General features: G+C 36.4%; 1 protein-coding gene and 1 long non-coding RNA gene across 2 annotated transcripts; both read left to right on the top strand.

Moving 5' to 3' along the window:
- The first annotated feature begins 24,960 nt into the window (after positions 1–24,960).
- On the top strand, positions 24,961–66,837 carry NAF1 (nuclear assembly factor 1 ribonucleoprotein). The gene is made up of 8 exons (XM_060653854.3): positions 24,961–25,445; positions 29,957–30,125; positions 44,963–45,056; positions 48,641–48,723; positions 55,280–55,440; positions 58,839–58,890; positions 62,423–62,525; positions 65,967–66,837. The coding sequence occupies exons 1-8, from the start codon at positions 25,117–25,119 to the stop codon at positions 66,428–66,430; spliced, it is 1,455 nt and encodes a 484-aa protein (XP_060509837.1). The 5' UTR covers positions 24,961–25,116; the 3' UTR covers positions 66,431–66,837.
- On the top strand, positions 36,848–40,806 carry LOC145715446 (uncharacterized). The gene is made up of 2 exons (XR_014137622.1): positions 36,848–38,762; positions 38,812–40,806. It is a non-coding gene; the product is annotated as an uncharacterized LOC145715446 (long non-coding RNA).
- Positions 66,838–72,089: the final 5,252 nt, after the last annotated feature.

Raw genomic sequence — 72,089 nt, 5'->3', positions numbered from 1 at the left:
TAGACAACAGAACATTTTACCACTTCTCTGTCAAAGCAAACAATGACTGATTTCCTTAGAACTGGTGCGATCTACATCAAATCCTTCCTCCAAATCAGTGTCATACCATATCAGCCTAAGCATACCACTCTTTTTCTGAAAACAGTCTCCTCATTGTCTATAGAATAAATCTTAAGGTGGCTCACAAAAGCATCCTTGATGTGACAAATGCCTATTTCTTAAACCCTATTCATTTAGGTCTCCATATCTCAAGTTCTCAGAATTTGCTAAGCAGCCCTATTTTCCTGGAATGCCAAATCTACTTCCTACTCGCTCAGCACCATCTCTAGTAAATCCTACCTGACATCCCTTCCCCTTGGGTTCTCATATACTCATACATAACGTCATCATTGCTTTTATATTTATTCCTCCATTTATAAATTTTTTTAACGTTTATTATTTTTGAGAGAGAGAGAGAGAAAGACAGAGAGCAAGCAGGGGAGGGGCAGAGAGAGAGAGGGAAACACAGAACGGAAGCAGGCTCCAGGCTCTGAGCTGCCAGCACAGAGCCTGATGTGGGGCTTGAACCCACAGACTGGGAGATCATGACCTAAGCCAAAGTCAGTCGCTTAACCAACTGAGCCACCCAGGTGCCCCTATTCATTCATTTATAAAGTACTTATATAGTGTCTATTATGTCATAGTCATTGTACTCAGGGATGGAGATAACAAGAAAGAAAGACAAGAAAGAAAGATGAAGTAAGCAAGGTCCTTCACCTAGGGCTCCTCTGGGTCCAGTGGGAAAAATAGCCAAAGAAATTACAATCATGTGTGATGACTATTACAAGACCGCAAGGTCTTATGATTATTTAATTTTTGTTCTTCTTCCATTGGATGTGCATTCTCTGATTGTGTTTTATTATCTTTTATATCTCTAATGCCCAGCCTACTGTAAGTAAATGCCCTGTAATTGATAAATGCTTGTTGAATGATTTTTTTGCCCAACCATTCCTAAACTGAACTGCTTTGCCTACATTTAGTGCTTCCATTATATCCTCCCTAAAAAGTCCTCTTACTTCTAGATGGGCCCATCTTCTCGTTGCCTTCTCTCTCACTTTTCGTTGATCATGTTACCTTTTGCTCAGAGCCCTCCAATGACTTATAATCACTTTATTTTTTTTAATGTTTATTTTTTTTAATGTTTGTTTATTTATTTATTGTGAAAGAGTGAGAAAGAGAGTGAACAGGGGAGGGGCAGAGAGAGAGGGAGAGAGAGAATCCCAAGCAGGTTCTACAATGTCAACACAGAGCCCATCATGGGGCTTGATCCCACAAACCGAGAGATCATGACCTGAGCCAAAATCCAGAGTCAGATGCTTAACCAACTGAACCACCCAGGCACCCTCAATCACTTTAAAATATAAATTTCTTAGACTGGCTTTAAAAGCTCTTTATTTTCTGGATCATGATGATCTCACAACCTCATTCCCTTCCACTGTCCCCCATTTCTCTAATCAGAGACACCTTCACCTATTACTCAAAAACCTCAAGAACATTCCCATTCAGGGTCTTCACAGTTTTACTCCCTCTGCCTGGAATGCTCTTCCCCCAACATCTTTAGGTCTCTGCTTCTTTTCACTCAGCCTTCTCCTCAAAAGTCATATCATCAGAGAGAACTTTCCTGACCACCCTATATAAAGTAACCCTGTATCCCAATTTTTCTCTATGCCCTTACTCCTTCTTATTCTCTTCCTGACAGGTATCACTACCTGCTATTATTGTATATGTACCATGCATGCTCCAGGCATGACTGGGATACAAGGATGAACAAACAAACAAACAAGTAAAATGACTACTTTCTTGGAGCTCACATGTTAGAAGGGGTAAACGGACATTAAGCTTTTTCAAAAAAGATGAATATCTTGTGTATCAAATGGTTTTAAGTGCTATGTAGAAAAATAAAGCCAGACAAAGAAGAAGGACTAAGACTAGAGAGAGAAATTCTAAATAAGGAATGTTAGGAATGGTGTTTTGATTATCAATATTGCATTTAGATAGTGACAAGCAGAGCTCCTGCCTGGAGTGCCTGGAGATTCTCACACTTTGAATCTCCTTGAGGGGCACCTGGGTGGCTTAATCGGTTAAGGGTCCAACTTTGGCTCAGGTCATGATCTCATGGTTGGTGAGTTTGAGCCCTCCATTAGGGGCTATGCTATCAGCGAATAGGCCACTTCGGATCCTCTTGTCCTTTTCTCTCTCATTCCCTCCCCTGCTCTCTGGCTCTCTCTCTCTCTCTCTCTCTCTAAAAAAAAAAAAAAAAAAAAAAAAAAAAAAAAAAAATTTGTATAGGGCATGACAGGAATAGCTTGCCTCTGTCTGAGGCTTAGTTGGAAGACTTGAAGGCTGAGGGCTAGAATCATCTAAAGACTTGTTCATTCAAATATCTGGCAGTTGATGCTGAAACTCTTACACATAATAAGGCCTCTCCTCATGGCTTGAGCTGCCTCATAAAATAGTAGCTGGGTTCCAAGGACTTGAATCCCAAAAGAGAGAGAGAGAGAGCCAAGCAGAAACCCTTTGTAGCCCAGTCTCAGAGTCACACAGTGCCAATTTTGATTCTTTCTATTTATTGAGATAGTTACAAAGGCATGCCCAGTTTCAAGGCGGCGGGAAATAGATTCCGCCTCTTCGCTGGAAAGTGACAAAGTTCTGGAAAAGCATGTGGGACTGGAAATATTGCTGTGTCATTTTGGAAAAAAATACGATCTGCCACAAAAAGTTGCACTGAAAACATTGCATTTGAACAAAAATTGACACGACATTTGAAAAACCAAGGGAAGCACTTTCCAGACAGAGTGAGGGCACAGCCCTTTAGACTGGAGCACGGCTGACACATTCGAGAAAGACAGAGGGCACTGATGTGATAGAGCACCAGACAGCTATTTCCTCACAAGGCCCCATAACCTCCCTGTTTGAGTTATTCACAAAACACACATTCCTTTGTCCTGTCTCCAGTCTTAGGAAAAGGTTTTCCAGGACCAGCAACTTCTATCTTCTGGCAACTTTGAGCAATTTACATCTTGGAATAGGGGGTGGGAGGAATGCCTCTGAAAGGTAATATTCTTCCTGCCACACAAATACATGCCTCTATTTAGTTTTAAATTTTATTTTCAATGTTTATTTATTTTTGAGGTGGGGGTGGTGGACGGGGGTAAGAGAGGATCTGAAGCAGGCTCCCGTGCGGTCAGCCCAGAGCTCAGTGAGGGGCTCGAACTCCCAAACCTTGAGACCATGACCTGAGCTGAAGTCAGAAGCTTAACTGACTGAGCCACCCAAGAGCCCCTGTTGTTTTTTTTAAATGGCAACCATCATAGTGAGTGTTGTATCACCTTTCAACATGCTATAAGTTATAGGATAAATTTATATTATTTATTATTTTTCCTTTACCTTAAGAAGTTAAGCTTCATGGATGCAGACTTGCTTTTTTTCTTAGTTTTTTACAGTGGTGTATCTAGTGCCTACAGCAGGGCCTGGCACATGGTGGGTGTGAAGGAAATAACTGTTGAATAAATGAATGAGTGAGTGAATTAGGTTAGATTTTATTTTCTTATAGGTATGCATATGTTAACCATAGGAATCTGATGCATTCAGAATTTAAAGATTTGGGAGAAGTAGAGTGCTGTAACTAATATTTTTTATGTTTGGAAGGAAAGTAAACATTAAAGCCTTATATATTAGTAATTTTAATAAGAATTTGGGTTATTAGAATGAAAGTCTTATTACTTCAATTGATTATGTGAAATTTGATCACTTATTTAGAAGGATAATTTTTAAGTTGAAATATTACTACTTGTATGGATAATGTTAGGACATCTGACAGAACATTAGGTTTATCTTATTTAGCTATGTAATTTATTACACTTATAAGAGTTATTGAAATAATCAGACAGGATCTATTTGAAGACAATTAAAGTTCTTGAGAAGAAAATAAAGGACATTAAACTTTTAAAGTTATAAATGCAACTTGAAACATTGAAGGTGTTTGACTATTTAAGCAGTTCTAAATATTATTCCAAGATCTCTTAAAAGTGGTTATTAAAATTGACTAGTCTTACAAGTGAATAGTAACATTATGAGGCAAACTTAAATGCTTAAGAAAGTAACAAGGTTTTTAAATTGTAAATGTATTAGACTGATTTCACACAAGTTTCTTTTCTACATATAAAATGGCTGGAAAGGACACCAAAAGAACTCACATCAACAATGCCAAATATAGTGCTTTTAATGATACTTTTCAAGCAAAACTGTAACTGTTTACATTAAGTGCTGTATGTTCAGGGAATATCTAATTAGATGATTTCTTTTCTGGGGATAGAACCATCATCTGTTGTAATAAAAAGAAAACTATTTATAATACTTTCCATTTTTCTAGGCTAGTTCAACAGTTCATTGCTACTGAATATAATAAAGTAAGAAAAACTGCTTTAAAATAAACTCAACAGAGTTTAAATAAACAGAAACCATCAGCTACTCTAAATATCATTTATCAAAGATGCACATTATCAATTATCCATTATTATTTTCATTACTTTTAAGAAAGCTTTGAAGAGCATAAAGGATGCAATAAATAAAAAGAAAACATACTGGTATAGAAATAATACCAAGCTAATTAAAGAATATCTTTACCATGTTGAAGAAAAATGGTTAGAAGTCATTAAATAATTCCCAAATTTTAATTTTTCCCATTGTAGGCATATTTAGTGCATCATTGCGTTTTCCCATATACTCAGTATATGAAGGTAATAACAGCAATAACTTGTCATTATTTCAGAGAAAGAATAAATTATTATGAAAATATTATATACTTAATTTGGAAGCCATTTTAAATCTTAAAAGCAAATAATTACCTGAACCTCAGCCAATCTAGTTGTTTTTCAACCTGTTACTATATTACTTGTATTCTTAATATTATTTTTAATGTTTCCTTCCAATTAAACTTTCCCAGAATTTCAGAGGTAATTCCTTTGCCCCACTTGATGTTGGGGAGAAGAATACAGATAGAATATTGTGCTCAGTTTGAGGTTTCTCATTTTTAGGAGAACATGGAAAAATCTACAGGATTCCCTCTGTTTTCATTCATTCATTCATTCATTCACTCGTACATGTAGCAAATAATTATTGGGCATTTACATGGTCCAGGAAGTATGAAAGGAACTAGCTATGGTGGGGGAGACATCCTTTTTAGGAGTTTAAAAATCTATGTAAGGCAACTTTGGAAAGCTTGATTTTTTTCCCTTTTGGATGACTGCTAACATATGTCAAATCATTAAGGCTATTATTAAAGTCTGTGTAATCATCAAATGGAACAAACTAGCTACAGAGTTTTTAAGAGAAAATCATCACCTACAAAGCTTGCTTAACCACAGAATTCCCAGAAAGCTGTATTTAACTCCACAGGCTAGTTTGCAGTTGGTATGTGCCATAAAATTTTGTTGCCTTAACCAGAACTGGTGTTACAAGGAAAAACTACAAAAAGAAGCTTTGTGCATACTACATTGACTAGGTATTTCTGGTGAAACTTTAAAGAATATATTATAAAAGATAGCTGTTTTGTATCTGAGTATTCTGCCAAAGAAATAAGCACATTTACCATTTCTGGACCAGACCTTTTTAAAACTTTGTTATGGAACTGAAATTTCAGATTACCAAGATACAGAGACAAAATAAATGTTTTTATTCTCTATGGTCCTATTGAGAAAAAAAAATATTTTCTGTTTTTCTCATCCTAACTAAGAACTAGAAGTTCTGGACAAAAATAAAATAAAACAAAATAAAATCTATTTGAAGGCATAGGAAAGCTGCCAAAATAGCAAAGATTTGTGAGAGCACAAGATCCCAGAGAGAATGGAAGTTCAGAGAAGTGAGTCCAAGATCCGTCAATTCCAGAGTAACTGCTGAGGCTGCAAAACCAAGCAAAGGGTTTGACAGACTCATGAAGTTCCAGTGAGAAAAAACAAAAAAACCCCTAAAAACCTGGGCTTTAGGGACTAGGAGGAAAGAGAAAGCCTTGTAAATGTTACAGGTTTTATGCAGGACCCTGGAGGCCTCCATCCTAGGAATCAAGGGTAAACCAGAAATAAGGCTCAAATTAGAATCATTTCAATTTCTGACTATATGAAGGTGACCTGAAATTTCTGGCACCTTAGTAAAAGAAGAGTAAATTTTCTCTGTCAGAAAGTATCATCTAAAGATCCAAGTTACCTATAATTTTTCACAAATAATGTCTGACATTAAAAGAAAAATCTCTAGACATAACAGAATGAAAAGAGGATAAATAAATCAAAAATATAAGTAAGGAAAACAATGTCCAAACTGAGTATGACAGACAAAAACATAGAAAATACATTAAAAAGTGCAAAAAACGTGTGACATAGTAAAATGGTCTATCATGTGTAAAGTTGGAGACAGAGAGGAGACAGACAACAGGACAACAGCAATATTTGAGGAAATAATGTCTAAGATTTTTTTTCAAAACAGTTCTCATGATGAAGAGCTGAGGAAAATCTCCTGGCTCTGAAAGGGGAAGGAAAGACTATTCGTTGTGAAAAACACTGAGAGCATTCTACGTAACAAGAGCTATTCTTTAAGGGAAAATATTTAGCAGAGCCTTACCCCATGTGGGGAAGAACATTTCATGTCAGTCCACTCTAGTCTTTCTGTCTCACATAAAAGGGGAAACACAGGAAAGGTAGTAGTCCAAGAACTTAGATCCAGTAAGACTGAGAGTTCATCATAAGATTATAGAATGCTTCTCCTTCCCCACACCTTACCAAATGCCAACAGTGCTCCAGTATAATAACAGTGGGTTATTGCTGGAAGGGGTGCAAGATACAGACTCTTTCTAAGGAGAAGTACTTAGGGAAGTCAAAAGTCAACAGGGGAGAAACAAAAGAGGACACTCAAGGGATTGGAAGTCTCAGGTACTTACAGCTACAGAGACATTAAACACAACTGAATTCCTTTTTGGCTTTTGCCAAATGCATTACAAAATGAAAAGAATGTCAGTCCAGTTAAATATTGTGAAGATGGGCAAAAATGTTCTAAATTATCAAGGAAATATGCTTTGAAATATGCTTTCACATCTGCTATTATTCATTCATAACTTAATTCACTCTAAATGTATAACGTATATTGTTTATCTTATGGTTTTGCGATGACTCTTTTTCAGCTATTACAGTAATTAAAATCAAATACCAATATAATTGTAAAAGGCTGTTAAAAACATAATGAAAAATGTGGAAGGTGACTGGATATTTGACATCATTAAGGAATTTTTGTTAGTTTTTCTTTGTTAATGTGATTTATTTTTAAAATGCATATCTTCAAGGAATACATATTCAAATATTTACAGATGAATTTTATGATATCTGGAATTTGTTTCAAAATATTCTAAGTTAGCGGTTGGGGAATTAATACATAAACCAAGACTTCTATGAACTGATAATGATTGAAATGGATGAAGAATACAAAGGGGTTCATTTTAGTATTCACATTATTTTTCTATTAAAAATTTCCTTATTTAAAAGGTAAAAAAAACCCTTAATTTAGAACCTCAGCTTTTCTTTTGAGAGAGAGAGAGAATTCACTAGCATGAGCAGGGGAGGGGCATAGTGAGAGGGAAAGAGGATCCCAGGCAGGGATTATTATTTTCAAATAATAAAGCTTATTCAATAGCATTATGCTAAGTTATTACTAAAACTGATATTTGACAAAAGTAAAACTTTTTGTGCCATTAATTTAAAAGTTTGTATTGCTTTTAAATTTGAATTATTTAACAGTATGCTTTATTTTATCTAAAGTTTTATTTAAAATTCTTCATTTTCTAATTTCTATTTTAATGCACTTAATATTAATATGGTGTATGCATATAGTTTATAAGTAACTAAATATGCATTTTTTGGGCACACATATTCCCAAATCATTTTCTGATGATGTACTGTAGTGTTTCATTTTATTTTGCTTTTTAAAGTCTATTTATTTATTTTGAGAGAGAGAAAGAGAGAGAGCATGAGCTGGGGAGGGCTAGGGAGAAGGAGAGACAGAATCCTGAGTAGGCCCCCCACCAACTTTCAGGGCAGAGCCCGACATGGGGCTCAATTCACCACCATGAGATCATGACCTGAGCCCAGATCAAGAGTTGGACACTTAACCAACCGAGCCACCCAGCCTCCCCTTTGCTGTATTGTAAATATTTGTGATTTTCTGTATATTATGATGTTTTAATATCTTAAAAACAGAACAAAAAAACTTGTGGGGACAGACTGCCCTTTAGGGAGCTAGCCAATTCTTGGAGATAGCAAAGGGCCCAGCCAGAAGCATGTCTTTGTTATGCAAACTAAGCTATCCAAAATCAAATCTCTATCTGGCACATTATACCCTGGAGGCAATATTTTTCTACCTTAATCATCCCATGGTCAAGTGCAAGGCAACTAGGGACTACCACCGCTGGCCCAAACCTGCCAAAATTATTCCAATCAACCAATCCTAAACTGTGCAAACTGTCCTCCTTGACTCCCCAGGGAAACCCCAATAAAGACTGTGGCCTACACCTTCCCATCCTTCCCATCACTCCTGCTTCTGCCTCCTGACCATCCTGGTGGCTTTCCCACATGGTCTTTGTGGCATGCTATGCCTCCTGTCTGCAGAAACTGTGAATATAATAAACGTTGCTATTTCCTCAGCCAGTCTTCTGTGTCTTCTTGTAGTACATCTGTCTGACCATCTCTTAAAAAAGTAGAAAACTGGTGCACCTACAGAAAAAAAGTTTGGAGATCTCTACCCTACAAGTTGTCTAGTTCACGTTCAAGCACAATATAAGACTTTCTTTGAAATATTCCAATATGGTTTTAAATTCACCCCCCTCCCCCGCCCCCTGCCGCAAAGAAGCTGACTACATTGTTGATTTATGCTGTTTGCAACAAACAATCTTTAAATTGGCAATTCACAGGCCAGAGAAGAATAGACAGAGGTAGTAGGGTCACTGCTTTTACCTTTAGGTATGACACAAAAGTGTTAAAAAGTGAGTTAATCATTTCCTGAGAAATACTGAAATGTTTCTGCCTACCACCATCAGTGCACCACAGTGTCTTTGACAAAAGGACCTCAGGACCTTTCAGGCAAAAGCATCTTTTCTTCACTCCATCATTCAAATTTACTTTCCTCATGATATACGCAGTAAATAATCCAGCGATTGCCATCGTCATTTAATTCAAAGAACTGAGCAAGAATGACTCTGACATACTTTAATTTGGAATCTAGAGGAAAATAACGTATTTCCTATAAGAACTTCTTGTCGATCATTAGTAAATCTCAACAAGGCAGTGTGAAAACAATTTTCTCTGATTTCACAGACAAACCACCAAACATCTGTTTTTACTGCTTCTTTCCCAAATTGGAAATAATGGCAGCTGCAGCATTCTAACTGGCTGGCTTGTGAAATCGTTCAACTATTGACTGACCTCTGTTTAACTTTCATGTCGCTTTATTAAAAAGGAAATTTTTTTTGGAAGAGTACAATCAATTTTAGTAACTTCAAGATTGAATTATAGATAACAAATTGAAATATTCAACGTTAGCCTGTGAACTGAAATTTAGAAAAAGAGGAATGCAAACCCTGGCTCAGACAGAACTGAAAATAAACAAAAATGAAATGTAAGAAATTTGTCGAGCGTATTACCTTTACACCCTGCCTGGGTATAGCAGTTCCAAAAATAGTCACAGTTTCTCTTTTCTTATTTCCTAAAATTTCAGCTTTATTTAGGGACAACTAGCATATAAAATTAACTCAAGACTTATGGATGCTGTCTTCTTCTCTTATACTCCTGTGTCTGTATTCCTGCTAACTTGATTCAGATCCTGCTCTTTGTCAAACAGCAAAAATTCAACTGAGTAAATTTGAAGATCTCACTGGCTTTGTTCAGTGACTCAAGAATTAAGCAGCATCCCATCTAACAAGTGGAAGGGAGCTCCTGAGAAGCTGTACAAATAGAAGACTATTACACGTAGAAGAGGGAAGACCAGATTGTTTCATCTTCCTTTTGAGGATGGGAAGAGTCTGTGCGACAGATGACCTTATTAGTGCTGGTCAGGATGTTCCAGACTGACCAGTTAAGACTACATTCCTGGAGAGAAAGTGGAAATTGCAATTAATTTAGATATTAAGTCTTGATTTGGTGACATGGGCTTAGCACAAGTGACTCTATTTTGGGAAACTATTTTCTTTTTAACAGTTTCCCCCTTTTGATCGGATTCTCATCTTAACTGAGGGATGTGATACAAATATGAAGCATTAGCAGCACCTCAGCTACTGCTTGAAATTTTCGTTTGTTCTTTGTGTGCTACCTATAGGTCATGATGTTTTTGCTTAATGCCTGTAATGCTCATAGGTCACAGAGGTTCACAATCTTTAAGTCGGTCATTCTCTTTGTTCCTTTTATGATGTTCCAATCTTAAGGAGATCATTTGACTGCTGGTTAGTGGCTGAAAACGTGCATTAAAAGCTTCTGAGAGGATACAACACACCAGGGACATTATTATGATTATTACAAGCAGAATAATTCCCAATGTTTGAAGCACACTTCAGAGCCATGGTCCCCCAGACCCAAACTAATCAAAATCAAATAAGTCAAAGACAGACCTGCTAAAGGAATTATCCTTGTAAGCCAAATGGCTTGCTCTGTGATTGTATGTAACTGAGTTTTGACTTCCTCAGAAGTGTTAATCCAGATATAACAGGTAGTATTAGCCACAACACAGAGACCTCTTTACTCAGCTAAAAGATAATTGAACAACTTGGAACAGAACAACATGGAGGCAGAATAAGACCTATAAATACAGAGAACAAACGGATAATTGCCAGAGTGAGTAAGGTAATGAGCAAAATGGGTGAAGGGGAGTGGGAGGTGCAGGCTTCCAATTTTGGAATGAAGAGTCATGGGAATAAAAGGTACAGCACAGGGAACATATTTACTGATATTGTAATTGTGTTAAATGGCGATGGATGGTAGCTACACTTGTGTGAGCATAACATATAGAACTGCTGAATCACTACGTTGTACACTTGAAACTAATGTAACATTGTGTGTCAACTATATTCAGATAAAAATAAGATAAATGTTAACATTTGCTTTCAACAAAAACAACAACAGCAACAACAACCGCAACAACACTTTGGCCAGAGAGTCTAAGGATCTTTGCAGAGCAGCAATCACCTTAACAGTAGATTCTGCAATATTTACAAGATTTAAGGAGGTGTTTCTAATCATAAGGTCATTTACATTTATTCCTAACCAGGGAAATAGAACCCTGCCAAAGAAAGTGAATCCTGAATCATGAATGCCTTCTGGTAATTATTTGAGATCATGTGAACGTGAAAAATAGTTGGGTTAATTTTTATAAAGTTTTTGAAGATTTTTATGAATGCTTAATTTATTTTTATTTTTATTTTTTTCAGCATTATATGATTGCTTTCAGACCTTTATTTATTTGTTTATTTTTTAATATATGAAATTTCCTGTCAAATTGGTTTCCATACAACACCCAGTGCTCATCCCAAAAGGTGCCCTCCTCAATACCCATCACCCACCCTGCCCTCCCTCCCACCCCCCATCAACCCTCAGTTTGTTCTCAGTTTTTAACAGTCTCTTATGCTTTGGCTCTCTCCCACTCTAACCTCTTTTTTTTTTTTTTTTTTTTTTTTTTCCTTCCCCTCCCCCATGGGTTTCTGTTATGTTTCTCAGGATCCACATAAGAGTGAAACCATATGGTATCTGTCTTTCTCTGTATGGCTTATTTCACTTAGCATCACACTCTCCAGTTCCATCCATGTTGCTACAAAAGGCCATATTTCATTTTTTCTCATTGCCATGTAGTATTCCATTGTGTATATAAACCACAATTTCTTTATCCATTCATCAGTTGATGGACATTTAGGCTCTTTCCATAATTTGGCTATTGTTGAGAGTGCCGCTATAAACATTGGGGTACAGGTGCCCCTATGCATCAGTACTCCTGTATCCCTTGGGTAAATTCCTAGCAGTGCTATTGCTGGGTCATAGGGTAGGTCTATTTTTAATTTTCTGAGGAACCTCCACACTGCTTTCCAGAGCGGCTGCACCAATTTGCATTCCCACCAACAGTGCAAGAGGGTTCCCGTTTCTCCACATCCTCTCCAGCATCTATAGTCTCCTGATTTCTTCATTTTGGCCACTCTGACTGGCGTGAGGTGATATCTGAGTGTGGTTTTGATTTGTATTTCCCTGATAATGAATGCTTAATTTATATAAGGGTTTGATTTTCTTAAAACTAACTAAAAAGAGTTCTTTTCCAAATTAATTTTGGCAATACCATTCAGAAGTAGAAAATATCACACATCTACAATCTACAACACACACACATATACTATACATATATATGTATATATGTATATGTATATATGTATATGTACATATGTGTATATATGTATTCGTACATACGTATATATATGTATGTATATTAAACTGAGAGACAGACAAGAGAACTTACAGCTTCCATACACACATTTCCCATTAGCCCAAATTCCAAATTACTTTTTTTTCTTTTTTTGATAAGAATTACATCCATGCAGTTTGTATTTTAATATTTATATCTCAAAGTCTCAAGACTTTTAAGAGAAATAGAAGAAGTTTGGGGATTGGTAAGAAAGAATAGGTACATTTTGAACTTCCTCTAGAGTCGCATTTCTAGTTTTTGTAAAGATTTGTAAGATAACGACAGTTGCTCTCAATTCCTCAGGAAATGGGCTTGCAACTTAAATGGCCTGATAGGTTGATCCACCCGTAAATCTTTTCACAGGGGCTTTAGAAAGTTTTTCTTTTCCTCTGAGTATATCGTTTTATTTTAACTTGGGGAGAAGGCCTAACAAAAAATTTTTTTTCTATCAGACTCTATAATTTGACCAATTTTTTGACCACAGAGCTACTTTGTAGTTTTTAGCTGGAACAAACAATAAATATTTCTGGCAGTATTGAACAACCTCTTGCACTGAGGAGGCGTTCTCAAAGATGGTGCAAAAGATATTTTATTTTCCTCTTTCTGCTAGGTACTACAGCAGAGATCCAGGAGAGCTGACTCTGATAAGGATTCTTAGTCTTAACTGGCTTCTGCCAGTTTTCCTAGGATCTCATCTGTAGCTCCAGTATATTTACCAGAATTTGGCAAGGTTTTTCATTATTTTTAGTTTTAGTTTTCCCTTGGCTATTTGAGAGAATAACAGCAATTTATCAGAAAATTCCTCCAAGTCAGGTAAACTTCGGGAGGGACCCATTTAGGGTCCCAGCTTTAAGGGTAGATTTGAAGGCATAAATTGTTGAAAATTTTGCAGAGGCCTTTTGAGCACAATCTTTTTTCCGGAGTCCTCACTGATAACAACTGAGACATTAATCCCTGGGCCAGTATTTTAACAATGGACCCCAGGAGATTGTGATATGGAGGTGGAAGGAAAAGTGTTATTTTATTTTAGGTGTCTGGTCTTGGAGCTGTCATAGCTGTAAAGCTAATGGTTTGGTAAACTTTTGTTTATGCTCTTGTGTCTTTAAATTTTCATTAGTCTTGGGGCGCCTGGGTGGCTCAGTCGGTTAAGCATCCGACTTCGGCTCAGGTCACGATTTTGCGGTCCGTGAGTTCGAGCCCCGCGTCGGGCTCTGGGCTGATGGCTCGGAGCCTGCTTCCGATTCTGTGTCTCCCTCTCTCTCTGCCCCTCCCCCGTTCATGCTCTGTCTCTCTCTGTCTCAAAAATAAATAAACGTTAAAAAAAAAAAATTAAAAAAAATAAATTTTCATTAGTCCTTTACAACTAATTTTTTAATTAAGCTATTTTGGAATCTTGAAGCCTTTGGAAGCTTCCATATACCAATTAAAATAGGTATCCCAGGCGCATCTCGGTGGCTTAGTAGTGAGGGCCAACTCTTGATTTTGGTTCAGGTCACAGTCTCTCATTTCGTGGGTCTGAGCCCTGCATCAGTCTCGGTGCTGGCAGCACAGAACCTGCTTGAGAGTCTCTCTCTCCCCCTCTCTCTGCTTCTCCCCTGCTTGCTCTCTACTTCTCTTTCAAAATAAATAACAACTAAACATTTAAAAAAGTAAGTATCCCATTCTGTTTGTTTGATATGGGGACCCTTACTTTTAAGTATACTTAAGTAAACAATCTTGTCTAATAGGAATATTCCGCATAATGAACATTATAATTCTAGGTTGTCTTTAGTAAAATTTTGTCATTTTGGTGGCTATTTAAAGCTTCCAGGAACACAGTTCTCAGACCTAAAATGAACAGATATGCTAAGAAGATGGTGTGCTTGTTGAACTTTGAGATTACTATATAATTACTGTTATTGTTATTATTTTAGCTAAGCCTTTGGGTCACTCAAGCCAAACTAATACTTACGAGGGATGTGCCATAGGGTTGGGGTTGTGTGGTGTTTCACAGTGCACCTAATTCCACACAAATTATCTTGAGGTTGGTGGGCGACCTAGGGTCAATCTAATCCATTGTGTGACCAACTAATCCTCACATAAGAGTCTTTGAAATAGGTGGCAAGTGCTCTAAAACAGCCTTTAAGTTCTCAACTTGTGCCTGCCATTTTTCGTGGCCTTTTTCCTCTCAAGATTCCCATCAGCAATTAGCCTCTATCTACACAAACCCAGGCAAACAGACACATAAGCCTTAATAGATTAGCAATAACCAAGAGAATGTTACTGCTTCCTGGCCAAGAGAACAGCTTGTGTATACCACCAGCAAATCCCAGCATGGATTAAGCCAGCAGAGTTCAGTAAACGGGGATTGTGCACTAAAACTGGGGAAAGAGATTCCAAACAACTGGGGAGTTTTGGACTGAACCAAGGGCTAGGGACTCAGGTTCCAGTGGAACCATTTGACAAAGCTGATCTGCTAAGCCCTGAAAAGCCAATTAGATCAGGATCTCAATGTAAAGACAGTGGAGCTCAGAACCAATTGGACTTACCCATGGCTCTCATAAAGAGCAAGAAAGACGGTGAATTCAAAGAGGTTCACAGAGCACCATGCCTATGTTTTTCATTGTCCCTGAATGCCATCAGAAGTTTGCTTCAGATCCAGCTGCCACCACCAAATCCATTAAACAATAAAAATTCAATGCAGTAAATTTGAAGGTCTAAACAGCTTTATTCAATGATTCATGAATCATGTAATGTCCCATCTAGCAAGCAGAAAACAGCTCTGAAGACCCGTACGAGATGGAAAGCTGTTATACACAGAAGGGGAAGGGATTAATTCATCTTCCTTTGGGGAATGAAAAAGGGTTTATGTGGCAGATTACCTCATTAGTGCTGACCAGAAAATTCTGGACTGACTGCTTAAGACTACATTCCTGGAGAAGGTTGAAAGTAGAATCAGTTTAGGTATTAAGCCTTGGTTTGATGACATGGGCTGAGCAAAAGTGACTCCATTTTGAGCCTATTATTTATTTTTACACCTTGACGCATAGATAAACTGAATTGCAGGCAGCACTGCTCACAGCAATGTGTCCTTGGGCAAGAGGTTATTTGAGGTTAAGTAGAGGTTCTGAAGCAATATTAGTCCAGGTTGTTTTGAGCTATGTTGGTGGGATAAAGGGACAACATTTAAAAGTGTCAAAAGTGCAATATTAATGAATGCTAAGTCTGATGAGATGGGACTACAAGAAAATTACATAGAATTTACCAGAAGAGTAAAGAGTTAAAGATAGATTTACAGTATGGTTTGTGTTAAGCAGTTCAATGTGTTACAGACACCACCCCTTTTTTTGAAAACTTCTTTAAGGCTTTATTTCTTATTTCTATTTTTAATTGTACGGATATATATTTGGATTTTTAATTTTCTTGGAATAATTTCAAAATCATAGAATAGTTATAAGAATAGTACAAAGAGAGGTGTCTGGATGGTTCAGTCGGTTGAGCACCCAACTCTTGATTTCAGCTCAGGTCATGATCTCATGGTCATGGGATCAAGCCCTACACAGGGCTCTGTGTTGAGCATGGAGCCTTCTTGAGACTCTCTCCCTCTGCCTCTCTCCTCTGCCCCTCTCTCCTGCTCATGCTTGCTCTCTATCTCTCTCTAAAATTAAATAAAGAAATAAATAAAGAAGAATAAAAAAAAATAGTATTAAGAACTCCCACTGACTCATTACCCAGCTTACCTAAAATTAACATTACTGTAATGGCACAATATTCTGATGTAATTTGCTGCCAGAAACACAGCATTGTTTTTGTGATATCCTTGCAAAATAAATATATCATATGAATCAAATAATGAGAAAACATCAGATGAACCCTAGTTAAGAAACATTCTTCAAAATAATTGCCTTGTTCTCCAAAGAAACAATTGATTGTTACGTACAATTGATAATTTTATTGTGTTTATACGTGAAATGTCCTTTTTATAAGAAACACGCACTGAAATATTTGAGGGTAGAGGCATCATTTCTGTCACTGACTTCCAAGTGGGGCATAATGTTGTACACACATGCACAAACAGATGCAGACGTATGTATACACACACATGGGGTGACAATGAGAATATGTACTAAAATGTTAACATTCTGAGACCCTTTTTCACCTAAAGCCCTAAGCTTGCTGTGGAAGCTGCTTTGCCAGGAAAGGCACAATCACTCACTCCTGCACCATAACCACAGGAGTGCAGGGTTTGGAGTGTGCTTGAGGAAGCCTAAGGCCGTAGCTATGCCCCCTCTTGCCCATAATCTAGCCAGTGACTGAAGCTGAGTGTCAGGACAGAGAAGCAAGGCGATATGGAAAAGTAAGGCATAATAAAGAATGAAGAAAAACGAGATTAAGAAAGTGCAAGAGCAAGAAAGTGATGAGAACAAGGACACTAGTTCTCTGGTATGGGTCAGGAACTCAGTCTTTCACTTTGCAGCAATTTGCATCTTTCTTTGCATTACCTTCAGCTCTCAGCAAAGCACGCTTTTCTGGGGGATTTTGAGGGGTGTTTGGCTTTGGTCATAAAGGAGTACAATGTAGTGGGGAATTCTTCTAGGTTTGGAAGGGCAGATGGCTGGGAAAGTCTGGGGGCTAGGACTAGGTAACTGGTATTTTGAACACAATGGACTCGAGCAGTGTAATCCAAAAAATGAACTTTATTTCTTCCACTGTCCCATTAAATCTGCCCAGGGGGGACAATCCTTCTATTTGTGTGAAAACTCAGTCTCTCTGACTTTTCTGGTCACTCTGCAAAAAGAGAAAGTCCTATGATCTTTTAACATGGCAAACATAAAAATAACAATGTGTCTCACATAATAATCAAAATTCTAAATTTTATGTCAACATAAAATCTTCACACTTCTCTCCAACTGAAGACTTCTTTGAGCTGGTTGCTGACTGTAGGAAGCAGGACATGGTTTTCCTTTTGTCTTTTATCCTGTCCTAATATTTCTCCTCCTTTCCAAGGTTGTTATCATGCTAGATTTTTTTGGTCCTTCCTGTGTTGATGAGAAATGGCAGAGAGAAAAGAGGGAAGGTGGATTGAGAGAGGGGGTGAGAATCACAATAATCCATCAACTTTATCCTTCAACAGTTTCTTTTTAATGTTTATTTACATTTGAGAGAGAGAGAGAGAGAGAGAGAGAGCGCGCTTGAGTGAGGAGAGGGGGAGAGAGATGGAGACAGAATCTGAAGCAGGCTCCAGGCTCTGAACTGTCAGCACAGAGCCCGAAGTGGGGTTCAAACCCACGAGCTGCAAGATCATGACCTGAGCTGAAGTAGGATGCTTAACCGAATAAGCCACCCAGGCACACCTCAACTTCTCTTTCAAAACCTCTTCATAAAATCCTGTGTCCGTCCTACTTTTTTATATCTTCATTGTGAATAAGGGAAATTTAAGGTTTTCATGAATGAGCATTGGCTGTTTCCTTTGAAATTCTGCCTTCAAGGAAGTCTAGCACTTTCTCAAAGGTAGCACCACTTGTATTCTGGTGCTTTGTTCAAAAGTTCCAATTTAATATCCTGTTAGAACCATATCATGGAATATTGGTGTCTTAGTCAATTTAGGCTGCTAAAATGAAGTATTGTGGACTTGTTAGCAACAGAAACTTATTTCTCACAGTTCTGGAGGCTTGAAGTATGAGATCAAGGTGCCAGTTTGCTTGGGTTCTGATGATAGTTCCCTTCCTGATTGCAGAATGCTGACTGCTTGTTTTAATCTCACATTGCTAGAAGAGCAAGGAAGTTCTCTCAGGTCTTTAATCCCACTCATGAAGGCAGAGCCCTCATGACCTAATCATCTCCAAAGGCTTCACATCCTAATACCATCACATTGGGGATTAAGTTTCAACATATGAATTCTGGGGGCATACAAACAATTAGTCTATAGCAGCAGGTATATATGAATTCTATCTTCAGGGAAAGAGGTAATCCTATAATCATGCTTAAAAAATTTGTTTCCCTGGAGACATTCTTCAAGGACCTAATTTATATGGTCCATCTGGTTGTTCTCATAGCAAAGGGCAATGGGAATGCATACTTGTCTTGAGAGAGCTTTCAACCCTGAAAGCCTGACATCAACTGGCATTCTGAGTGAGATGCATTAGGGTTTGGAGGACTTTAACAGCCATAAAAACAGGGTCAGAAGATGATCTAATGCAATCAACAGATGATCATTTTTAAGGGTCAACAATAATGTATGTGGAGTCCTCAGGGCAGTCTAAGATAAAGTCTATAGTTCCAGCTCTCAAGACCACTCAAGTATCAGAAGATCACATCCAGTATATTTTGACATATTTGAGAACAGTATGTTGAATGTAGAAATAAAAAACAATGTCTAGCCCAAGAGAAGGAAAACCAGCCCAACTTTCCCTGTCTCCTTGCTTTGCTTAAAATAGTCTCTGACAACACTGTCTTCATTCCCATCACCTATTGGGTGGTTGCTTTGCAATTTTGTTTTCATGTCATATTTAGAAGTTTTCTTTTATCTTAAGGAAATGGTGAATTACGGAAAGATTTTAAGTCAGAAAAATTATATGATCATATTTACATTTCAGACATCTCATTCTGGCAAGAGTGTAGAGCATGGGTTAGAGACAGGTGAGACTAACTACTACATCAACAGTTAAGAGAGAATGGAGGAAAAGCCAAAAGTAAAACCAAGAAAATGAAAATAAAGCAGAAAGGGGGAAAATAGAAGAATGGTACCATAGATGCCACAGGTAGGTGGAGGGAGTGATAAACAGCTTATAATCGTTATGTGACAAATGTTACAAAATCTTATTTCCATTTAACATGCTCCTAACCATACATGTGTCTATTCATGTCTTTTTTTTTAATCTAAATTTTTTAAAATATTTTTTTTCAGAGAGAGAGAGAGAGAGAGAGAGAGAGAGAGAGAGAGAGAATGGGGGAGGGGCAGAGAGAGAGACCAAGATAAAGAATCTGAAGCAGACTCCAGGCCCTGAGCTGTCAGCACAGAACCTGACATGGGGCTCGAATTCATGAGTTGTGAGATCATGAAGTGAGCTGAAGTTGGACGCTTAACCAACTGAGCCACCCAGGCACCCCTATTTACATCTTTTTAAACATTGAAATAAACAGATCAATCACTGTTATATTCTATAAAAATTCCTGAATTCAAAAAATCTGAGAACTAAAAGCAGACTATATGAAATCACAATTCTATAAAAGGTCTTAAATTTCAAGTTGTTCTTTTTTTTTTTCTTTTCTAAATCTTTTCTTCAAATGAAATCTTACTTGAAACCCAACACTTGTAATCCATCTGGAATGCCAATCTCCACATTACTGGCTCCTGATGCACTCTGAGGTCTATCAAGGTCTGTTCTTGTGACCATTCATCATTTAAAACTGAAATTTATATTGTGAGTTCCATGAGCTCTAGGGCCATTTCTGTTGTATTTACCACTTCATTCCCAATACCTAGCACAGCATGTGACACAAAGTGGTGTCTGATGAATATTTATTGAATGAATGAGTGACGAAAGATCAGACAGAGAAAATGACATGACTTGAATTAAGTCACACAGCAAATTGATGAGGCTCAGACTTAGTATATAGCGACTGGGTAGGTACCGGTGGCATTACCAGAATAGGAAATAAAGGAGGAGAAATAGAGTGAAAATGGATGCTGAGGTCAGTTTTGGATATTAGAGTTTGAAGTGCTTTGGGGGCATCCAGGTAGAGGCATCAACAGACAACAAACTGTTAAGTCTATTTAGTTTAGACTCAGTGGTCTAGCTCTTCAACTCCTCTTGCAAACGGCTTTCATTTGTTTCACTTTTAAGCACTGTGTTTGTCCAGGCATGTTTCCCACCATCACATAGCCACCAGAGCAGAGTTGCCTCAACTTTATTGTACATGCAAATCAACGTGAGGAATCTTCTTAAAAAACAGATTCTGACTCAGAAGGTAGAGAGCCTGAGCTTTGGCAGTCTTAACAGGCAGTCTTAGTAAGTTTCCGTGTGATGCCGAGGCTGCTCATCTACATTTTGAGAAGCAAGACCCTGCAAATCAGTGAAAAATGGCACGAAGAGTTGGTTGGCAGTTTGTTTTTTTCGTTCTGTAAAATCTCACAATCTTTATAATAAATAGAGATGGGGAACTTGCAAAGTTTTATTTGCTTTTCAAATGAATTTCTTCTCATAACCTTTTCTTTTGCACTTCAAACAATATGTTTAGGTGTTTTACATGTTTGCTTTATAATATAATGTGACTGTTAATTCATAAATTAATTCAAAACAAATTTTCTTAATTTAGTTTTATTTTTTTGTTATTTTATGTACGTATGTATGTATTTACTTATTTATATTTTATTCTTAGGAGAGAGTATGAGCAGGGAAGGGGCAGAGAGAGAGAGAGAGAGAGAGAGAGAGAGAATCTCAAGCAGGCTCCACACTACCAGCTCAGAGCCCAACGCGGGGCTCGATCCCACCAACTGTGAGATCATGACCTGAGCTGAAATCAAGAGTCCAATGCCCAACCAACTGAGCCACCCAGATGCCCCAATTTTTATTTATTTTGAGAGAAAGATAGAGAGCAAGGGGGGGGGGGGAGGGCAGAGAGAGAGGAAGACAGAATCCCAGGCAGGCTCTGCACCATCAGCCCAGAGTCCGATGCAGGGCTTGAACATACCAAAGCGAGATCGTGACCTGAAGTCAAGAGTGAGAGGCTTAACTGACTGAGCCACCCAGGCGCCCCAGAATTTTCTTAATTTTAATAGTGATCCCATAAACTGCTTATTCTTTCTAGGAGTTTTTTTTAGCTGTTAGCCTCAGGCTAAGATTTCAGGCTAAGTTTAGCAGCTGTTGGAAGTAAAGCTGTTAGAGAGGCAGGCTCTGGAAGTAGGTAAATTCAAGACATTTTGAAACATTCAAGTACTTATAAAAAGTACCAATTGCAAAATAGTAACATAGTTTAAATCTATGCAGAGGTCTAGTTATTCTTATCCTGAAACATGGAGACCATCCCAACTGGAAAACAAAAAGATTTTTATGAGAAACCAGTAGCCTTTCTTAGATATCGTTACATTCATCTAAATTGAATGAATGACTTAGGCATCATCTGTACTTTTATCTGTAAGTCATTTTTCTTTTAACGTGATTGCTATACAAAACTTCATTGTTTTCTTTTTCATTCTTCCATTCAAAAAATCTTTTTATGATTCGTTATGCTTCTGGGCACTGAGAGACAGCTGTTGAGTCAGATAAAGATCTTGAGTTCACAGAATTAGTTTTGTAGGAAAAGAGACAATAAGTAAATAAATGTGATCGTTTCATGTGAAAATATGTACTACTAGAAAAATAAAAAAAAGAACAACCAACTAGAGTGGTTCAAGGGTGGTATTCTTAGATTGGGTGGTCTGGAAAGCCTTATCTAGGGTGTAATATATAAGTAGAGAAATGAGTAAAATGAAGACATGAACCATATTTTTTTTATTTTTTTAACTTTTTTTTTTTGACGTTTATTTATTTTTGAGACAGAGAGAGACAGAGCATATGAACAGGGGAGGGTCAGAGAAAGAGGGAGACACAGAATCAGAAGCAGGCTCCAGGCTCTACGCTGTCAGCACAGAGCCCAATGGCAGGGCTCGAACCCACAAACTGTGAGATCGTGACCTGAGCCGAAGTCGGACGCTCAACTGACTGGGCCACCCAGGCGCCCCAAGACATGAGCCATATTAATAAGAAAAGATAAGAGCAGAGTGGAACTGCCATATACCAAGAGTAAGCTTGGTGTGTGGAAGGGAGATTAAGACCAGTGAGATGACGGGCACAAGGGAGGAAAAAGCAAAAGAAGAATGGAAATGAGAGAGATAAGCAGCAGCCAGATCAAGCAGAGCAGGGAGTATGGATTTTATTCTAAGAGTGACTGCAAATATTTAGAGTTTTTAACAGAAAATTACATGTAATTTCTCTCTTCAGCATTTCCATCTGTACATTCCACTACTATAGTACATGCTTCTATAATACATTTCTTCACTAACATTATTTATCACTTATTTCCAACATGTCTTTTCTACTAAACTGTTAGTTCCTTAAGAGCAGGGACTGTAATGATTTATCCACCTTCTTGTATGCCCAGTTCATAGTGCAGTGCATAATATATGGAAGGGCTAAGTAAATGATTACTGAATGAACAAATGGGTATTTTATTTGTTCATAAATCTCTACTCCTGGTTGTAATCTTTCTATTGAATTCTGGTCTCATACTTGCAAATGCTACTGGCATTTTCAATTAACTGTCCAATTTTTTTTTTTCTCAAGTTCAACTACAAACTCATTATTTCATTCCAACTTCTCCATATTTATTGGTTTATATCAACTTCTTTCTAGTTTCCTCAGTTAGAAATGTTAGAGTACTGGGGCACCTGGGTGGCTCAGTCTGTTTAGGGTCCAACTTCAGCTCAGGTCATGATCTCTCAGCTCGTGGGTTCGACCTTGTTTTGGGCTCTGTGCTGACAGCTCAGAGCCTGGAGTCTGCTTCAGATTCTGTGTCTCTGTCTCTCTCTGCCCCTCCCCTGCTCATGCTCTGTCTCCCTCTCTCTCTGAAAAACAAATAAACACTGAAAAAAATTAGAAATTTTAGAATACTTTGATTCTTCTGATATTGGGAATTTTCTTTACTTCATTGACTCTAGCACTGGTTCAGACTTTCATTATTTAACCTGGAACCATCCAACAGACTTTTATCTGGCTAGGACATTCTGACTTAAATTTCTTCTCTTTTCACATTGACACCACATATCTCTGCAAGATCATTGTCGCTGAAGTGTCATTTTACTCCTAAGTTTGTTCATTGTTCTATTTATCAACCATTTTTCACACTAATGTGTGTTTGATATGTGGCATTTTCTTGTATAAATCCTTAATTAGTGCTCACATGAACTATATGAGATAGTATTTTTATCTCCATTTTATAGGTAAGGAAAATGAGATTTTGATAAGTCAGGCTACCTGCTTAAGGTTACCTTTTTTTTTTTTTAAGTTTATTTATTTATTTTGAATGAGAGAGGAGAGAGCACAAGTGTTAAGGGGCAGAAAGAGAGCAAGAGAGAGAGAGAATCCCAAGCAGGCCCATGCTGACAGTGATGTGGAGCTCAAACTCACAAACTGTGAGATCATAACCTGAGCCAAAATCAACTGAGCCATCCAGGAGCCTCCAGGTTACTATTACACCAATAAGGAAATGGTAGGGCTGAGATTTGAACACAGGTCTATTTAGCTGGGAGAACTAAACTTTAGTTATTGCATTCATGAGTGGTATCTCAAGCTTAAATTCCTGCTTGTCTTTGGAGGTTATCCATGATACAGCCTACCAGTCTTACTGAACTTCTTATGACTGCTGAATTTGCATCCTGTATTTCACATCTCAAATGTTTTTCTAGTTATCTTCTGGGCATTGACCTTTTTACTTCAATTACATTGTAAGCTCCTTAAGATCAGATACGATGTATTACTCTTACGTTTCTGTGAAGGTCTGCTAATGTGGCGTGCACAGGGTATATTCTCAGTAAAAAACTGACAAATCTTTAGCACAGTCCTTGGCACATATGCATGCTTACTAAATGGTAACAATGATTATTATTTATTATTCCTGAAGAGCTGATACATTAAACTGAAGTTCTAAAAAGATAACTATAGAGAAGCCTGGGTGGCTCAGTGTTAAGTGTGCGACTCTTGATTTTGGCTCAGGTCATGATCTCACTGTTTGTGGCTTGGAGCCCCATATCGGGCTCTGAGCAGAGCCTGCTAGAGATTCTCTCTGCCCCTCCCCCACTCACACTCTCAAATAAACATTAAAATTTTTTTTTGAAAAAAGATACCATCGAATTCCGATCTCTGCCTCAATCCTAAGAAATTTTTGCTTACCTTCCTTATGATCTAAACAGTTTTCCATGCTAAGTTTGTTCATTTTAGTCCCATCCTACCCTTTCTATTAAGTGGCATCAACTACAATATAGATCTCACCATAACATCAACAAGCAGCAACATTCCGTCAACTATTACTGCTCTTTTTGAGAGTGCTTTGAAGAAAAACAAGGAATAGTTGGAGTAATTTTTTTCAGATGATTGTTAACGCGCTTGCTATCTATCTATCGATTTAACTTTAATGAAGTTTACTAGAAGTGTCTGTTCCAGACTTCTGGCTCAAGTTTCTTACTTACAGTGACTCGTGCAATCAGGTAACTCCCTTGCCCTACAAGCCCTCCTTCGCATCTCAGCTTGAAGTTGAATTGTCCCAGATGCAATAATTGGAACGTCCAGCCCCCTAACCCCACGGTGCCCGGGGACGCAATGAAACGGAGGGTTTAGGGCCCCGCGGGTCCGCCCCGCCCCCGGTGAGCGCAATCGCGTCCGGTCACGTCGTACGCTCCCCCGGAAGTGCCGCTGAGTAAACGGCGGGGGCGTGTCTCCAGGCAGCTAGGCGTGCAGTTAGCCAGAAACGCGGGAAGTCGGGCCTGGCGCGGTTACAGACGGGAACCCTGTTGTTCTGTCCTTTTTCCGAGGGACCCGCGAGCCTCTCTGAGGGCCCTGAAGGTGAATCCGACTGGGTCTCCGGCGCGACGCCATGGAAGTGGTGGAGGCCGCTGCCGCTCAGTTGGAAACTCTGAAATTTAATGGCACCAGTTTGGGAGATAGCCAGGGTCAGGCGGTGCTGTCTCCGAGCTGTGTACCTGTCCCAGACCCTCGGCCGCCACCACAGTCGAATGAGCGGTCCCCGGACACCGGCCAGGCCGCGGAGGCTCAGCCTGCAGAGGAACAGCCGCCAGAACTCGCGCCGCAATCAAGGCCAGAACCTCCACAGGGAGGGAACTGCGTCACCGGCTCAGGCTCCGCAGAGCAGGCGCGGACCCCAGACTCTCTAGAGACCTCGGACTCGGATTCAGACTCGGACAGGTCCGGTGCCTAGGGGTCCCGGATCTCCGGAGGGTGGGGGGAGGCGCGAGGCCAGGGACTGAGAGGGTTCTCGCGTGGGCCCGGGAGGGAGGGAGGAGCGGTAGCTAAGCTTACTGAGCACGTGTTGACAAGTAGCTCGGACCGCCCATTCCTCTCTCCTGCAAATCGCGTGGTGAATCCGAGATTAATAATCAGATCCCTCTTTCTTAAATGTGGTAGTCTGAAGGGTCCTATGTATAGATCGTAAAAAAAAAACCTGAGGATGATGGATTCGATAACCAGTTTGGCGTGTGTCCCTTTACGTTTATGATTTTGAGTTTTGTCGGATCTTCAAACAAACAAACAGGTTTAGAGTGTGTTTTTTTGAGCCAGATGAGTTAAGGAAGGACCAGTTACAGGATTTCAGACATTTCCCGTTTGGCTCCTGACAATTTTGTTAATTCGTAGAATTCTTGCAGGGAGCACGTGTTCGTGAAATTAGGGAAACGTTGTTATTTAGCATTATTATATGATCTGGATAGATTTTATAAACAGGTTTTTTTTTTTTTTTTATAAATATGACACATGTGGTGAGAGAGGACTTAAGGTTGTAGGATGTTACTAGACCACACTGAACGTTATCTACACGTATTTGAGTGTCATGTGGGATACTGAATAGGTGAATAAAATAGAGAGAGGGACCAAAACTAAAACTAAACACATCAATACATAAATTAGAGGTGGTGAGAATTACAGTGAAGGGACAAGTGAGACATTGAGAAAGTAATAGGAGAGGCCAACCCTGTAGGACCCTGTAGCCATGTTAAAGTTTTCATTCAAAGTGTTAGAGAAGCTTTTGAATTTTAAGCAGAGAAATGGCATTCTCAGGTGTATATTCTAATAAGTTTTGCTCTGTAGAGAAGGAATTGAACTGGATTCAAGAGTGAAAGAAGAGGGGTGCCTGGGTGGCTCAATCAGTTAAGTCTCCCACTCTTGGTTTCAGTTCAGGTCATCATCTCAGGGTTTGTGGGTTTAAGCCCCACATCGGGTTATGTGCTGATAGTTTTGAGCCTGCTTGGGATTCTCTCTCTCTGCCCTTCCTGCACTCGCTCTCTCGCTTTCTCTCTCTCAAATAAAGAGAGCAGAGAAGCAAGAGTGGAACAGTGGTTGGTGTGGAAGTAGTTGGAAAGATGTTGCACGAGTCCATGATGTGACCATTGTTGTCTGGGTTAAATATTTTGAAGTTGCCCTAATAGATGGGGCAGTGAGCTAGACAAAGAGACATTGGTGGTGCTGTTTAGTGAAGTGGGGAGTAACCTATCTGGGATGGGGGCTGGAGACAAATAAGAGTGTTTAATTTGAACAGTTAATTTGAGATTTCTTTGACAGCTAATTGTAGATGTCAGGGAAGCATGGGATAATAAGTTTAGAGTTTGGGGGACAATTCTTGACTGGAGATGTAAAGTTGAACATCAGATTACAAATAGGATTTAGTTTAACTTTTTATTACAGACATTTCAAATTTGTTGAAAGTAGAGAGTAATGTAATGAATGCCCATGTACTCGACACCACACTTAAACAGTTTCCATTATTTCGCTAATCTTGTTTTATCTTTTTTTTTAACCTGAGAGTTTTAAAGGAAATCTAAAATAGCATGTCACCTTACCTATATGTTCTTTACATTTCTGACTGATAAAGTACTTGTTAAGCAACCACCATGTCATTATCAGATGTAGTAAAATTAACCCTAATTCCTTAATATCACCTAATAGCCAGTCTATATTCATATTTTGCTAGTTGTCTTTTAATAGTTGGTTTGTTTGAATTAGAATTCAAACAAGATTCTCAAACAATGCATTTGGATGTTATGTCTGTTTAGTCTCTTTTAAGTGAACGACATTTTTTATTTAATGTTTATTTTTGAGAGAGAGAGAGAGAGAGAGAGAGAGAGAACAAGTGGGGGAGGGGCAGAGAGAGACGGAGACACAGAATCTGAAGCAGGCTGCAGGCTCTGAGTTTTAGCACAGAGCCCAACACGGGGCTTGAACTCACTGGGATCATGACCTGAGCTGAAGTTGGACGCTTTACTGACTGAGCCACCCAGGTGCCCCAAGTGAAGGTCATATGTAAAGCCGTGAAGACAGAAGAAGCCACATGAGGGTGGAATACCCCCTTAACATAGTGGATGCCAAAATATGGAAGTTTTTTGAGGAAGCCAGTGGGAACCATGTCAGATGTTGCTGAGAAGTTAATTAAGATGACAGAAACACGTCCATTGGACTTGACAACATGGGGAATGTTGGTGATCTTGTCAAGGAGTGGTGGTGATGGAAGCCATTTTGGGGTAAAGACTGAATGGGAAGTAAAGGAGCAGAGACAGCATGCGGTAACAACAACCGTGTCAAGAAACTTTAAGGGGAGAAATGAGGCCATAGCTGGAGGAATTCAACAGAGGTAGTGTAGAGTTTTGATATGCTGATGGGAATGATCAGGGATAGAGGGGAAGATTCCTGATAATAGTAATAGTGGGAAGGAGTTCACTGGTAACAGAAGGAAAGACCATACTTGCCAGGACTAATGTCTTAATTTCAAGCACTTAGTAGTCCATTGTTTTTCAATGAATTATGGAATAGTATGGACTGGCTGTACTAGGCAGTTTGAAAAGAAAACGCTGTGCTAGACAAAGAAAGAAATAAGTGTACCTTTGGTGGGTAGGGGGTGGCTTCAGAGGAGGTAATATTTGAGTTGAGCCTATAAAGAAGAATGGAATTTTTCTTCCCTGGGGCATTCCAGTCAAATAGCACAAATAATGGCATGAGGTGTGAAAATAAGGGAATTTGGGAAGTTTTATATGCTTCTGGGCTAGAGAAGTGGCAGGAGATGGGCTTGTAAAGGTTATCAGGAACCTGATTGCAGAGGGCTCTGAAATACACTAGGAGCATGGCCTGTGTCTTGTACCCAGCATAGATTTATGGAGAAAGTTTTAAAGCTTTTCTCTGTTTAGTGTTTTCTTAATAAAGAAATGGAAAGAATGGTACAAACACACAGCTGTCATCTTGATTTAATACTTATTAACATTTCAGAAGTTAGTTTCAGAGCCATTTTATTTTTTTAAATCTTTATTTATTTTGAGAGAGAGAGGAGGAGAGCATCCCGAGCAGGCTCTGCACTGTCAGGGCAGAGCCTAACACAGGGCTCCATTTCACCAACCATGAGATCACGACCTGAGCTGAAATCAAGAGATGCTTAACTGAGTCACCCAAGTGCCCCATTAATGAGCCATTTAAAAGTCATTTATAGGTATTATGACACTTTCTCCCTGAATGTTTCAGCATGCATTCTCTAAGGGGACATTTTCTTACATAATCACAATTACCACACATAACAAAATTAATAATTCCCCAAGATCTAATGTCCAATCATGGATGGTTTTTTTCTTTTTTATTTTAAGCAAGTGTGAACTGATTAGGAGGGAAGGTCATGAAAGCGTGAGGGTTAACAGCAGTAGAAGGAAGGGTTGACTGTAGTGGAAAGAGACTACTAGTGTTAACGCCAGTTATACAGTTATTACAGAAAGATAGGTGAGAAATGAGGACCTCCCCCAAATATGGTCATAGTGACAGTGGAAATGGGAGTGAGAAGTGGAGTAGGAGTGAAGTTTGCCATCTGAAGATAGTATTTTATCACTGTGAGATTGCATTAGCTCAAAATGATTCCAACTTTTCTACCTATGGTGACTGGATTGAAGACTAAGCAATGAAATAAAATAGTAGCTCAAGGAGAGAAGCAGGTTTAATAGGGAGAATTTTTTTTTTTTTAACTTGTTGGTAGTATGAGGTGAGTGTAGGTTATTCATACAGAGTGGCCAGTGTACAGCCAGAGATAAGGGGTGGAGCCTAGAATTTTCAGTATCAAAGCTGATGATTTAGGAGTTATCTATACAGGAGTGATGATTGAAATCATTGGAATGGATGAGGTTATCCATGGGAAGAGGACAAAGAAGAAGAAATGAGGATGGACTTTTAAAAACATAAAATGTGCTGAGGGACATAATCAGCAATTTAAGAAGAGGGTTACTGGTCGCTGTGGAAATCAAGGGCTAAGGGAGTTTTTAGAGAGTAGAGTGGTCAGCATGATTGGTAATTTTCAGGAGTTTCCCAAGTTGCATGAAACTGTGAACATTTTATTGGCAATTAAGTGATCTTCTGGTCATTGAGTAGTAAGAAAGGTCTCTTGTTCAGAGATTTCTTTTGTGAGTGATTTGTCACATGCATAATTACATTAAGACAAATGTGTGATGTATGAGACTATTTTAATAAAAAGGTTTTGGGTTATAGCAGAGGTTTTGCAAATGTTACCAATGGATTAAAGTCTACTTTCCAAAAATCATAGTCAATTTCGAGATGCTAGCTTTTGAATTATATCAGCAACAGTAAATACATAGTAAAGTAGATATTTCCTAGTTGAACACTTGTAATTTAGTACTGTTTTACTACTGCTTTACTAAGTTTTCAACTTTTTCTCCCTACAGTGACACAGATTCAGATAGTTCAAGCTCCTCCTCGTCCTCATCATCTTCCTCATCATCGTCCTCTCGTCTGTCACTTCCTCCACTGCTGTCAGATGGAGAAGATGATTTACAAGTTGAGAAGGAAAATAAGAATTTCCCTCTTAAAACAAAAGATGAATTACTCCTTAACGTAAGTACTTCTGTTTGTTCTTAAACTTAATTTGCATGTTATAAAAGATGTTACGGTACTAATTCTGGTCTCATTTGGCCTGTATCTGCCTCCATAAATTTGAAGACTTCTCAGCCTGTTATTGGGCAGACTTTTGCTATGCCTTGTTTTTTGTTTTGTTTTTGTTTTTTTTTTTAACATAAAAGCAAGGATTGATCTGGTTGCTAAGGTTTCTAAGGTTGCTTCTAACTCTAAAGTTTGAAAATTGTTCATGCTGGGCATTAACTTTAGTTTGCTACTTTTTTAAAATTTTCTTAGAAAAGATTTCATATGTGGATTTACAACCTTGGTGATGTGTGTGTGTGTGTGTGTGTTTGTCCACACGTCAGAAAATTTTGTCCAATAGTAATTGAAATCTTTTTTTTTTTTTTTTTTTAATTTATTTATTTATTCCGAGAGAGAGAGTGAGGGGAGAGGCAGAGAGAGGGAGACGGAAAATCCCAGGCAAGCTCTGCAATGTCAACTTTAAGCTAGCCGGATGTGGGCTCAAACTCCTGAACCATGCGATCATGACCTGATCTTCAGTCTGAGCTGAAGTCAGGCATTTAACCAACTGAGCCACCCAGGTGCCCCATAATTGAAATCTTTTTATTAATTTATTTATTTTTAAATGTTTATTTACTTTTGAGAGAGCAAGAGTGTGCATGCCCAAGTGAGCAAACACAGGTGGGGGGAGGGGCAGAGAGAGCAGGAGAGAGAATCCCAGACAGGCTCCACACTCAGTGCAGAGCCCAATGTGGGGCTCATTCTCACAAACCATGAGATCATAACCTGAGTTGAAATCAAGAGTTGGACACTTAACTGACTGAGCCACCAAGGTACCCTTGAAATCTTTTTAATTGATTGCATTTAGAGGAGTAGAAAGTGCAATTAGATGGGTAGAGTTTCTTAGGACCCCTATTTACTTGAGGTTTGGGAACATTTTATTGTTGCAGATGGAGAAAACTTGTTCATTACAGGATGGTATTTATTGGCACCTGATAGGTTTGGTTTGTAAAGTAGTCTCGTGTGGTTATTTCCTCTTAAACTGTAAACCGTTCCTAGAAGGATGGTGATAGTTTGGTTGAAACCTCATGATCCAATAGAAATATCTCCTCAGAATTTCAGAATATAGGCTATATTGCCCCATGTTTATTCTCTCTATACCCTTATGTACTTTACTTATTGTTAATGTTTTTTAAAAATTTAATGATCACTAATTACAGTTATTATGTAATAACTTAATGAAACATTTTAGTGCAAGGTTTGAAAGCATTTAATTTTTTAATTTTTAATTTTGAAAACATTTTAAAAGCCTGGAGGTAATTGGGCACCTTTTTATGACCTACCAATATTATTTCTTTTTCTCTACTTGTAGTGAGAAATATCCTATTTTATGCTTTATGTATTGAAAACCGCTTGGATTTTTATGCAGCTTCATCAAACTACAGACATTGATATCCCTTCCTGGCCTTTTTATGCACAGGCTCTCCCAACTTATGACTATTTATTTTCTGAAAATATTAGGAGACTTCTTTGGCCTTTCTCTTGTATTTTGGTCACCTTTCTAAGTTTTCTCAGATCAACAAATAAAGGACTGCAGTACTCCTGTATATATATCATTAAAAAAATTTTTTTTTAATTTACTCATTTTTGAGAGACAGACAGAACATGAGTCGGGCAGAGGCAGGCTCACCCTGAAGCAGGCTCCAGGCTCTGAGCTGTCAGCACAGAGCCCAATGTGGGACTCAAACTCGCAGACTGCAAGATCATGACCTGAGCTGAAGTTGGACACTTGACCAACTGAGCCACCCAGGTGCCCCTGTATATCATTTTCTAAATTTATCTTACTAGACCTGGAATTTTACCTTGTGAATCTCTTGAAATTTAATGCAAAATTTTAGTCTATATGTTTAAGTATTTTTCTTGGTATATTGTGCTCATATTTTCATCAGAAAACCAAAAGGGTCCATGTTTACACAGAGGCCAGGAACTACCTTCTGGAAGGCTGAGTTCATATCTCATCTTTGTAGCTTCCATAGTATCAGGTAGGGTGCTTAATAGATAATGAGTTGTCAGTCAAGAGTAATATATGATTGAGAATAAGAATGAGTAAGGGAACTGGCATTTTACATTCATTCATTCTTAAACTATTCTAGCACACCTGTCATATACTAAGTGCTATAAACAAAACCCTCCAGTTTCTGCTTTCATAGTGCTTGGTGGAGAGAGACAGAGAGTAAATAAATCAGAGACAAATATAATTTTGGAAGTGCTATTGAATTGTGAAAGTATGTTTGGTTAGTATCAGAAAATTACATGTTTGCTGGCAAGGTATGTTAGCTTTTGAAACTTGAACAGTGGGCCAGTCTGTTCCCTTTTGTGCCAGTTCTGAGGGATCTTTGGGAAGGATGGAAGAAGCAATTATAGTCTTTACTTTTCAACTTCGGATTCTTGAGTAGCTTTTCACTTTATTTTATATTTACATGATTAGGAAGTCAATTTATTGGAAATTCCTAGTCCTTTAGACTACTGCTACTAGAGTTGAGTGGAGGAATGAGTTCCTTGGTCTGCCATAAATCTTTGACTTAGGGCTGTGAAAGTATATATTAGGACTCCTTCAGGACTTCAGCTCTCAAGTTCAAGGGAGAAGAATGACTTGGCCCTGATGAGCAAGGATGGTATGGTTACACATACTGCGTGTCTTTAGGACTCTGCCTTTTTCTCTGTTGATCAGTAGGTTTTTCTCCATAGACCTGGCAGTTTGGCCATTGATATTCCTATATGCGAGTCTTGTGAAGGGCTTAATACTGGTTTACCTGGGGCCTGGTACACAGCCCTGAACACATCATTGAGGCTAATGGAATGTGTCTTCAGATTGCTTGAGCATTAGTCACAGTCACTCCTGTTTATGTGGGAAAGTATGTAGGAGAGTAAGTGCTTTAGAGAAAGTACATGGGCATGTGTGAAGGTGGGAACATGTACGAGCCAGTTTACAGAAAGGGAGTGTGAATGTGTGTGTATTTTGAGGAGGGTGAGGGTTGTGTGGTTAACACCAAGCCATGCAAACCACAAGGAATGGGTTCTCTGTCATAGGAAAGGGAGGCTTTTATCCATTTCGGAAAAGGATGCTATTTAGTCAGTAATAACAGTTATCGTATTAGAGAATAAAAGGGAAATACTTGGAAGAGGTTATCACACGTGACTTATGTTGGACTCTTGTGGTTGTGAGTAGCAGAGGCTCTCCAATTACCTCGAGAAGGGAGATGTATTGTAAACTTACTTGGCGAGGAAAGCCATTGGGAACTAGGCAGCTATTGAGGATGGCCGTGCTGTTTCTTTTATAGGCCTCTTGGATATTCTCCTAGTTCTCTGAGTGTCATTTTATTCTTTCTTTACTTACTGACTTCTTCTGTTTACCTGTAGATTCATCTTTTTAATTCTAGCTCCCACATAGATTGTGACCCTGGCTCTCTATCTAGTATCTTCTGTCATCTTCCCCTTGACAAACCAGACAGTTAGTGCTATATTTCTTTGCTGACTTTGGGACAGTCCTATTATTTAGCTTATTAGATTTGTTTTTGTGTGTGTGTGATTTTGTTTAAGTAAAAACAAAATAAGTAAAAATAAATAAGTTTATTTATTTATTTTTTTGAAAATGACAGTCTACTTTTCTGGGAACTATCCCCTCTTGACAACTAGCTCTAGCCAGTATCAAATGTACCATCTTTTTCAGATCATACTGATATATCCTTTTAGCAGGGATTGTGCATAGAACTGTTTCATCTATGTAGTCTATTTAATTTAATTTCATAATGAAATGCTGAAGAAAATTAATGAGACCTATTATTCATGTTGTCTTTGCTAAAAGGTACACATAAGTTAAAATCGACCAAGCAGTTCTATCCATTAGAGAGTTTCTGCTGGATGTTAGAGATCTCTAGAACATAGACATGCCCAATTTATCCCAGTTTTCCCTGTCTTACCTCTTTATAACATGTCTCATATTCTAGGCTGTCTCTACTGCCATTGAGGCATGCTGAACATCATTTTTACCTTCAGTTAGTCTGTCAAGCAGGAATGTTGCCTCCCTGGATCTAGCTTTTTAAATCTTTTCTATTGTTGAAAAGTTAGGTCCTGGTGATCTAACTACTAACTATTGCAGGTCTTTAATTGTAAGTATATGGGAGATAGTGAAGCAACCTCAAGATTGTTCTTTTAGAATTAACCTTAGAGTGTTGCAGTAATCCCTTTGGATGACAAGATATGGTTATAACTTGATTTAAAAAAAGGAGGGGTGAAGAGAAGAGGAAAAAAAGAGGGAATGGTTAGCCATACCATAGAGGCATTGAAAAGGAGGGTAATCTTAGATGGCTCTATTTATAATGTCACAATTATGTAATATATGCTGTTAAATTTAGCCAAGTGGACTTATTCTTTTATCATATACTCCTCTTTAATGCTGAGAAGGTGTATATTTAACCTCCACAGTAAATGTAAAGCAGCATAGATATTACAGCTTTGAAACTACATTAGACCACATTGAGTTTATTCAGTGTTTCAGTGAATTGGAAAATTAGGTCCTTTTTGAAAAACTTTGTCAGCAGTTTATGCCCTGAACTGTTTATTCAAATAAATCAGATGTAATTAAAAATTTAGAGTCGTAAAAACGTTTAAGGGATTGTGACATTTCAAAATCTTAATCAGAAATTAATTTTATACATTAATGCCTATTATTTTCTCTTCTGAAAACCTGAAGGGTTTTACTTAACATTCAAAAGTTATGGTTACAGTGCTTATGGGGATAAAAAATAGATAATGCTGTAGTAGGCATAATAGTATGTATTTATACACATAATATAATATGACCAAGAAAAAACTTTAATGCTTTAGGCAATTCTTGGTACCTTCATAATTTAGAGACTGCCTATGTTATATTGTAAAACAAATGCATTTTGTGGTTAGGTTGAGTACACTATATTTTCTTTCTGATTTTGGCAGTGCAGATGCATATCCTAAAACATCCTAACATAAGGGTATGGAAACTATCTGGACCGCCTCAAGTGGTCAGAAGTTACTTACAGCCGATTATTTCATGCCTGTTGATCTCACACCATCTATGAAACTGTATTGCACCTTGGTCTTCACTTAAAAATCATAGACAGAATATGTTGTTTTCGAGGCCTACCTTGCTTTATAAGTTTTGCCTTAAATGAAGGCTTCTTTCAACTTTAGCTTTTTATGACTCTAGGTACATTTGAAATTACTGCATTGTATCATAGAATACTGATGACACTTCTAACATTCTTTTTGGAATGTTTGATATTTAAGAAATGGCTTATGTACTTAAAAGGAGCTATTTTTAAATTAATATGTGGTACTCTTTAAAAATAGTGCTCAGATTTTTTAAAAAAATTAAAATTTCATGCTTCGTTATACAAAATTATTTTAGTAAAGCTTATAGCAAGTAGAAATGATCCCTTAAACTTCAAATAAATAGTGTTTTATCTATTAGAATAACCATATATGTTCTGTGAATATACCATGTGGTTATTATTACACAGAAACATTCCATTTGTTACATTCTCCAATTCCTCAGTAGATTTTAATAAGTAAGTTCTGATTGCTTTAGAGGATAAAGACAAATGTCTGTTAAAGGGGAATCTAGTTAGAGAGTGACACCAGAAAGTTAATGATTGGATGCCTGATGAATGCTACTAGCCTTAAAAAGCTGTGAGATTTTGTGTAAGAGCAGATAACTTGCACTGCAGGGGTCAAGGAAGTCATCCTGACTTGATCTTAAATTACAAGGTAAGATAGGTATGGAAAGGTGACAGGTGAAGAGAATATGAACTTTCCCACTGAATAGATCCAGGGTGTTGCTTGGCAGTTGTATTCCCAGTGTTGGTTACTAGTAGGGGCTCAGAGAGTGTTTCTTCATTCATTCATTCATTCATTCATTCATTCATTCATTCATCATCCACACAGCTAATGTCGTCAGTTCTAAAATGGGCACTTTTTTCATTTGTTAACATTTTAAAATTTGGGACTAATAATTGATGACATTTAAAAATTTTTTGGACAGTGCTTTATCTTTGTGATATATAAAGTCAGTGTCTTATTTGATGAAATACGGACTCAGTTAACAAAAGAATGCTTAGAGTTATATTTATTGCTAAAGATTTTTTCGTATCGAGATCTTACTTTAATGTTTATGTGAGTGAACTTTTGGATTTATTAGGAACTTTGTTTCTGACAGTAATTTTAGAGAAAAACAGGATAAGAACATTGTATTTATTTAAAAAGAAAAATATAAAGACACTGCAAAGAAGTGTTGACTCATTTTTTAGGTGAAAATATTTAATGGGCTAGTCTCAATCTTAAATTTAGTGTCATATACAATAGAGTAATTCATGATGGCAATTAATGTGTACTGGTGAGAGATAGCTAAAGAAAAAGCTGAGTCCCATGGAACATTGTAAAAGTACTTTTTGTAAAGTTGATGAATTAGACTACTACTAAATGTTATATGTGGTCATAGTTACCACACAGTGTACAGACCTAATCCATTCTTTTTTCCAATATGTTTTACCAGCTATAGGGAAAAAAAAATTCCATTCATGGCTCTCAGTACTCCAGGGATTGGATCCTACTTTCCAACCATATCTGAAAAGTGAAGGCTCACCTAATAGCATCAGGTAATTGGCTGCCACATGCATGTCCTGTATTCTTGAGTAATCTGAGGAAAGTGGCCAGATAATTTTATTCCACTTTCCTCACTTTTAAAAATTCTCCCCAGTCTGCACCAGAAAGGATTAGTTGCCATTTGGAATGTTTGATTCCTTTTCTATTGCCCTCCACTGCCCTTTTTGTAGATTCGTGAATGAAAATCCAAATCAGGGTTCTTTAGATAATTTTGCCTCAGAAAATCATAAATTACTGATCTCTCTCTCTTTTTTTTCTTTTACTGATTTTTTTTTCTTGCCCCATAAGTCTTAAAGAAATAGAGAATTCAAGATCATTGTAATGCACAAATGTCATCTTCTCAGAGGCCATATTTGACCCATTAGCTCCTTCCAATTTTGCGATGGAAGTCTTTGACACCCATTTTTTGACTAGTGTATCTACAGTTTAATAGGATGGATTTTTAATGTTCTATGGTACTCATTTGAATATTGTGCTTAATTGAACAACCTTGTAGGCCATACAGATGTTCAAGAATCAGAATATAATAAGCTTGTAACACGAACAATAATTGTTCTTTCACGGATATTTCAGAAGTGTAGTTAGGGCCATGCATTTCTTTAATGCCATGGTTATGGGTATCTATTATCCAGAATTACAGTAATTGTGTTTGAGGCTGGTATATAATTTCTATCTTACTGTGCTGTCTTTTTGATTACATGCAGTTAAACATTTTTTAAATTGCATTATTAGCCATTTACGTGAAATATTCAGAACTTTTGCTCACTTTTCTCACTATTTAGAGTAAGAAAACCAGGACGCCTGGGTGGCTCAGTTGGTTAAGAGTTTGACTCTTGATTTTGGCTCAGGTCATGATCTCGCAGTTCATGAATTTGAGCCACCATGTCAAGCTCCATACTGACAGCGTGGAGCCTGCCTTAGGGTTCTCTCTTCCTCTCAGCCCCTCTCTGTCTCTCTCTCTCTTTCTCTCTCTCTCTTTCTCTCTCTCTATCTCTCAAATAAATAAATACAATAAATAAAACTTAAAAAAAAAATCTTTAGAATAGGAAAACTGGTTCCCAGAAAGTGATTTGCCTGAGGGTAGTATTTAAGTAGGGGGAAGCAGATTCAGAACTAGTAACAGATGTGATTCCAGTCTGCTGTATTTTTAGTGTTTGTGTAGAAATGCATATGTAGCAATATTAGAATTTGATCATTTGAACTTTGGTTATTTGGTTTCTGAATAATGTAGCATATTTTGTCTTGGTGATAGATGATTGTATCGTAATGTAATAAGCTTTCTTAAATTGTATTTGCTTGGACCATCATATTGTCTTTTAATAAAGACTTTGACTTGGAACTGTAGATTGTGTAGGAAATAAGTGATTGAATTTCTTAGTATGTTGAATTCCCGTCGTTCATTTGCCAAATGCTGGTATGTGACTAGGGATTTTTATTTCCATGTGGCCTTTTCTTCTGCTGATGATGTGAATGAAGTACTTTTCTTCCTTTTCTTGCCTATTCTTTGTTATTACAAATACAGGTTTTGAATAAGTATGTCCAGAACTATTTTTACTCTTCTTTGATTTTGAGTCAGTAAACCTAACACTCACTGTATTTAAACAGTAGGATAGATATTTATCTCTGGTTGCAGATACTGTACATCCAAGACAGGTTTTAGTTTCTTTTTAATTTTGGGAAGTAAAAGTCATAAAAATAGAGATTGATCACAAATCTTCATTTCCCAGGTAGAGTATTCAGATTATCATTAAGGCTTAATAGTAATATGGTGTATGCTGTTGTAATGTGGCCTTAAAATTATATCTGTATTGATGGCCGAAAACAGATGGGTACTATTATTACCTGGGTGTATGTTTTGTAGTGGAGGGCTTTTTGGATGTCTGAGAACATAAAGCAGTGCTGTTCAGTAGACCTGTCTGCAATGGTAGAAATGTTCTATATCTGTGCTGTGTTAATACTGTAGCTGTTGAGCATTTGAAATGTGGCTAGTCCAACTAAAGACTGCATTTTAAATTTTATTCAGTTTTAGTTAAATTTAAATAGCCAAATGTAGTTAGTGTCTGGTGTTCTATAAGCAGAATAAAAGAAGCCTTTTTACCTACTTATCCATCTTTCCATGAGGGTTGTAGGTTAATCCAGGCTCATACTTTAATCTTCCTTACCTGCAGTATATAGCCTTTTTGTCTTTTATTTTCAGTACACTTGATTTTTGCTTATGTGATGGAGAAGGTCTTTCTATCTCAGATTTCCCTCATCACCTCTGCCCTCAGCTTTTTAGTTTATCAGTATGACTTTTACTTTTAATTCTTTATATCCTATGTGTACTGTCAAGAGCAGTAGTGTCCTTCAGTATGTGTTCTGGCTATTTTTTCCCCCTTATTGGAGTGTGTCTGTGTTTTTCCTCTTTTTTTGTGACAAGTGTATCCTTTCCCCACTCATGGAAAACAAAATTATTGATTTTTATTTCTTTAAAGGAGATTATGTGACTGAGCAGATTTATTCGTTACCTTACCAGGAACAGCTGTTGAACAGCAACTGTGTTATCGGGCAGCCAGGTGTTAATCTAATAATTGTAATGATGTTTGCTGCTGCAAACCTGAGGTATCTATGCATCAGTCCTGGGCAACGAAGCTCCCTTAGAAGCCTGTGTTTCTTACTTTCATTCCTTGAGGATTCTCTTTTGATTCCTGGGAATTACATTTTCATTATTTGATTTTGCCGATTGAAAAAGACTGTGACCTCTTCTGAGAGTTTTGTTTAACTTAGACTGATGAGGTAAGTCATTTCATTTAAGAAATATGTAGTAAGCACCTACTATGTGCTAGCCACTGTTCGGGGTGCCACAGCAATCAGCAAGGCTGACCAAGTCCTGCTTGTTGTTGTATTTATTGTCTAGTTAAGGGAGTGGACTTCAAGCAAGTAATAAACACATGGGATGTTAGACAGTAAAGTGTTTTACAAAAAAGAAAATTAGCAGGGTGATTTAATAAAGAGTAACTAGGCTTGGTGTGGTGGTACTTCAGATTTCATAGTTAGGGAAGAGAAAGTAAATTTGACATCCAAACATCAAGACAAGATCTCCTACTGCCCAGTCTGACATAGCAATCCAAGGAACTTTCCTCTTGAAACTTCTGAAGTTCTGTCTTTTTGAACCTGACAAAAATCTTTATGGAAAGCATATGTGTTTAAAAAGGACAAATATAATATCTCTTCTTCTCTGATCCAGTCCCCAAGATGTTGTCATTTTCAAAGCTTTACTTCACTGGACTTTCAAAGGTAAACGCCAAAACACATAAAGCTTTTAACCTGGAATTGTACTAGGCTGATTTCACTTATTTCTTATAAATTTTATGCACAATATTTAGTTTGTTATATACTTCTTGTGTTCTGCAGAGTATTTGTGAGAGAGATTTCATATATCACTTAAATAGGTCTTTTACTATTAAAAGGCAATTTAATGCCTTCATTGACCTTTTTTAGGAATGCTTAGAAAACATTCCTATGTTACAAGATACTGGGATAACTGAACTAGAACTAGAGGAATGGTGGTGATCGTAGATAACAGTATTTCTGGGGTTTTTTTCCCTGAGTTTGGTTCTGTATGGGACTAGAGATCCTCCTCATTTGTAGGCAGTTTTGTCCTGTTAATACATAGCTCGGAAACAGGATAACAGGAATTAAGGAAGCCTCTCAGACTCTGCTTTTGACCACAGTTGTGAGTTCCTGCCCCACTACAAATATTCTGGCTTTGTATATCTTCCCCTGTCATCCTCATTGCTAGATGTGTCTCATAAACATCCTTAGAGAACATCAGGATTTCATCAGATGTTGAAGCTGACCTGCTGAACTTATAGTAAATTATGTTATAATGATCTCAAATGATGATGAAAAGGCATTAGATAAAGTTCAACAGTCTGATCTAAAAAAAAAAAAATCCACACACAAATAGAAACACAAATAGGAATAGATGGTCACTTTCTTAACCTTTTTAAAAAGAAATTTCAGTCAAGACACATCATTATGCTTAACATTAAAACATTCCTAATAAAAACTCATTCATCATGCCCTCTATCATTACAGTTGCTTGACACTTGATATTCTGGAAATAGCAACCAATATTATTTGAAAAGTTAAAAACATGATGTAATGATGTTGAAAAGGAGAGGGATTTAATATGGTAATATAGTGAATACACAAGAAAGTAATTGGACATAAATTTCAGCATGATGCTTTTTTGTGTTCAAATAATACCCTATAAAGATACATTTATAATAGCAAAGATACTAAATAACTAGGAATTTATAATATCAAATAAGGTAGAAGATGGCTTTAAATAAACCTAAGGACTATTTATGACTTATAAAAAGACAACTCTAAACGTGATTTTAATCACTACTAACAAGACGCATATATGACAAAATGGTTTTAAAGTTTGTGTAGTGAAATAAACCTGAGAATAGTTAGGAAAATTTCCAAGGGGAAAAATATGGATGAAGTGAATAGAAGAACTTGCCTTATTCCCAAATATTAAAACATGTAATGAAAGGCACAGTTGTTAAAATAGTTTAGGACTGACACTGAAATAAATCAGTGGAACTGAGTGGAGATTTCAGTAAAAAACCCAAATATATAAGTACATTTAGTACATGTTAAAATTTATTCTTCAAATCAGTAGAGGAAAGGATGGATTGTTCTATAACACATGGGAATAATTGGCCAGTAATATGGATAAAGATAAAGCCAATCTTTGCTTTGCTTTTATACAAAAGTAAAATTATAAATGGACCAAATTGAAATATTAAAAATGAGATTAGAAGCAATGAAAATATCAGTGAATTTAAAAAGCGATTTTGGTATAGGGAAGGTCTTTCTTTTTAGTGACACAAGTGTCAAAAGCCAAAGAAAGAAAAGCTTGATATATTTACATAAAAATTAAAATGCTGAAGTTCGTTAAGCAACTTAAATGCATTCTGGGAGGTAAGCAAGTGGATATTTTCTTCATATTTGATAAAGGGCAAATGTTCTTTAATACATAGTTCTTATAAATTTATAAAAAGATAAATTTTAAAGAAAAATGTATAAGATACACAATTCGTAAACAGTCAGAGAGCCAGGAAACACGTAAAGATGCACAGTCTTCCTGATTAATGAAGAAATTCAAATTAAAGCAAGATGTATTTTATATTGTAGACCTCTCAGACTGGCCAAGGTTTCAGGGTTGCTTCTCAGTGATTACAAGAATCTGGGAAAAATCTCATCATTTGTGGAATTGTTAATTGATGAACCTTTTTGACTTTTTTTTCCCCAAGAGACAGAAACGTAGTGCAAATGGGGGGAGGGGCAGAGAGACAGGGAGACACAGAATCTGAAGCAGGCTCCAGGCTCTGAGCTCTCAGCCCAGAGCTGGAGCCCATTGCAGGGCTCGAACCCGCGAACTGTGAGATCGTGACTTGAGCCAAAGTTGGACGCTTAACTGACTGAGCCACCCAGCTGCCTCTGACAAAACCTTTTTGGAAAGAAATTTAACAGTATCAGTAAAAAATGAAAAGTGTTTATACCTTTGGATCTAGCAGTTCTACTTACAGGAGTTTATAACAGGAGTTATGCAAAGATATATGTGAAAGTTCATTGTATCATAGGTATGATAAAAATTAAAAAGTGGCAAATATATCAGGTGACTGTGTTAAATTATAGTCCATCTATACAGTGATATACTGTAAGAATGTTTAAAAAATTAGGTGTTTGTTTTGTTGTAGAAAGATGTACAAAATGATAGGTAAAAAGGATAGCTTGCATAATTGGATATTTTAAGTAAAATATTTAAAAGTTAGAAATGTAGAGTTTATATCTGCATAGTAAGTGTATTTAAAAGACTATTTACAGCCATCTTTGGAGAGGAATTGGGAGGTTGAAGGTAATAAGATTGGGGAATTTTTGGTTTTTGCTTTGAATCCTTCTGTACTGTTTTTTTCCTTTTTTTAAAAAAGGGAACATATATTTTAAAGTTAAAGGAAATCAAAACAGTATCAGAATATAGATCGATACCAAAATATAATGACTGTATATTGCATAGATTTTTATTTCTCTTCATAGAAAATGAAAAACAAGGAGCTTTTCATTTTGTGGCCAAATAGCATTTATTTATTTGAGAGTAACATTGATTTTTGTGTCCTAAGTGTTAATGGCATGTGGTCTACCTCAGTTCAGAAGTTTTCCCAAAAGCTCTAACAGCGCTTTCTCTTTTGGAGTCTTCTTATTCTTTGTTCTGCCTCCATGATCCTGAGTTTATTTAAGCAGTGGGCTTTATCACAATCCAAAAGTGATGAAAATTTTTGTATTAGATTTAACTATAATTTGGTTAGTCAGTGGGGCAGATTTCAGATTTCATCACTATACTTCTGTATTAGTGTGGTGCCTGGGTGACCTAGTCAGTTAAGTGTCTGACTCTTGATTTTGGCTCAGGTCATGATCTCACGGTTTGTGAGTTCGAGCCCTGTGTTGGGCTCTGCGCTGACAACGTGGAGCCTGCTTGGGATTCTCTCTCCTTCTTTCTGCCCCCCCCCCCCCCCAAAATAAGTAAGTAAACTTAAAAAAAATAAATTTACACTTTTGCATTAGAAAATGCCATTTGCTATTTTTAAGAGGTGCCACTCCTAGAAGCAGAAATCAGTGTGATTTGTCCTCTTAAATATCAGTAAAGCCTTCCTGTCTGCAGTCTCCCAGTGTTATAATTCTCCATTCTTGTATTTAACTGGTTGTGGGATTTCTTTACCTAAGAACTTCTTAAACAGGTCTGTTCCTTGTCACGTGTTCTGTATCATTTCTACCAACTGTACTCCCTTCTCTATTCTAATGTACACATGGACCACTTTCAAACCATGGTCTTGACAAGAAAAGACTTTCCATGTTTAATATGCAAAAATGAACAGTGGCTGTCCTCTCCCTAAAAGAACTCAGAAAAATTCTAACATAAGACAGTCATTTCCTCTACCACCATCTAGACTAACCTTGCAGAGATTAAGTCTTAAGCATTGAGTTGGTTGAGACTTTTAGTGTGATTTTTCGTAAGTAATTCTTGATCAGAAAATAAAAGCAAGTTATACACTTCAACTCTGGTTATATGATTTGTTAAAAACCTTGTTTGATCCCTGAAGAGGAAAATGATTACCCAAGATACATCCATCTGCAGTATATTGTATTGTTTAGGTTTTCCCATCTTTTCCGACATTTCTTCAGAAGTTATCTTTTTCCTCCCATACTAACTCCTGATATGCCATCCATAGGATCTTTACACTTTCAAGCCTTCTTAAGGAAAAAACTTCCTTGTAAAAGTTAATTATGATCTTTTGGAAAAGGTCAAAAATAGAAAGCTCTGTTTACTTTAAAACCTAAGGTCAGTTTTACTCTTAAATTTCTCTTCAACTTCATCTCTACTTCAACGTCTAGTTTCTATAGCAACTGAGATAGGGTCAAAAAAGAGGAATTGTAAAGAAATTTAGTTTTTAACATAGAGAAAGAAGATTCCAGGAACACAGTCACCGCTTTTGCAGGTTGGAGCCTACATTCTGTATCCTAGAAATTCTGTATTTTTTCCTGAAGAGGCCAGACATTTACTCTCTTTCACAAAGCCCCAGAAAAGATTGCTGCTTGTCTTCAACTGCTTAGTCCCAATCAAATTGATTAACCAAATTAAGACGGCTGAGAGAACACTTCTGTTGGAGAAGTCGTAGTGACCAATAGAATGATTTTTCTGGGACTCACTGTGTGAATTGTCTATTTTTTAAATCATGCATTCCTTAACAGTGATAGCTTTTTTTTTTTTTCTTTTCTTTGTCTCATTCAAGTGTGATTGGTGGGCAAATCTAGGTACTTTTGTCTGTGTTCTTTGTTTAGCTGGATTAAGCTATAGATGTTATTGTATTACTCATGTGGGGAGATATTGGAGGTGGGAGAAATACTGCCAGACACTAACAAGGATAACATCAAAGTGATGTTTTGAGTGCCTAACGTTACATCGTCAGACATGTTTATAAAACTTTAAATAGAAATGATGTCCCATTTTTTTTTTTAAGTTGGTGAAGCTGGAGGAAGATCAGTGCTTTTTTATATTATAGGAACTACCTTCTGTTGAAGAACTCACTATTATCCTGCCTGAAGATATTGAATTAAAGCCTCTTGGGATGGTTTCAAGTATTATTGAGCAATTAGGTATGTAAATGATTTTATTAATCAAATTTTTTGTATCCAGGTATGTATTCATCAAAGAATTTATGACTAGTGAATTTTCTGTGAAATATGTAATAATACTTCATTTTATAGTCACTAAGTTTGAATAGATAAATTCAGTTTTTACTTGTATAGGTTACTAATAAATACATTGTCTTTTTAAAAATTTAAAGTCTACTTTTACTGACATTTCTCCAGAATTTGATTTGGTATCTTCGTTTTTTACTACTATTAAATTACTACAAATTTAATAACTTTACACAACACAAATTTATTATTCTACAGTTCTCTAGGCCAGAAGTTTGATATGTGTCTCACTATGCTAAAATTAAAGGATTCGTCAAGGCTGAGTTTCTGTCAGGGCTCTAGGGAGGATCCATTTTCTTGTCTTTTTTAGCTTCTAGAGGCTGCCTGCATTCTTTGGCCCATGGCACCCTTCATCTTCAAAGGCAATAATATGCCTTATCTGTGACCCTTCTCCCTTCATCATATCTCTCCCTGACTACAGCCTTAGAAGATTATCTGCTTTTAGGGACTCCTTAGGTTGGGCCTACACGTATAATCCAGGATAATCTCCCCATCTCAAGGCTCTTAACCTTAATCACATCTGCGATTTTTTTTTTTTTTTTAATGTAAACATATTTACAGGTTCAGGGATTAGGATGTGGGTATCTTTTGGGTGGGGAGTGAACATTTTTCTGCCTACTGCCTTTGATTTTTATTTTAGAAACATGTAAATTAGCTCTGTGATTTAATGGCATGAAATTTAAAGCTGTTGGTTAAGAGAACTATATATTACAGATTTCTTTTAGCCCTAGGATGTGAGGTAGGAACATGAAAGGCCTTGAAGTTAATGTAGCTACCATTAAGTCTTATAGTGAGATACACCTGAAAATAGAACTCAGAGTTGACAAAGTCAAAGATACTTAAAATGGGTGGTAGACCTAGATTGTCCACCAGCCTCCTTAGTTTACAGGACTTAAGGGATACAGGAAAACCCAATTTACTTGCCCTTATGATCAGTTGTATAATGAGTCAGTGATAGAAATTGGACTTTTGACCTTTTCCTAACAGTGTCCACACCAATATTTTTAAAACTTCATACATTTATAATTTTGTACTTTTACAATTTATTAATCAAAATTTTGATTAAAGTGAAACATCCTTTTTATAAAAATCATGATTATTAAAACTCTTTATTTACCTGATTCTAAAATCCTTACATTTACTGGTTTTTGAGTTACTTTTGGCATTTAAGAATGTACATAAATAAGTCAAATAAATAATTATTTGCTTACATGGTATGAGTTGAGCATCTATTAGGCTTGATGTTTATAGAAAAAATTTAGGTCATAATGTTTATCAAGAAAAAATGTGAACTATTTGATAAGCACAGAATAATGCTCTTTAAAGATACTGTTTTGACTAGCACGCCCTAATAGACTAACAGAATTCTCAAGCTGCTGGGGAAAAAAGATTGTGTCAAAATTATCACATACTCCTCTCTTTTGAGAGCCTAAAATATCTAACATTATTTGGACCAGATTATAAAAGAGAAAATGAAGTATTAGTACATTAAGCAAAAAATAACATGAGTTCAAATGAGAACCCAAAGAGAAAAAGAGAGGATTTGGCTTTGTACTCTGCAGTTCTTCTACAAGTTCTGCTGGTTTGTTCCTCTCTCTCTCTCTGTTTTAATTTGGAAAATACAGGAGGCTAATTAGATATTATTCACCTTGGTAGAAGTAGAGAGATGTCATAAAATTAAGGATCTTGTGCTAGTACCTATTTGACTGTTGAAAGCCTTTGAAAATCTTTATCAGTGTATGGTATAAACTTTAAGTTGATCTGTACCCAACTACCTGCAACTGCCACCTAGAATCATAATAAAAAAAGAATAGTTCTGTAGGCTGTGGAAACAGGGTCAGTAGTTGTGATGTTGCAGGAAGATTTTAGGTTCTGGTGATAACTTGGTCTGGAATTAGCCAGATTATGATTATAAGATATTAACATTATGATAATGTTAATCTCTTGAGTCCTGTTTCTCATCCTTTTATGAAATGAAGGTATTAGATTAGGTGATCTTTTATTTTCATGTAATTTGATTCTTGGGAAGGGGATTAGGGAAGAGAGATGATTGAAAATGAATTCTCTTAGTGCTCACTATCATTATCAATCCTTACTCATCATCTTTATTCCAGAAACAGATCTAACTCAAAAAATGTTGATCTATATATAATCTGTGACTTATACGTATGTTCAGAACTTAGAAGCAGTAACTGATGGGGACGCCTGGGTAGCTCAGTTGGTTAGGTGTCCCTAACTACTGCTCAGCTCATGATCTCATAGTCCGTGGGTTCAGGCCCTGCATGGGGCTCTGTCCTGACAGCTCAGAGCCTAGAGCCTGCTTCGGATACTGTGTCTCCCCCACTCTCTCTGCCCCTCCCCCGCTCATGCTCACTCACTCTCTCTCTCTCTCTCTCTCTCAAAATAATAAACATTAAAAAATATTTTTAAAAGAGGTAGTAACTGATACAATTGAAGTTTTTGAAGTGAATTTTAATAATCTGAATTACTATATTTCGTTTCTCAAGTAGACGTGACATCTGTAATGTGGCAAAGTATTCTTGCTTGTTACTCTAATTTTCTAAGAGCCTACTGCTTGTTTTTTCTCTTTGCTATGTATGGTAGACTGGTTGTTTAACATTTGTGTCATATACAGGAATTGATTATGATAGACTAGTGGGATAATGCTATTGCTTTTTTGAGAAAGAGAGTGATAAAAATTGCTGTTGAGTCCTATCATTCTTCATCTGTTCTGAGGAAGATGCTTTTATGAAGTCTTTAGCGTTTTCATAAAACAGTAAGTATTCAGTTCTTTGTAGAAAAGAATTTCTACAATGAGAAAGAAGACTGATTTTTCCTAAAATAAGAGTTTTGTGAGTAAATGCGATTATACTTTTTTGGATAAAAGTTGCTTGAGAAAATGTACATGACTTAAATTTATTGACTTTTTAATGGGCGATACAACTTTTCTGTGAGATTTTATACTTTAGTTTTTTTTTTTTCTTAGAATTGTAGCTTTTTGGGTTTGTTTTTTTTTTTGGTGTGTGTTTGTTTTAAGTTTATTTATTTTGAGAGAGAGAGAGAGAGAGAGCATGCACGTGTGTGAGTGGAAGAGGGGCAGAGAGAGAGAGATGGGTAGAGAGAATCTCAAGCAGGTTCCATGCTGACTCAGGGCTTAATCTCATGACCACGATGTTACAACCTGAGCCGATAGATAGCAAGAGTTGAATGCTTAATGGACTGAGCCACCCAGGTGCCCCACACAGGTGCCCTAGAACTGTAGCTTTCTGTAATAAATAAAAATATGTAGACTCTATTTCCCTGTATCACTTGATAATAAATAGCTTGTTGATTTAAGAGAAATAGTTACCAGATACATTATCTCATCTTAAATTTCATTTTAAATTATGTTGGAATTAAAGGCTAAATAAAATTATTACTTAAATTTTACATTATTGTCTAATTAAATCTTGAAATATCTGCTCTGTTTCATTTTTCAGTAATAATTGAATCCATGACTAACCTACCTCCGGTTAATGAAGAGACTGTAATTTTTAAAAGTGATCGACAGGCAGCAGGAAAGGTTTGTTAAAAAAAAAAAAAAAAAAATCAGATCTTAAAAATTATGCTGTTTCTTTGTTGATTGTTTTTTCTGACTTTCCCTATCTGTCCTAAAAAGAAAGAATTTATTAATTTTAGTAGGTGAGCAATCTAGAGCTCTGAAGTTTTAGTTTTTTCTTGATTTTCGTCAGTGCTTCTTATCTGTTGATATATTGGTTTAATACTGCTTATCACTCTTTGCTGCTTGCATCATTAAATATAAAATACATTTTTTTCCGTTTGTCAGGTACTTTGTGAGGCAGTGGTTCTACATATTGAATATCTCCAAGTACTCAAAGTTGAGTGCAGGGAACTTTCTACAGTGTAGTAGTTAACCTTTTTTTGGTTTGTGAGTCCCTTCGAGTGGTGGCTCTCAAAACTTTAGACTTTGGTTTCCTCTGGTAGAATCTGAGGATGGAAAAAAGAAAAAGTAGAAAAAGATTTCAGCAATAGCTGTAAAGTGTCATTGTAAGCACATTCTGGGAAATTATGAGTATGTGTACTTTAGTACTTAACATAAAGTTGAGTCCCTTCTAACATCCTTCGAATGGAACAACTCTGCATGTCCATCTTTAATATGGAAGACTTCACATTTTACCAAATCTGTGCAATTTTGAGCAGTCAGCAAAGGATGTAAAGTCAAGAATATAAATACCAACCAAGTGTTCCTTTTTTGGCTGTAGGGGTAGCTTTATTCACCTCAGCATTTCTGCACCATACAGAGTACAGTTCTTTGTGTATTGTGTTGAAGACAGATAAGAAGTAGCTTTTTGGGGTTTAGTTTTTCCCAGGTAACCAACAGTTGGCTTCTTTTTTTGTTCTAGGACAATTAATTTATATCTAATCAGAAAAAAAGCATATCTTTTTAATTATATTATTGGATCATTCATGTAATTTTCCCTTTTTTCTGCCACTTCCCTACTATCCCATTCTAACACAAGTTGGAAAGAGCTCAGGTTTTTATCAGGATCCTACCACCTTATACTACCTACTTATATTTATATTTAATGCAAGTATATTTAAGTTTATAATATATAAAATCATATATATATATATATATATATTAGGTTGACAGGCTAATTTACCAAAGAGAAATGAGTGACTTAGGATTGCAAAGCAATCAGTGGTAGAATTAATTGGAGTCTAGAGCTAATCTATTTTGGCAATGCTGGAGAAAGTCAGTGAGGGGAAGAAAGATGATTTAATGCTTAAAGGATGGTGCTGTACTTTTTTGTCTTTCAAATACGTAAGCTCAGTCCTTTTCTTTCAAGTATGGGTTCTGCTGGTGCCTTTGTGAGGTGTTAGAGATATGCTAGGGGGCTGTACTGCAGAGAAGGTTGAGAGAGAAAAGGGATGGGAAATGAGTAGATGACTGTGTCATGAGCCGCTCTCCGTGCCCTTGGGCGTATATACTTCTTTAGGAGAAACGAGTATTCTGCCCCAGTGCAAAAGCAAAGCATTTCTCGCTGTCCTCAAGAAAGATGTAGAAGAAGGGAGAGGAGAAGAGGGAACAGAAACATATTTCTTCATTTTCTGCCTAGGAGTTGAAAATGATCATTTCCATGATTCCTTTTATTTATGATTTTTGTGACAGTTACCTTTTTCTCTAAATAGCTAGCTTAGACAATTTTAATTTCACAATACCCAACACTAAGCCAGTTAAAAGCCTCTAAATTCACATTTCTTAATATCTCTCATTACATTTGAATTTTTAATTCTATAATCATGACTAATGTTAATATTCAGCTCTTTTGTCATTTGAATTTGAAAGGTATCAGATAAAAATGTAACATTTACGCCTCTAACTTTAGTTATGTGACATAAGTCTAGAGGGAAAAATTAAATCTATTTCTAAATTTTACATAGAGAGCTTTGTAAATTCAAGAAGTGACAAGCCTTTAAAAAATATTTGATCATAAATGGAAGCACTTTGAAATGATTCCCCAATATAATGGCAGGGGAGAGGAGAGTTGGGAATATCAAACCATTGATCAGAAAATGAAATTGAATCTGTTTTAGATCTTATTTGGACACTAAATTAGTTTTACCTTCAATGTCAAACCTTTGTATATCTTTTCTTTTTCCTCTGCCCTTCAACAATAATGAGCCACAGTGATATTTTGTATATTTTTTAATTTTTATTTTTATTTCTTTTAAGTTTATTTATTTTGAGAGAGAGAAAGCATGAGTAGGGGAGGGACAGAGAGAGAGAGGAGAGACAAAGAATCCCAAGCAGGCTCCACACGGTCAGTGCAGAGCCTGGCGCAGAGCTCAAACTCACGAACTGTGAGATAATGACCTGAGTCAGAGTCGGTTGTTCAGCCCACTGAGCCACCCCAGCACCCCTGTATATCTTTTAAAATTCATTGAAATTCTGTAAGCAAGTGAAATTATCCCCACTTATTTAAAGATCACAAAGTTAAAAAGGAATAAAATTGAGTTTCCAACCCATTTGGTCTGTCTGATGCATTTCCCTTAAACCTCCTCCCCCTTCCCTACTGATGTAAGGAAGGTGACCTTGGATTTGTGTTTCTACCTTTTGCCCTTTAATCCTGATGATGAATAGTTCCTTTTGATAAATGAATAAAATTTTATTTTTAATGTTTAGCTCTTTAATATCAGGGGATTTAAAAATTGACCAACCTATGCAATATATTATCCCTATATAACATGAATTACTTGTTTGTTTTGCATTTAGTCTTCAGTATTTGTTAGAACAGGTTTTGTTTTTTAATTATTATGTACTTTACTTTCTAATGAAACAATGAAATGTTTTCCCTGTCAAATATTGAGCAGAAATTTTTACTGATCTTTTTTTTTTTAAAAGATCTTTTTAAAGATTCTTTATTTAAAGAATACTTTGTTACAGTCTGGTTGGTAGTATGTGTTGATTTTCTGGAAGTATAGTTTGATACAGTGTTTTTTTTTTTCCTCCCCCAGCAACTTGTGAAGTAATAATACACAGGGTGATTGAAATAATCATTTATTCTAACCAGTGAACTAGAATACTCTTATTTTCTTCATTTTTATTAATAGGAAGTCAAAATAGTAATTGATAGGAGAATTCTTTATGGCTGTGGAGTGTTCTCGATGCATCTTTAGCCAGCTGTCTCATGCTGGCCCCCAGCCACTAGAACTTTTGCCAGGCTGCATGTAGAACATCTAAGCATGGACTGTGCTGTAGAATGAGAATTTGGGGGAATGAATGTACTTCTCTTCTTGTCAGTTGTTTTCCTAACAGACCCTATGCTAGATCTGTGTAATGTGGTGTAGTGGTGTGTGTTTGTGACCTCTGTGTGTGACAGGAATCCTTTGAGGTCTTTTAGCAGAAAGATACTGCTTTTAAGTAAGAGATGGTAAGTATGTTCTAGAGCCAAGTGGAAGGACACTGAAGACTACCTCTCAAATGACAGGGCAAGTATAAAACATTAGTTGGATTAGATTTTTGTGAGTATTTCTATGGAATATGTACTATTTAGAGTATAAAGAAAGCTTTTTGCCTTCCTTAAAGTAAATATCTTAGACATCATTATCCTAAGTTTTGTTTCTCACACTGTTGTCTCAGCCATTCTTTCCTTGCATCTGTAGTCAGGATTTCTTGCAGAATCCTCAAGGGCAGGTCTGAAGACTGAGTAGGGGTAAAACTGTGAGGTGAAGTGGGGCTGGCCTGAGCCCTACTTTGTCTGAAGTCGTTCTTCACAGTTTAGCTTTCAAGTATTAGCCAGTCTAAAATCTATACTTTGAAGCTGATAATAGTTTAAAATATTGTCAAATCCCCCCCCTTTTTTTTTTTTCTATAACTCTGGGTTAGCTAAATTGCTTATGTGAACTCAGTTAAGTGTTCCTGTGGCTATTCAAGTTAGTAGCATAAATACTTCTCAGTTTTGGTGTAAGCCATATATGGATTCACTAATGGAGCTTCCTGTCACCTGTTGTATGTATGTGGTGTTATTTTACTTAAAACTTTATAGTGATTTTCTCATAGATACAGCTGATCAACACTTAAGATCTTAACAATAGTGAACTAAGCATGCTTTGATTTTTATCCAAGAATTTTGAATGTTAGTTCAAACTAGTCTGTATATAAACCTGAGGCTATTAAGGCATTGCTCTAGTGAAATCATTTCTCAGGATATGGAATTATTTATCCAGGGAACCATTCCTTGGGAAACAGTTTTATGTACCAGGTTGCAAACAATGATTATTATACTTTTATAGGAAATTTTTCAAAAACTTATTTTATCCCTGTCCAAACTTTGAAGAATGAGATTTGTCTATATTTATCAAAGTTAAAAAAGAATTAAGACTTAAATTTTTTTTTTTTTAAATATTTACTTATTTTGGGGAGAGCACAAACGGGAGAGGGGCAGAGAGAGGGGAACAGAGGATCTGAAGCAGGCTCTGCAGGCTGACAGCAGAGACCCCGATGTGGGGCTTGGACTCACGAACCGTGAGATCAAGACCTGAGCTGAAGTCAGATGCTCGACTGACTGAGCCACCCAGCTGCCCCAATAATTGTTAAGGCTTTTAAAAAAGTGACAAGACAATCTGTTACTTTATGTAATGTAAACCAATAAGAGTCATGCTCTAGGATATCCCTTCTGTCCTTTGTGGTTCTGGTTGGAAGAGGTCTGCTCTTTGTATCTAGATCCTTTCAAAGCAAATTTGCTATTTTCTTTTAAAATTAAAAAAAGATAAATTTTTTATGCTATTAGTGTTATTTCAGAATATGTTGCCACTTGTATTGAATACTACTAGTTGTTTTTAGGGTAATCACGTCTTCAGAATATTGGTACCCTGCCTGTTTTATGCCTAACTGAAAATTTAATAAAACCTTGAATGGTATACTGAAGAGAATAAAATGAGAATATTTACTATCAAAAATCAAGAACTGAGAAGGTACTAAAACATACTTTCAGTGCAGTTGGTTTAAAATGATCAAAGCTATTTGGAAAGTTATTTGGTAATTTTTTTTAAGTTTATTTATTTATTTTGAGAGAGTGCAAGAGCACGGTGGGGAAGGGGTAGAGAGAGAGAGGAGAAAGAGAATCCCACGCAGGCTCTGCACGGTTAGCGCTGATTCGGAGCTTGATCTCAAGGTTCCTGAGATCATGACTCAAAATCTAGAGTCAGACGCTTAACTGACTCAGCCACCCAGGGGTGCCCCAAAAGTTGTAATTTACATCCAGAGTTTTAACAGTAATCATACTCTTGGCTCCAATAATTCTGCCCCTTACCAATGAATTTTCAGGAAACCTGAACTATGTAAATTTACATAAAAAGATACTCATCATGGCATTATTCATCATATTGAGCAAATTGAAAGCTTCCTAAATGTCCTGGGAGACAAGTTAAATATATTGTGCCAGATCTATAAAGGAGTGTGGAGTGTGCTATAGCTACCAAGATATACTTACGAAGAACATGGAAAAACTTAATGCAGGGGTGCCTGGGTGGCTCAGTCGGTTAAGCGTCTGACTTCAGGACAGGTCGTGATCTCCCGGTCCGTGAGTTCAAGCCCCACGTCGGGCTCTGTGCTGACAGCTCGGAGCCTGGAACCTGCTTCTGATTCTGTGTCTCCCTCTCTCTCTGACCCTCCCCCCATTCATGCTCTGTTTCTCTCTGTCTCAAAAATAAATAAACGTTAAAAAAAAATTAAAAAAAAAAAAAAAAAGAAAAACTTAATGCAACCTTTGGTTTTAAAAGGGAGTAGTATACAAAACTACAGTGTGGTCTCAAAAGGAAAAATTTATTAATAGAAAAAAAGACTATAGAAGTCTACACTGATACTGGTCATGTCCAGTTTCTATAACATACATACATTTATTACCAGAAACATTATTTTTAAAAATTTAGGTATTTCTTTTGAGAAGAGCTTGAAAACAAGAGGCTTTGTTTTATCATTCTTAAAACATTTTCGGAAATACAGTATGTCTGTACTGAAAGTCCTTGCTTCACATAAAAGTTAAAGGCTGTATAGCTTCTTTGGTTTTTGAAAAATAAGCAACTTCAAGTTCAAATCTACTTTTCTAAGTTTTAAATTAGAAACAGTTGTGGTTTAATTTTATGAAAATGTTAACTACCATATGGGAACAGCAGAAATGATTGAATACCCATTAAAGCAGAAGCTAGCTTTTAAGTTTTGTGTTATAAGAGTCCAAGTGACACAGCATTTTATTTCTCAGAAGTTATCCATTGTAATTCTTTTCTTCATACTTTACAACTTAAATGAGGAATAATAAAAAAATGATAATTTATATCTAATTGGTATACCACCAAAATGATTTGAATTTAATAAGGTACAAACTTGTTACACTTGTTTTAAATTCATAAAAAGGAAATCTGGATTGAATTGATGCATTTATAATCAAAATATGAAGACTGATTATGCAAAAATGACTTAAATAGAAATACAGTTTTATTGTTCTGACATGAGAGAATTACCTTATTATAACAATTACCAGTTTTTAAAAAATATTACTGTTTGAATTACTTTTTTACATATTAAAGGAGGTATTTATGTTTTTTCTATTTTATAGATATTTGAGATATTTGGACCTGTTGCACATCCATTTTATGTGTTACGTTTTAATTCTTCAGAGCACATTGAGAGTAAAGATATTAAAATAAAGGATACTATGTATTTTGCTCCATCAATGAAAGACTTCACCCAATACATATTCACAGAAAAACTTAAACAGTAAGTATGTTATTGACATGTTAGTTGTCTGCCTATCTGGTGTTTATATTTTAGGAATAATTTTCAGTGAAGGTCATTCATTATTGTTAAATATCTGTCTTCCAAACAGTTCATTTATTTTCCTAATAACATCTTTGAAAGGTACAATTTGTTATCAGACTTTGCAGGTAGAGATGATTTATATCTTTAACCGAAAAAGACATAGTCAGCTAGTAGGAATACATTTGGACCGTATAAAGTTTCTGAATTCTAATTCATATTTTTTCCATTATATACTTTTCTAACATACATGCTATTTCAGTATTAGTATTACCACCCAAAAAGAATTCTTTTCCATTTTAAATAAAATTATTTAGTTTGGATTACATTATAGGCTTAACTAATAAAACTTTGTAATTCTCAAGAAAAAAAACAAAATGAGTACATTTCAAGTTGCTTATAAATTGTGTCTAGAAGAGACAACTAAAATATGTCCCTGAAAAGTTATGTATCAAGTTGATAAACGGTTGATTTAACCAACAAACTACTGCTCTCCCTTTTATAAGATGCTAAATGATGCCTATGGCATATGGAAGTAATATTTCTGCATGTTTATGGTACTCATTAATTTTGCATTTCCATGTGTTAATTGTGTTGCCAGGTGTTAGCTGTAGAGCTGTTTTTAGTTGACCTTGTTATTATAATTATATAATTTAATTTTTATATTAAATCAGTGGCATATAGTTCAAGTAGAATAGCTTTTTTGGGGAAAAAAAAGTTGAATGCTTTGGAACAATGAAATGAATATAAACCATTTAAAAATATTATAAAATCAGGAGTGGAAGAAACACTTCAAAAGATTGGGGGAGGAGAGGGGATCCTAAATCCAAAAATACTTTGCATTCAGTTTGACACACAAGTCCCTTTTAGGTCTAGCTCTCTTTTGATGGGAAACTTGAAGTATAGTTGAAGCATTAGGAGTGCGGTTTTTGCAGAACATACAGGAACTTTAGTCAGTGAGTAGCCCTGGAGCTACAGCAAAAGTACTAGCTAGTCCTGATGGCATGGCGAAAAATCTCTTAAGTATTTACATAGTAAATGAAGTCTCTGAATTCATTTATCATTTTAGAGATGAAAATTTTGTTCCTGATAATTCATTAAGCTCGTGTTTAGGAATCTACACAATTATCTGAGGGAAACATTTTGCCTAAGTTGGTGAGGTTGATTTTTCTAAATAACTGCTAAAAAGAAAGGTGAATTAAATAGACAGTAAAGTCATGTTTTAAAATCATTCCTTAAGGGGCGCTTGGGTGGCTCAATAGGTTGAGCATTCTGACTCTTGGATTTTGGGATCTTGGGTTGTGATCCCAAAGTGGTGTGATCCAGCCTCCTGTGTCACTTTGCGAGCTGAGTGTGGAGTCTGCTTGAGATTCTGTCTCCCTCACTTCCTCTGTCTCCCCCACTCATGCTCTCTCTCTAAAGTAAAATAAAAAATTAAAACATTAAAAATAAAATCATGTCTTAAAATAGTATTTCATTCTGCTTTAAATATTAGGATGTTGCTGTAGTTATGGCATCATTTTAACTTTAAAAAATTTCTTTTAATGCTTTTTTTTTAAAATTTATTTTTGAGAGAAAGACAGCATGAGCGGCGGGAGGAGCAGAGAGACACACACACACACAGAATCCGAAGCAGGCTCTAGGCTTCAGACTGTCAGCACAGAACCTGACACAGGGCTCCAACCTGTGAGCTGTGAGATCATGACCTGAGCCAAAGTCGGACGCTTGACCGACTGAGCCACCCAGGTGCTTCAGCCATAATTTTAACTTTTAACAAATAAAATATTTTAGCTTAAAACAGATACACTTAAAAAGATTTCCTGAAGACATTTACTGAGTAGATTTTAAATAGTAGAAGAAGTTTTTGTTCTTGATTTGCAAGAATAAGAATTTTGTCCTGGAAAGAAAAAATAAACTAAAGAATTGGGAAATTAGGCCCACCCTGCAGAAGCCCCACCTGACAAAGATTATTCTGTTTTAGACTGTATTTTGATGTCTGCATGGGAACTCTGTTGAGTACTTGCCTTTGAGGTAGAGAAGTTCAGCTCCTCTCTAGTTTATCTACCTCTAGTAAGGCTATTTTAATTTTGGCTTCCCATGAGCTTACTTTCTTGTTAAAAGTGCTTTTTGAAATGTTGCTTGATCTCTTCTTCAGTAGATTTTGATTTTCTGTGGTAAATATACTAATGGGGAACTTTCTCCGTTTATGTCTTTAAGCTTCTTGCTAAGGGCACCCCAGGCCATGAGATGGCATATATGTTACAAGGGGACTGGAGCTGTGTTAACTGCATAGGTGTAAGCTAATAATTATTGAGTAATAGCTTTTTTGTAAATACAAAAATCATTGATAGTGCCCTCATATACAGGGTCAAAGTTTTGAACCAAAAGAGCAGACTTCATGATTTTCATATTCTGCTAGCCCGTTGACATCTGTACATTTATTTTTATGGATTGTAGATTAATATATTAATGATTTTAATGAATTAATAACTGAGAACCTCATTTATTTCTGAGATTTAATTTAAAGCAGTGAGGACATCTCCTAAAGTTTTGTAATACTTTAATGTAATTGAGTAACAAGATATTGTCAAACTTAAGAAATCAAAAAGATTAAAAAGATAAAGATGAGCTTTCAGAAATCCTAGTCCTACTTAATAATATATGTACTTCTGTTGGTTGTAGAGTATAAAACTGTCCACTAAAAATAGTTCATGCTTGTGATTATACTGTCCTTCAGACTCTTCAAAATTCTCCTTACCAAATGAGAGCTTGTTTTTGCCTTCTCTTTTGAGAAACACTGTTGGAGTAAGGTTTGGTTACTCATGAAGTATTATTGATAGCCCTCAGGTAAATACAGGAAGATATCATGTTGTTATCTCTACCATTATACCTGTAAAATCTTAAATAAGAGAATGCCTCCTGGTCATTTTTGTATCCTTGACACTGGAACTGTGTCTGACCTATAGTTGGTGTAGAATAAGCATTTGTTGAAGTGAACTTTATGAACTGAGCTCAGGTATCATCAAAGTCATTGCCTCTGGAGATGCTTATGAACTGCAAAACCACTTTCCTCTGCACACCACGCACAGCCTTGGCTTCTTATTCTGGTTCCCTGGTTCTAATATTTATGTGTGTCCAGTTCTTGTGTTTTCCTTATTAGCTTTCCGCATCTTCTGAAACAAGGGAAGAATATACACTTGGTCCTTTTATTTTTTGCTCTTATTTTCACATATATTGCAGAATTAAGGTTTGAGCTCATGTCTTCTACTTCATTATTTTCTATACTATTAACTAATAAACACTTAGCAGAATCTTAAGTACTTCTTGTTTTCTTTTGACTTTTTATTTTCTCTTTCTAGGGATAGGGGATCAGATGCGTCATGGAAGAATGATCAGGAACCACCACCAGAAGTAACTATAAGTCTCTTTACACAATATTTTAGGGATTATATAGGACTTGATTTTATAAAGTGTAATACCTGACCTTAACGAGGTCCTTTAATGCTGCTTGGCAGTCACACTGCCGTCCTTGGGCCTACCTATGTAATGTTTCCATCTCCCAGGTGACTGTTTTATACCCCTCAATGAGAGTTTTTGATCGATCATTTTAGGAAAAAAAATATTAAAAAACAATTGGGGGGAAAATATTTTTTTAAAAAATTTCTGGGAAAAAAATATTTTCAGCCATATTTTAATATTTATCAGTTTATCAGTTTCCTCCTAATTTACTATGTTTTTAATCAGTTTTGTGGAGAGCTGGTAAAGGAAGAATTGTCATCATTGAAAACAATTTTATTCTTTAATTTAGTAAATTAACCATGGGGGCATGAAGACATTTATTAATGGTGCATTTTAATAAGCTGCCTTACTTTTGGAGGTACAAAATGATTAGAATCAGGGCACCTGGGTGGCTCAGTCGGTTAAGCATCCGACTCTTGGTTTTGGCTCAGGTCATGATCTCACGGTTCATGGGTTTGAACCCTGTCCAGTGAGGAGCCTGCTTGGGATTCTTTCCCCCTCTCTGTCCCTCCCCTACTCATGGTCAGTCTCTCTCTCTCCATCTCTCTCTCAAAATAAATAAATAAACTTAAAAAAAATTGCTTAGAATCTGCCTCCCTCTTCATTTTTTTAGAATTACCTCCCTAAAAAAGAGAACTCTTGTTCTTTCTTGAATTCATGTCAGCCAAATTAGTTTTATGTCTCAAAGTAGCTTGACAGTTTTTCTAGAGATGTGGAATAGTCAGGAGTAATGATTATTTAACTTTCCATGGAGATCGTTAGGCAAATTTTCTTTTTTTTAAGTTATTAAAATACAAAAATTGCAGCAATGAGTATATATCTTCTTGAAAATAGCATGAATTTATACAAAGTAAAGAAAGAATATTATAAATGAGAATTTTTAAATGTACTAATTCTGATGAAGTTTCTCAGTATTATAAATTCTTGGTATTTGTAGATTTAACTTTGTTCATTTTAGATGTTTTTAAGCAGTGGTGAAGAATCATGCTAGTTTCTAATTTTGCTGAGGCATGAATCAGGTAATACTGCCTTAGAGAGTCATTTAACCAGTGAGTGATCCTAATTTAATTCCACATTACCATGGGATTATGTTTTCTAATTTATGTTAGGTATACATGTGATTTCTGTTAAGGCTCTGAGGTTCACTTAGTGTTCTTAGTTATTTTTAGGGTATCTTCATACTGAAATTGTATGTTTTTAAAGTATTTAAGGGGTGCCTGGGTGGCTCAGTTGGTTAAGCGTCCGACTTCAACTCAGGTCACGATCTCGCAGTCCGTGAGTTTGAGCCCCGTGTCGGGCTCTGGACTGATAGCTCAGAGCCTGGAGCCTGCTTCAGATTCTGTGTCTCCCTCTCTCTCTGCCCCTCCCCCGTTCATGCTCTGTCTCTCTCTGTGTCAAAAATAAATAAACGTTAAAAAAAAAAAAGTATTAGAAAATTCACAAAGGTCTTAAACATATTTCTTGTGAAATGCAAATATTCTAATACATCCCTGTTGTTTTAGACCTAAGCTTTGAACTTACTAATTATGGTAATGTTAACTGTTTATAAAATTGGCATGATCAGGTTAATTTTAAAATGAAAACCCAGCGTACTTCATGGGATTTTTTGGGGTTTTTTTGTGTTGTTGTTGTTTGAAGTAGTTGACCGTCCCTTATTTCTGTAATAAGAGAAAACTTCTTGAGATTTAAAGTTTATTATGATGAAATTTTGTAGTATAGAATTATTGCCTGACATTAATCATAGATTATGTATAAGGAATGTACTTCATTTCCATATTCATTTCTGATACGTGAATATGTAGTTTGTAGTTGAAGTAAGGTATATGAGTATAAATTTCAATTAATGTGTATACAAGAAACAGTGAATTTTTTTCTGACCTTAGGAGATGATAGCAAAATTATTACCTAAAGCACTCTCTAAAATAAACCAATGCCAATTAACATCCTTTAATACCGGCCTCCTGCTCTTAGGACATGCCCAATGACTGGCTCATAAGGTTCTTTATTCTCCAGTTTCATCATCTGATTTCTCTATATAAGCAGCTTTCACTTTGCCTTACAGAACCAATTTCATGTCTCAAATATACCATGCCTTTGCACATATTCTCACATATTCTCCTTGAAATTTCTCTTTCCTTTATTTTCACTGCTAATTCATTAGAGATTTATCTTGAGTTTCATAACAAACATCTCCCTTGCCCTTTTTTTTTTCCTTTCTTCAGTCCTATACTCCCATAGCACTGAGTCATAGCACTTGTTCATTGGCTTTTTAATCTCATTTGAACAGCTTCAGGGAAAACAGTGTTTTCCATCTGATCTCAATAGTTTCCTAGCGTTTGGCAGATAGCAGATTTAACAGGAGCTTAAAAATCTTAGCACTTTGAGATCAGCAATAAAATGTCATGTATTTGAAGGTACTAACGTTGATATTTTCGAATTTGATTATAGATTCTGAGGTAGATGGACTCTTGGTTCTTGGAAAATTTGATCTAGAATATATTTCAGCAAGGCTATACTGAAAGTCTCATAAAAAACTTTCATATACATTTTATTTCTCTTAATGTATATACATGCATACACAGTGAACCTGTGTAAGTAAAACATATCTGTTTTTTGATATTCATAGAATAATAAAATTATTCTAAGAAGTCATAATATATATAGCTTTTAAGCTTTGGTATTTGGGCTAGAACAGTGAATCTCAATTCTTACTTACTTTTGTAAGTAAGACTGACTCTTCCCATTTGTAATTTAAAATGATTTCCTCTTGGAAGTCGGATCATCATGTATCTGCTTATCTAATAAGCCTTTCCCTGCAGTCCAATCTAAATAGCATCCGCAGTGATTTTTCTGCCCATATTGTGCCTTATTATTTATTTACAACCCTTAATATACCTGACATTATATTATTAAAAGATAATTATTAACTAAGATTATTGATACCTGTAAAGTGTTTAGAACAGTACCTGGCATATAATGGGTATATATAAGTTTTTGAATATTTTTTATATTAGATCTGATAATTTATGTAATTTGCTTATTCCTAACTATTCCTTCCCTTTAGCATTGTTTGGTACCTGGCATTATGATGAATATTGACTCTTAAACTTGAGGTCAGTCTTCTAGCTAAGGAATATCTGTATCTGAAAGTTGTTAAATATTGGCATTTTAAAGTTACCAATCTGGGAGAAAAGAAGTTACCTATCTGAAACTTTCTAGAAATTAAAAGATAAAAAGCCTTGAGTACTCTGGCCTGTGTTAATTAAGAGTTAATTCAGATATTGCTAGAAAATATTATCAAAAAGAGTAACATTCTTTTATTATTTGGGGTCAGTGTTAAATAATAGGCTTTTTCTCACTTCCAAGTATGTACCAATGAATTGGTAAATCCATGTGACATAATCTATATATTTTCCTCTGCAAGGCCTTAGATTTCAGTGATGATGAAAAGGAAAAAGAAGCCAAACAGAGGAAAAAATCTCAGATTCAAGGCCGGAAAAAATTCAAGTCTGAGTCTAATGAATCAAGTGAGTAAATGCAATATACAGTGATTTTTTAATCTTCATTTACGTTTATGTTAAGTTCATTACTAATAAAACTGAAAGAAACCTCTGAATTCTCTTTTTACCTCCTGGCATCCATCTAACATTGGAGGCATTACATGGCGTGAAATGTGATGGAAGAGAGCCATGAGGAGTATTCAACCTTAGTTTTTTAAGCGTAAGGACGTAAAAATGGCTTCTAGGGATAGATAAAAGCTTGTGAGTCAGTTGTGCGTATAGGCATTTTTTTCTTAAGTAACCTCTGCTTTCATGTTTAGAATTAAATGATATAGTACTTAATATCTAAATCAAGGTATTTTATTTTTTAACATGCATTTCCTTTCATTATACCTTTCCTGTTTCCTTTTCCCTTTTTTAAAACTAAACTTTTTATAGGTTTACATGCAGTGGGAAGAAATAATAGAGATTTCTGGCATGCCTGTTACCCAGTTTCCTGACATGGTAACATCTTGTAAAACTATACAGTACAATATCACAACCTCCAGGATATTGACATTGGTACAATCAAGATTCAGAATATTTCCACCACCCCTCATGTTGCCTTTTTTATAGTCACTCCCACTTCCCTCCCTCCCACCTTCTTAACTCTTGGCAATCACTTATCTTTTCTGCATTTCTGTAATATATTTTGTCATGTCAAGAATGGTTATATAAACGGAGCCATACAATATGTTACCTTTAGGGATTGGTTTTTGTCACTTAGCTTTCCCAGAGATTCATCCAGATTGTTTTATTTGTCAAATTTGTTTCTTTTCATTTCAAAGTAGTATTCCATGGTATGAATATACTACAGGTTGTTTAACAGTCATGCAAGGCATCTGGGTTGTTAATAATTTTGGGTTATAGGAATAAAGTTGTTTTATATATTTGTGTACAGGTATTTGTGTGAACACAACTTTTCATTTCTCTGGGATAAATGTCTAGGAGTACAATTGCTGGATTATATGATAGTTGGATTCCCATCACCAGTGTATGAGTGACTCAGTTTGTCTGCATTCTCACCAGCATTTAGTTTTGCCACCATTTTTTATTTTAGCCATTCTCATAAGTGTGTAGTGATAATCTAATTGTGTTTTTAACTTGCATTTTCCTAATGGGGAAGTATTTTGAACATCTTTCCATGTCCTTATTTGCTATCTGTAAATCTTCTTCAGTGATGTATTTGTTCATGTCTTTTGCCCATTTTGTAACTGTAGTTCTGCTTTTTTTACTCTTGAGTTATGGGAGCTTGTACATAATTTGTTCCAGCCTGTAGCTTGTATTTTTATCCTCTCAAGAGAGCCATTTGCAGAACAAAAATTTTTAATTTCGATGAATCCCTAATATATAATTGATTTTCTTTTGTGGAGTCTGAGGATTTCTTGTCCAGACATATATTCCAAAAGATTTTTCTCTATTTTTTTCTTCTAACAGTTTTCCAAGTTATTTTAGCTATTCTAGTTGCTTTGCTTTTCCATATGCGTTTTTAATAATCTCTATATTGACAAAAAGTCTTGCTGGGATTTTGATGGGAATTGTTTTAAACCTGTTTATTGGTTTGGAGATAATTAATATGTTAACTGTATGTATTGAGTCATCCATTGCACAAACATGTATATATCTTTATTAATTTAGATCTTCTTTGTTTTTTTCTAGCAGAATTTTGTGGTGTTTAGAATATAAATCCTGTACTTTTTTTTGTTAGTATACACTTAAGTATTTCATTTTCAATTCATTGTAAATGGTTTTGCATCATTAATGCCAGTGTCTATGTGTTTGTTGCTAGAATGTAGAAATAAAATTAACATTTGTATGTTTAGCTTCTGTCTTGTGACCTTGCAAAACTCAGTAGTTCTAGGAGTTTTTTGTTTGAGATTTTCTACTTAGCCAATTACATCAGTTGCAAATAGGGACAGTATTCCTTTTTTGTTTTTCAAACTGTTTTTGTTTTTGTTTTTTGGTCTCCCTTAGTAGCTCTCTGGCACTGTTGAATAAATGTGGCTTGTTCTTGATCATAAGAGAAAACACTGTCTTTCATCATTAAGTATAATGTTAGGTATAGGGTTTTCGAGAACAACATCTGTTTTTATCAAGTTAAGGAGAAGTTTCCATTTGTTCCTATTTTTTGTAGCTTTAAAAAAATTATGACTGAAGAGTATTAAATTTTGACAGTACTTTTTCTGCATTGATAACATGATACAATTTTTTATCATTAGTCTGTTAATGAGGTAGATTACACTGGTTTTAGAATATTGAACCAGCCTTTGCATCCCTGGAGTAAACCAGACGTGGTCGTGGTGTATAATTCTTTACATATGTTGTTGAATTCAGTTGTCTCCCTCTTTCTCTGGTGATTTTCTTTATTCTGAAACCTACTTTTTCTGATATTAGTGTAGTTACTCCTTTCTTTCGATGTATCTTTATCCTTTTACTTTCAACCTAACTATATCCTTTGAAGTGAGTTTCTTATAGACTTGTGTTCATGTTCTTTAATCCACTCTAACAAGCATTTCCGTCTGTTTTAATTGATGTATGTAGTCCATTCGTGTTTAATGTAATTTTTGATATGTTGGGGCTCAAGTCTGCCCTTTCCTATTTATTCTCTCTGGATTTCATTTCTCTGTTTTATTTTTTCTGCCTGCCCTTGAGTACTGTAACTTTTTTTTTTTAATTCCATTTTGATTTGTCTGTAGTGTTTTTGAATGTGTCTCTTTGTATAACTTTTTCAGTGGTTGCTGTAGGTATTAAATTGTACATACATTACTTATCACAACCTACTGATGTCATTGTTTTACCAGTTTGTGTGCAGTTTAGAAACCCTACCTCTTTATGTCCCTTTATTATTCTCTAGTTTATAATATAATTTGCATTAAATACTTCATATATATACAATTAGAATCACAAAAACTCATAATATTTGCTTCAACCTCAAACATAATTTAGAAAACTCAGAGAAGGACACTTTATTGTATTTACTCATATTTTTGTTGTGTTCTTTCCTCCTTTCTCATGTTTCAAGTTTTTTATTGTTTCTGTTTACAAAACTTGCTTTAGTCATTCTGTCAGGCAGGGTAGGTCTGCTGGAGAGAAGTTAGTTTTTCTTTATTGTAGAATGTCTTTGGTTTCCGTTTTCCTCAGGATATTTTCATTTAGTATAGAATCCTACATTGAGTTTTCTTTCAGGCTTGGAAGTGTGCCACTTCCATGTGTCCTCCGTGGTTTCTTATGAAACATCTATTGCCCTTCCTCATCCTCTGGCCTTGTGGATTCATTTAAAGTTTATAACCTTAAGCCTTATGCTTTTTTAGCTACCATAAGATATCCTGGAAGTTAAAGAAAAGGCATTACTGAAATTTTATACTGTGTTTTTTGATGTATTAAAATTCATTTTAATTTTGTTTTTAATGTGTTCTTCCTCACTCATAGGTGAAAACTTTTCAGAAGTACATCAGAATTGGAATGCTCACAGCTCTGCTTCAGAGCACTCAAAAGGATATCGCAACAGAGAATTCACACGAGGATTTTCCCGGGGTAGATATCCTCGACCTTGCCATGGCAGGCCTCCATCGCCACAGTTTTATAACTCAGAACAGATGGTGTTTCAGGAGACTTCAGGATTTCCACCTCAGAGACCAGATAATACTATCATGCCACAGTATCCTTTTCCTCCGCCGGTGTTTGACATGCATAATTTTTCACTCCCTCCTCCTCTGCCACCACTCCCACCACCTCCACCGCCTGCATCTGTAAACCTGGGTTGGGCCACACCAAACATGGCACCTCATCCATTAATTCCCTTACCATACTCCATCCCCCCACCCCCTCCCCCGCTGCCTCCACCTCCTTCTTCTGGAGATAGTAATTCTTCTCACTTTGGATCCTACTACTAGGGGAATGTATACATTTCTGGAGAAATGTAGACTTTTTATATGGGAAGGATTTTTTTTTTTTTTTAAAGAAAGCAATTATGGAGCTAGATTTTTAACACTGTAAAATACTAAATGATTCCTTCAGTCGTGACTTGATATATATTTGTAACCTTTGTGAAATTGTATCATTATGAAAATTTCACCTTTGTGGAGGGGGATATCCAATTATGTAATATTTAATTAAAACTTTGAATCCATGCTTTCCCTATTTCTGCTCAATTAAATAAGTGTATATAGGTCTAATAGATCTGGAGCAACTTTCATCATGGGTTAAAGTATATTGAACACATTGTCTTCTTGATATATCTGAAAATAAGATGCTGAAATCCTATTGAGAGTCTTTAAAATAAACTATTTTTACAAATGTATGCTTTGCAAATTGATTTTGATTGTAAATGCAATTTACCAGTAATTTTTAATGTTCTCTAATTTTTTTTTTTCAAGTAAGTGAAGGTACAGAGAAATAAAGCCTTCAATATTGGTAGAAGTTCTGACTATAATTAAAGTTAACATTCATTAATTATGCATAGGCAAACTTTTCATTATCTATGCAGATTTCCATTACTGAGGCATTATGTAGTAGATTTTACTATTTAATTAAAGGAACAGAAGGACTATTCATGATAAAGTATGTTACTTATTCACAATAAAATATATGTAACCCCATATTAGGACACTATGTCTTCTGTATCTGTTTCTCAGATTCTCACATGCCTGCTGCAGATTAGTGCTTCATAAGTATTTATGGAATGACTGACTGAATTTAGAGCTTTTAATTAAATTACTCCTGAGTATTCTTTTACATGATGAAATGTAAATGCAAGGAAAATTACAGAATTTTAGAAATAGAAGAGGCCTTAGAAGTAGTTTAAACTAGTCCTTATTTAACAAACAATGAGGAACCTAAGGATTCCAAGTTTTAATTAAGATTACCCAGCGGGGCCTAGTTTTACTGATTCTCACATCAGCAGTTTCTACTAAATTGTTGTTTCCCGACCTTTTATTTCTTGAAACCCTTAGAAAATAGTATTTGTATGCACATTGGGGTAATTTGGAGACCATTCATCACAACCCCATGGACTGTGGTTGCACCCAGGCCCCTCTTCACATCCCTGAAGGCTGAGGAGACTCTTTGCAGAGTTCCGGGGGCCCAACTGAGAAGCCCTGGCTTTGGCGTACATTGACTTTATCATGTGTTGTACTTCATTTTTCTTTCTTGAAATGTGTTTGTAGCTTGTCTTTAGGAGTTAACTGTCATAGATTAGTTCATAGGACATTGTTAGAATTAATTGAGATTATATCTGGAAGCACTGAAAAAAAAATTTCTCTAAGAACGGAAAGAGTAAGATGTTACCATTCATTACAGTAAATCAACAAGTCGTTAGAATCACCAAGGCATAAAAAGCATTCTTTGAACCTCTGTACCTAAAGTACTAATATCTGACTTTAGGTATTTATTTTCTGAAGAAACATAGAACTGAATGATACCATTTGGTATCTGCCTTCGATTAAGTTGCTAACTGAAATACTTAACATCCAACTTGCTTCTTCATACATGAGGGATTTTGAAACTTCAGGGTGTCTAGAAATCACATGTAATAATCACCTAAGGTTGGGATAGCTTATTAAAAGTGTACATTCTTGGATTTTATCCCCAGATTCCAATTCAATAGATCTAAGATGAGACCTAGGAAATCATGTGTGTGTGTGTGTCTTCTGCTTTCCCAATGTTCTATTTATTGCTTTAATATTTTATTAAGTTTTTAATTTTAATTCCAAGATAGTTAACAGTACGGTGTTTGATTAGTTTCAGGTGTGCAATAGAGTGATTCAGCAATTCTGTACATTACTCAGTGCTCATAGTTAAGTGTACTCTTTAATCCCCATCCCCTATTTCCCCCATACTCCCACCCACCTTCCCTCTGGCAACCCATCAGTTTATTCTCTGTATTTGAGTCCGTTTCTTGGTTTGTCTTTCCTTCCCCCCACTTTGTTTTCTTAAATTCCACATATGAGTGAATCATATGGTGTTTGTCTTTATCTGAATTATTTCACTTAGCATTATACTCTCTATAACTCCACGTTTTGGCAAATGACAAGATTTCATTCTTTTTTGTGGCTGATTAATAGTCCATTGTGTATATGTGAAATATGTATATCACATCTTTATCCATTCATCTATGTATGGACACTTAGGCTGCTTCCATAATTTGGCTATTGTAAGTAATACTGCTGTAGATGTGGGGGTGCGGGTGTCCTTTCAAATTCATGTTTTTGTATTCTTTGAACAAATACCCAATAGTGCAATTACTGGATTATAGGGTAGTTCTATTTTTAATTTTTTGAGGAACCTCCATACTGTTTCCTACAGTGACTGCACCAGTTTGCGTTCCTACCTGCAATTGTTTTGTTGCCTTGTGTGATCTATTCTGGAGAATTTTCCATGTGTATTTGAAAAGAATGTGTATTAAGGATGGAATGTTCTGAATATATCTGTTAAGTCCATCTGGCCCAATGTGTCATTCAGAGTCACATTGATTTTCTGTTTGGATGCTCTATCCATTGATGTAAGTGAGGTGTTAAAGTCCCCTACTATTATTTTATTACTACCAATTACTTTATTACTAATTGCTTTAAGTATTTGGGTGCATAAATATTTACAATTGATACCTCTTTTGGATGTTACCCTGGCTTGCTTTTTTACTTCTATTTGCACGATTAATGCTGCTCCATCCCTTCATTCTCAGTTTACGTGTGTCTTTACATGTGAAATGCGGCTCTTTTAGGCAGGGTATGTATGGGTCTTGTTTTTTTTTAACGATTCCATCAATCTGTGTCTTTTGATTGGTGTGTGTAGTCCATTTACAATCAAAGTAATTATTGATAGGTATGTTTTGATTGCCATTTGTTACTTGTTTTATGGTTATTTTTGTAGTTTTTTTCGGTTCTTTTCTTGCTCTCTTCTTTCAAGATTAGTTGGCTTTCTTTAATGATACACTTGCATTCCTTTGTCTTTATATTATGTATATTTTCCTGTTTTTTGATTTTTGGTTACCGTTTGGTTTGTATATAACATCTTCTGTATATAGCAGTCTATATTAAATTGATGATCACTTAAGTTTGAACCCATATTTTACTTCTCTTCTCCCCATATTTTAGGTATACGGACTGTACATCCTTTTATTTGTGAGTCCCTTGACTGATTTTTACAGATTTACCTATTTTTACTGCCTTTGTGCTTCCTATTTTACTTATCCTTGCTTATGGTCTTTCCTTTCCACTCAGAGAGTTCGCTTTAACGTTTCTTGTAGGGCTGGTTTACTGGTCATGAATTCCTTGAACTTTTGTTTGGGAAGCTCTCTTTCTTTTTTTTTAAAAAAAATGTTTAATATTTATTTTTGAGAGAGAGAGCTCGAACAGGGGACAGGCACAGAGAGAGAGAGCGGAGACACAGAATCTGAAGCAGGCTCTGGGCTCTGAGTTGTCAGCACAAGAGCCTGACATGAGGCTGTAACTCGTGAATTGGGAGATGGTGACTTGAGCCGAAGTTGGACAGATGCTCAACTGACTGAGCTACCCGGTGCATCTCTATCTTTCCTTCTATTCTGATTGATAGCCTTGCTGAGTAGAATATTCTTAGCTGCAGATTTTTCCCTTTCAGCACTTTGCATGTATTATGCCACTCCTTTGCTGCCTGCAAAGTTTCTGCTGAAAATCAGCGTAAAGCCTTATCAGGTTTCCCTTGTATGTAACTGCTTTCTTTTCTTTTGCTATATTTGTTTGTTTCTTTGTTTGTTTAAAAATAGGCTCCAGGGGTTCGTGGGTGGCTCAGTCTGTTATGAGTCTGACTCTTGGTTTCAGCTTGGGTCATGAGCTCATGGTTTCATGGGTTTGAGCTCCACTGTCTCCCTCCTTGCCCCTCCTGCACTTACACTGTCTCTGTCTCTCTCAAAAATAACATAAATTTCATAAAAAAACAAAGGCTCTGTGCCAAGTGTGGAACCCAACACGGCGCTTAAACTCCTCAACAGCCTTGAGATCAAGACCTGAACTGAGATCAACAGTCGGACACTTAACTGACTGAGCCACCTAGGTGCCCCATCTATTGCTGCTTTTAAAATTCCCTGTCTCTACTTTTGCCATGTGTCTTGGAATAGACCTCTTTGGTTGTTTATTTTGGGGGGGCCCTCTGTCCCTCTTGGATCTGGATTTCTGTTTCCATCCCCAGATTTGGGAAGTTTCCAGTTATTATGTCTTCAAATAATATTATGTCTTCAAATTTCTCTTCTTTTGGAATTCCTATAATGTGGATATTATTAAAATTTGATGGTGTCATTGAGTTCCCTAAGTCTGTTCTCATTTTGAATATATTTTTTTCCTCTCATCTACTCAACTTGATTTCTTTACATTACCATGTGCTTCAGGCCACTAATTTGTTCTTCTGCTTCATCTCCTCTACCATATATTAATTTCTAGTGTGTTTTTAATTTCATTTATTGTGTTCACTCTGTTTCTTTTTTGTCTCATTTTTAAGGGTCTCACTGATATCCTCCAAAGTTCAGTCAGTATCTTTATGGTCATCATTTTGAATTGTCTATACCTCTGTTTTGCTTAGGTCTCTTGCTCTGATTTTGTCCTGTTCTTTCATTTGGGGCATATTCTTCTGTCTCCTTATTTATCCTACTCACTGTGTCTGTTTCTGTGTGTCAGGAAAGACAGCTGTATCTCCACTTAAAAGTATGAAGTTAGGAAAGTATGAAGTATGAAAGTATGAAGTATGAAGAAAAGTATGAAGTTAGGAAAGACAGCTGTATCTCCTGCACTTATGAAGAAGAGGTCTTGCAGTGCCCTGCCGTACAGTGTTTCTTGTTCACCAGAACCTGGTGCTTCAAGGGGTGTCTTCTATATCTGATGTGTGTGCCTTGCTGTTGTGGCTGAGCTGCTCCTTCCTTCAGTCCAATTGTCTGAAATGGGTTTCTTTGCTGTTGTGGGTCGGGTTAGGTCCCTGTGGTGTTAGTGGGCCAGTCTGGGGCTGTCTTGGCTTGAATTGAGTCAGACCAGGTGTTTTCCAGAATGCAGTAACACCAAATTACAGGGGGCTTTTCCCTTTGTTTTCCTTTGAGAAGCTTTTGCTGGTGGGTGGGGCCTGCAGTCAGATGAGTTGTCTGCCTCCAGCCCTCTGTGGGGCCTCCTGACTGGTATGTGTGGTTATCTCCCCCTCTGCCTTCAGGGTTCCGCTCCTGCCCCCCCCCCCCCCCGCAAAGTGGTGCTGACCAGTGTAGGGGCTGCTTGCATACTATCAGGCCTGTGGCACCACCATGGGCTCTGGCCAAGAGCGCATTGGAGTTGGCAGTTCCGTCAAAGCACAGCATGTGGGGTGAGGGCAGCAGGGCAGTAGTCTTAGTAATCTTGGTCCACCCCTAGTCCTTTGCAGGAGGGGCCCTGCAGCACCCTTACTCAGGTGGGCTGTCTGGAGGGGTGGATTGGCAGAAGCACAGTGTAAGGGGGCAGGGCAGCTGTGCTAGAAAACTTAGGCAGCGAGTCCCTTAGATGGCAGGTGGTTAATGCTAGAGGACATGCTGGGGTAGGGATTGGGACAGGGAAGGAGGGGCAGGGAATG

Source organism: Panthera onca, chromosome B1 (assembly GCF_046562875.1).
Source record: "Panthera onca isolate mPanOnc1 chromosome B1, mPanOnc1 haplotype 2, whole genome shotgun sequence".
Taxonomy (NCBI): domain Eukaryota; kingdom Metazoa; phylum Chordata; class Mammalia; order Carnivora; family Felidae; genus Panthera; species Panthera onca.
Note: the sequence above shows the minus strand (reverse complement) of the source record. Positions and strands in the feature narration are given on the sequence as shown.

What these genes read in the sequence shown, in the direction of transcription:
- NAF1 (XM_060653854.3), top strand. Translation starts at nt 25,117, where the DNA reads ATGGAAGTGGTGGAGGCCGCTGCCGCTCAGTTGGAAACTCTGAAATTT. An exon ending in TCGGATTCAGACTCGGACAG is followed by an intron (nt 25,446 to 29,956) that starts GTCCGGTGCCTA and finishes TTCTCCCTACAG; the next exon opens with TGACACAGATTCAGATAGTT. An exon ending in AAGTATTATTGAGCAATTAG is followed by an intron (nt 45,057 to 48,640) that starts GTATGTAAATGA and finishes TTCATTTTTCAG; the next exon opens with TAATAATTGAATCCATGACT.